The sequence below is a fragment of the Salvia hispanica genome, chromosome 6 (assembly GCF_029641045.1).
Source record: "Salvia hispanica isolate PSC_SH4W2 chromosome 6, Shi_PSC_v1, whole genome shotgun sequence".
Classification (NCBI taxonomy): domain Eukaryota; kingdom Viridiplantae; phylum Streptophyta; class Magnoliopsida; order Lamiales; family Lamiaceae; genus Salvia; species Salvia hispanica.
The window spans coordinates 18,849,021-18,919,981 of NC_142697.1; the positions used below are offsets into that span (position 1 = coordinate 18,849,021).

The 70,961-nt window shown below is 38.8% G+C and overlaps 8 protein-coding genes and 2 pseudogenes across 8 annotated transcripts; 3 read left to right on the plus strand and 7 right to left on the minus strand.

Annotated features, from left to right (window-relative positions):
- The first annotated feature begins 5,510 nt into the window (after nt 1–5,510).
- BZIP53 (basic region/leucine zipper motif 53) lies at nt 5,511–6,710 on the plus strand. The gene is made up of 2 exons (XM_048106474.2): nt 5,511–5,639; nt 5,816–6,710. Exon 2 carries the CDS (start codon nt 6,122–6,124, stop codon nt 6,536–6,538), a length of 417 nt encoding a protein of 138 aa, XP_047962431.1. The 5' UTR covers nt 5,511–5,639; nt 5,816–6,121; the 3' UTR covers nt 6,539–6,710.
- A 216-nt stretch (nt 6,711–6,926) lies between these two features.
- Nucleotides 6,927–7,618, minus strand: LOC125207228 (calvin cycle protein CP12-1, chloroplastic pseudogene; annotated as a pseudogene).
- A 1,573-nt stretch (nt 7,619–9,191) lies between these two features.
- On the minus strand, nt 9,192–11,031 carry LOC125204981 (DELLA protein RGL2-like). Its single transcript, XM_048103761.2, has one exon. It carries the CDS (start codon nt 10,820–10,822, stop codon nt 9,296–9,298), a length of 1,527 nt encoding a protein of 508 aa, XP_047959718.2. The 5' UTR covers nt 10,823–11,031; the 3' UTR covers nt 9,192–9,295.
- Nucleotides 11,032–12,219: 1,188 nt separating this feature from the next.
- Nucleotides 12,220–13,880, minus strand: LOC125206337 (uncharacterized). The gene has a single exon (XM_048105606.2). It carries the CDS (start codon nt 13,464–13,466, stop codon nt 12,585–12,587), a length of 882 nt encoding a protein of 293 aa, XP_047961563.2. The 5' UTR covers nt 13,467–13,880; the 3' UTR covers nt 12,220–12,584.
- A 211-nt stretch (nt 13,881–14,091) lies between these two features.
- LOC125207532 (ATP-dependent Clp protease proteolytic subunit 5, chloroplastic) lies at nt 14,092–17,382 on the minus strand. Its single transcript, XM_089061797.1, has 8 exons — nt 17,025–17,382; nt 16,686–16,803; nt 16,504–16,596; nt 16,135–16,180; nt 15,984–16,056; nt 15,495–15,529; nt 15,303–15,391; nt 14,092–14,489 (listed from the first exon to the last, which is right to left on the minus strand). The coding sequence occupies exons 1-8, from the start codon at nt 17,252–17,254 to the stop codon at nt 14,289–14,291; spliced, it is 885 nt and encodes a 294-aa protein (XP_088917923.1). The 5' UTR covers nt 17,255–17,382; the 3' UTR covers nt 14,092–14,288.
- A 246-nt stretch (nt 17,383–17,628) lies between these two features.
- LOC125206338 (protein ROOT PRIMORDIUM DEFECTIVE 1-like) lies at nt 17,629–20,401 on the minus strand (annotated as a pseudogene).
- A 650-nt stretch (nt 20,402–21,051) lies between these two features.
- LOC125207531 (receptor-like protein kinase ANXUR1) lies at nt 21,052–23,980 on the minus strand. The gene has a single exon (XM_048106914.2). It carries the CDS (start codon nt 23,950–23,952, stop codon nt 21,274–21,276), a length of 2,679 nt encoding a protein of 892 aa, XP_047962871.2. The 5' UTR covers nt 23,953–23,980; the 3' UTR covers nt 21,052–21,273.
- Nucleotides 23,981–32,378: 8,398 nt separating this feature from the next.
- On the plus strand, nt 32,379–45,173 carry LOC125205524 (Carbohydrate-binding-like fold). The gene is made up of 27 exons (XM_048104525.2): nt 32,379–32,588; nt 32,715–32,780; nt 32,881–32,967; nt 33,481–33,537; nt 33,630–33,694; nt 33,802–33,971; nt 34,467–34,528; nt 34,662–34,745; nt 35,046–35,205; nt 35,845–35,960; nt 37,304–37,432; nt 37,843–37,914; nt 38,013–38,108; nt 38,503–38,580; nt 38,760–38,888; nt 39,157–39,330; nt 39,787–39,990; nt 40,070–40,183; nt 40,364–40,596; nt 41,342–41,387; nt 41,478–41,726; nt 42,474–42,704; nt 43,072–43,163; nt 43,614–43,842; nt 44,183–44,533; nt 44,615–44,688; nt 44,774–45,173. Exons 1-27 carry the CDS (start codon nt 32,487–32,489, stop codon nt 44,865–44,867), a joined length of 3,564 nt encoding a protein of 1,187 aa, XP_047960482.1. The 5' UTR covers nt 32,379–32,486; the 3' UTR covers nt 44,868–45,173.
- A 397-nt stretch (nt 45,174–45,570) lies between these two features.
- On the plus strand, nt 45,571–46,173 carry LOC125206339 (3'-5' exonuclease-like). Its single transcript, XM_048105607.1, has one exon. It carries the CDS (start codon nt 45,571–45,573, stop codon nt 46,171–46,173), a length of 603 nt encoding a protein of 200 aa, XP_047961564.1.
- A 98-nt stretch (nt 46,174–46,271) lies between these two features.
- Nucleotides 46,272–48,867, minus strand: LOC125203831 (argininosuccinate synthase, chloroplastic). The gene is made up of 8 exons (XM_048102308.2): nt 48,722–48,867; nt 48,394–48,513; nt 48,258–48,306; nt 47,940–48,122; nt 47,659–47,733; nt 47,397–47,582; nt 47,059–47,147; nt 46,272–46,975 (listed from the first exon to the last, which is right to left on the minus strand). The coding sequence occupies exons 2-8, from the start codon at nt 48,498–48,500 to the stop codon at nt 46,423–46,425; spliced, it is 1,242 nt and encodes a 413-aa protein (XP_047958265.2). The 5' UTR covers nt 48,501–48,513; nt 48,722–48,867; the 3' UTR covers nt 46,272–46,422.
- Nucleotides 48,868–70,961: the final 22,094 nt, after the last annotated feature.

A 70,961-nucleotide genomic window follows, 5' to 3' on the forward strand; every position in this document is an offset into this window, starting at 1 on the left:
GTTAACCGTTTGATGAACTTTTGTCCTCCATCATCATCATCATCATCATCATCATCATCATTATCATTATCATATATTATATTTTATTATATTTTTATATTATTTATTATATATTAATATTTTTATCCCTCCTATTATAATTTTCTGGATTCGTCCTGAGTTTAACTATACTAAATTATCAAAAATTATTTGTTGCCATCACATTTAAATGTTATGCCATGTTAATGACAAAATAATATATAAAAATATAAAATGAGATATATACTATGGTCAAGGATGTTACAAGAATAAGAGTATTATCAGTCAAGGATGTTACATGAATAAAGTAAGAGTATTATCTATAATTAATGATGGATTCTGAATGTAAAGAATAAACTTTTTTCTATGAGAATGGGCCGATAAAATTAGACATCTAAACTGCATCTTTTAAATCCAGTAAAAGGCACAACTTTCATAACTTTTTCCGCTAAAAATGGTATTTGTGGTATTTCACCCAACTGCCACTTTATATCATTATTATTATTATTAAACTATATGTGATAATTTACATTGCGACTTATATTATAAAAAGTTATATAAACTTTATAAGTTAGGTTCAATTTTAAATATTTATAATTTAATCTAATTCTGGAATTTATTTTAATAAATTTAGTAGCATTATTTAATTAATTGGAGACTAATTGAAATATAGTATTAAATCAGAGACTAATAAAAATATATTAAAATTTTGACTAATAAAATATATTAAAATTTTAATTGAGTAAATAAAGGATAAAATTTGTAAAAATTACATCTCTTTGTGTTGTTGATTAGGTTGTGAGTTAATTCTGCTAAAAAGTATTACAATAAATGATTAAATTTCAATTTTAATCTAAATAGAAGGTAAACTAAATTCTCTAGCTCAATTACAATTTTAATCCAAATAAAAGGTTAATTAATATATAAATTTAATAGCTTAATTAAAAATAAGAATTTGAAAAATAAATATTGAATATTAAACATATTCATATTAAATATATGAATAATTTAAATCTTAAAAATTTAAAACTTCTCTGAGAAGTCAAGTCGGAAGTAAAAAATAGATAACTGAAAGAGCAAGAGAAAAAAGAAAGTGGCGTGTCATGTTATCAAAATTGAAGGAGACTAATTTTTCTGTGGATATGCCAAAACGAAAGAACATTAATAATTGTGGACGGATAAATTACTCCCTTAATTTCCCAAAAAAAGTTATTTTTGTCAATTTAGTTTAGTCAAACTTTTATTTTTTTTTTACTTTTTATTTATAATGACTCAAGTTTCGTTATCTGCTAATAATAATTTAATCACTGTTTCTTTTTGCCTATCTTATATTTTACCAACGTTGTGTTAAAATTTGCATTGTTTTCAATTTTTTTTTATTTTTATGAGACAAGTAGAGTATTAGTTTATGGATTGAGATGAAAATTACAGTACATTTTTATTTGTCATCACTGCTCATGTATTCTAATACTTGTTGCTACCTAAGAGCATGAATAACACATAGGGGCCGGGCCGCAACTCGCGAGTCCCGGCCCGTGTTCAGCGTTGGATGGTGTTGCGGCTCGGCCCGGGCCGGTCCCGAGGACGCAGTTGCGTCCCGGGGCCTCTCCCTCCGTCACGTCCCGGTCGGCGTTATCCATGCCCGGGCCGCATCGGTTGCGGCCCGTCGCGGCGTTAATTGTGTTCGGGCCGGGCTGCAAGTCCCCACCGAATTTCTTTTTTTTTTTTTTTTTTTGGTTTTCTATTTATACACTATATTTGCTCATTTTTTGTAACTCTTCCACACAAACTCTCACTTCTCTCTCAATCCTCTAGCATTTCAAGACTTCTTGAGTTCTATGGATTGGTTTAACAGCGACCAACGCCAAATGGACGATTTCGTGAACTCCCAGAACTGGCAAGTGCCGCCGACACCCGATCCAGATGCAACACCTAGTCCCGGACTGCCTACCAATGTAGACATGGAATCGCCGGTTAGCACTGATGAGTACGATATCAGCGATATGGAGCCAGCTCCACGGAGGGGCAAGGGCAAGGTTGCCGATGAGGATGGGCCGAAGAAGTACAGTCTGCAGGAGGCAATGTGGCTGGCCAAGAACTACGTCGACGTCTCCGAGGACGCTGCGTTCTGGCAGCGGATTGTGGATAAGTACAACGCTGGTCGACCCGAAGGCTCATTCGAGCGTACCTACGTGAAGCTACGCAAGCATTGGGGTCGGGTGCAGAAGGAGATTAACAAGTGGAATGGCAAGTGGACTAACGTAGTCCGGATGTGGCCGAGCGGGCACAGCGAGATGGACCTTGTGGACAAGGCCAAGGCAGATTTCTTCGCTGACGGGAAGAAGCACTTCAAGTACTTCGACGTTTGGAAGCTTGTCGAGAAGAGCCCGAAGTACACTGGTGGGGCTGAAGAAGCGGCGAAGAGAACCAAAGTCGCCGCCGGACACTACACTTCAAGCGAAGGAGGTCCGCCAATCGACCTCAACGTGACAGACGATGACTTCTTCCTCTCATCTCCTGGTACTGAAAGCCGTCCGATGGGCACAAAGGCGGCAAAGAGGAAAGCAAAGGGGAAGGCAACTGCGAGCTACTCCGCTATGCCGCCGCCGCCACCCAATCCTTCCTTGGACAAGATATCAGACTCTATGTCAGATATGAGTATTACGTTGCGGATGGGCCAGCTGACGGAGTTGACATCGAGGGATACCTCGAGAATGTCGGAGTACGAGCTCGAATTGCACCGTGAGATGATCGAATACCTCCGCGCACAAATGAAGAAAAAGTAGTTCTTTTTTCTAGGATTTGTAATTTTTTTGTTTCTAGGTTTGGTAATTTTCTTTCTCTAGGATTGGTAATTTTTTTTTCTAGGATTTGTAATTTTCTTTTCTTATTTTCCGACTGAACAATAAATTTTTCCGGTTTTAATTGTTCAACGTATTCTATTTTACGATTAAAATATGTTGTGAATAGTGCAGATGAATAGTTATGGCCTGAGTTGTGGCCCGAGTTGTGGGCTGCGGTGTTAATGGAGTTGTGGCCTGGAACCCCTAATTTGAGGGAATGATGACGTGGAGGGGACTTGCGGCCCAAATCCGGGCCAGGGCTATTCATGCTCTAATGCCCCTAACCCAAGCACCCTCTGTTATAACTAGATCACCATTGCAATAAACACTACTCAAACCATCAGGCCTCGCTACTCCAATTGATCCCGTCTGGTGTAATCCATCCACGCCCACCTTAGAGCATCCGCAATGGTCGGCTAGCGACCGGCTAGCCGAACCATTGCAATCGGCGAGGACGAAATCGGCGAGCGGATCGGCGTGGGCTGGCCGATCGCTCGTCGCTGGCCGATCGGCTAGCCGCCATTGTGGCGGCCCGATCGGCCAGCGATCGGGCAGCGCCGATTTTTGATTTTTGATTTTTTTTTAAATCATATATAAACGCGATTTTCGTTTCATTTTCATTTGCACCACTTGTTTTAACGAGTTTTCTCTCTCTCTAACTTTCTGTACAAGAGCATCATCGAGCGATGAGTAACGCGGATGGTAGCGGTAGTGGTAGTGGTGGGGATCCTGAGGAGTACGAACGGAGGATGAACGAGGCTATGGATGCCTACATGAACCGCGGGATGGAGCGGTACATGCGTATGGTGGAACAGCAGGCGATACCTCGCCCTCCACGAGTTGTCCACCACCGAGCAGTGATTGATCGGGATCACGTAGCTGCACATCAGCGGCTGTACGACGACTACTTTGCAGAGAACCCGCGGTTTTCCGCCAACATGTTCCGGCGGCGTTTTAGAATGCGCAGGGAGTTGTTTATGCGCATCGTTGGCGCATTAGAGCGTCGATATCTGTGTTTCCGCTTCAGGCACGATGCGGCTGGCAGACCCGGCCACACCCCTATTCAAAAGTGCACGGCGGCAATCAGGCAGTTGGCCTACGGAGGTGCGGCAGACATGTGGGATGAGTACCTCCACATCGGTGAGTCGTCAGCCCTGAAATGTCTGAAGGAGTTCTGTGGGGGCGTGATCAGCATTTACGGTGAGCAGTACCTTCGAAGCCCTACTCCCGAAGATTGTCAGAATTTGATGCAGATGCACGGGGAGAAGCATGGGTTCCCCGGGATGTTAGGCAGCATAGATTGTATGCATTGGGAGTGGAAGAACTGTCCGACTGCCTGGAAGGGGCCTACACGACCGGCTACAAGTCAAAGAACCCCACGATAATCCTCGAGGCCGTAGCTGATTACCGGCTGTGGATCTGGCATGCGTATTTTGGGGTAGCCGGGTCGAACAACGACCTCAACGTCCTGAACTCGTCTCCCCTCTTCAACGAGAAGTGCTAGGGCGTCGGTCCAGCCGTCTCTTTTGTGGCCAACGGCAACCGGCATGATATGGGCTACTACTTGGCGGATGGGATATACCCTCGGTGGCCGGTCTTTGTGAAGACGATCCGACAAACAAGTGATGAAAAGAAGGCCTATTTTGCGCAACGACAGGAGTCGGCGCGCAAAGACGTGGAGCGCGCATTTGGTGTGCTCCAGTCTCGATGGGCGGCAATTAAGGGTCCAACGCGTTTGTGGAATGTCGGATGCGTTTTCGAGATAATGTACGCCTGCATTATCCTGCACAACATGATCGTCGAAGACGAAGGCGTACAACTGACTAGTTGGGTCAGTGACGATGAAGCCGGTCCAAGCCACGGAACGGCCACCCCTAGTGTACGACAGGGGGTACCTCTCGATGAAGCCGGCCGCCTCAAGGAATTTGCCAACATGCGCCAAGTGGATGCTCATATTCAACTCCAAAAGGATATAATTGAAGAGTTGTGGGCACAGAGGATTGCACGGCGATAGTTTTTTTTCTTTATTATGCATGTAATTTTTTTTATCTATGTAACTTTTTTAAATGCAATTAATGAATTTTCCCGTATATGTGTCGTAAATTTAATTCCGTATTTTAATCGTAATTTTAATTCCTTAAATGTAGTATATTTTGAATTGTTTTTATTGCGGCTGGCCTAAATCTGATGTGGCAGGTGGTTTTTTTAGTGTTGCTGACGTGGCAGGGGAGAGAATGGTTGGCCTATGGTTGACCGGATGGTCTTAGATATGAAATCGTCAAAACTTTAATTCCATCTCATAGACTCCTAGTTAAATTTGAGAAACTAAAAAAATGTCTTATGTCCTAATCAAAATTTTCAATTACTCATCTTTGTTTAACGATTATTACTAAATATTTTTTTTTCATACTTTATTAAATATATATATTAAAATTTGAATTTTTAAAAAAGTTTTATTTTTAGAGTACGGACATAGAGGTGAATAGTGTGTGATACTGGTAAAAATGTGGTGTGAGAAATTGGCATATTTTAATTTTAGAGCGAAGATTCCGTCATTTATTAGCTGTCTGTTTCAGAGTACGTACGTACGACGCCACGCCCCACGCACACCGACGCCACTTTCTCCATCAAAAATAAATCCAAATTCAACTCTTCTAGATTTTCAATTTTTTAATTTAATTTTAAAAAACCCCAGAATCGGATCGCTTTACCTATAAATACCACCCTCCTCAACCAGGCCAAACTTCTTTCGCCAGCTTTTGCAACACTACCTGCAAGGTTAGTCTCATTTCCCCTTTCTTTTATTTCTCTCTTTTGTTTGTTTGTTTGTTTGTTTGTTTTAGTTTTTGAGTTTCTGGGCGTTTTATTTTTATTCATGTGCCTAATTGAATTATTGAAATCTGGTTTTGATTCTATGATCGGCGTGTAATTTTTGTTTCTCATTTCATCTGCAGATTGGTTTCTCATCGGAGCGTCTGATTTGTGATTTAGAGATTTTATAGACCTTTTTAACTGGGTTTCCGGAATTTGAGATCTTTCGATAAGGTTATGAGGGTTTTGATCTGACATTGGCCATGCTGATGCATAAGATTAGAATTCTTCACTCATTTTCGGTAGTTTTCCTCTATTGGTTCTATGAATTTGCACGCTAAGCCCTAATCACTTTCATTTCATTTTTTTATTGCTTTCTTCAATCATTCAATTGCTATAGGGGATTAGGGGTTAGTGAAAATTATTTGATTGTTTATAACATTTGAGGAATGGCTTCAAAAAAATTGCCAACGATCCCGGGTTCTGATTGTGATGAAAGAAAAAGGAAGCGCAAGCTGTCTAATCGCGAATCAGCACGTAGATCTCGGATGAAGAAGCAGCAACGCTTGGATGAGCTGATTGGAGAGGAGGGCCGTATAAAGGAGGAGAACAAGAAGCTGAGTGAGATGATTGATGCCACTGCTAATCTGTACTTAGATGTTGCGTCCAACAATAATGTGCTGAGGGCTCAGATTTCCGAACTCACTGACCGCCTCAGGTCGCTCAATTCTGTACTTCAGATTGCGTCTGAGGTGAGTGGCCTCGTGATTGATATTCCGGACATCCCGGATACATTGCTCGAGCCGTGGCAGCTGCCTTGCCCGATTCAGTCCGCCCCTGCTTCTGTTGATATGTTCCAGTGCTGAAATGGTTGTGGAGGAAGTTTCTAATGCTGAATGTTGATGTTGTACTTGCCCTCTTACTATTAGGCATAGTCTCATGTTTTGGTCCTACAATTGTTATCTCAACAAAGATTAGGTTGTGTTTGGATTTGATCATTTTCTTATGGAATCTATTGAATTAAGTTCCTCTTCTTTATGCTACTGATTGATTGATTCTTGTGAGGTTGAAAGATCCACAAGTAGTAGTATTTGGAAAAGCTGCAATTTTGTCGTATAGATGCACTTCCCTTTAGTGCTTTTGATGCTAGCAAGTAGCAATGTTGCTAACTAGCTAGAGACAGGTTTTGTTTGATATGTTTGTGCCTATGATGCTTGATTCTCTCTTTGTGAGAATGTAATATGAAAAAGGATATGTATAAAAGTTAAATCTCTTGTATTTGTGCTGCTAATAGAGTTTTGATGATAGCAATGCTATTGTCCAGATACAGCAGGTTGCTCAATTATGATCCATTGTTTCATGCAATAGTTGAAAGGCCTTAACTATAACCTTACAACATTGAAGCATAGGTTTAGAGATGAAGAAACACAGTATTAGTCATCATAAGTTCTGCACTCATCTGTTTCAGGATTATCCTTGCAGTAGTTCTCCAATGGATCGGCTTCCTTCTGCCTGTCCCTAGCATGACTGGCTGCCGCACTCAGCTCCTCCACCTCGTCCCATGCAGCCTTGCACTCTCCGCTGACAGGATCCTCCGAGCAAGCCTCCTGTGCATGCTTGATGCTCTCCTCGACCTTTCCTGACAGCTTGTCAGGGACGGCTGCTGCTGGCCGGATGTTTATTCGGCGGGCGGTGCACCTCTTCCATGGGGTGGTTGGTAATGAAAGGTTGATGAGGTGAGAGTCTGATGAATCTGTTGGTTTAGAGAAGTGTTTTGGGGTGGGTGTGATGCTCACTCTAGAGATTGGTGCTGCCATTGCAAGATTTGGTATGAATTGCTATTGTACAAAGGTAATGATCTTGAGGAAAAAGAAATATGGAGTATGATATTTAGGTAAGGATCATAAGATACATAAATGAGGCTTGGGGAGAATTGTGAACACTAATTTCTTATCATATCTGCGCCAATCATAGGCTTAGACGTATACTTTATTGGGTGATAATATTATATAAAAGTGTCGTTTTTAATAGTCAGTTTTCATAAACCTAACTTAGGCTATTCACGGATGGATTTTTCTAGTGGTGACAAATGGGTGATTTGAATTTTATAAATCACACCGTTTTCATTTTTGCTTTTAGATTAATAATTAAATCTATAGCATATCCGGTGAAATTATTGGTTTGAGCTTTGTAATATGAAAATATGCATTCCAAATGGCCACCGCAGCATGATGATCAAATTATGGAGTAATTTGAAATTGGTTTTGCAGTATACATCAAATGCAACAAATAACTTATTTTATTTTATCACTACCACTTAAACTGAAAATCGTTGCAAAATGGTGTAGAACGCGATTGCTTTACAACATAATTTTTAAAACAAGTATTGAAACGATGAACAATATCATTTTTATTTGATGGTCGTATTTTTCTATTCCAATTCGTTCAAGAATCATCATTAATACTCTTTCTTTTCTACTAATGGTTAAGTCATTTGCAAATTATCTGTAAAAATATTCCAACGTTTTTCTTGAATTATTTAGACCAAAATGAGGAACGTTACCAGGGCCACAAATAAGAAAAATTATTTACTCTAATCATTTAAAAGGAGGATCGTGAGTGAATAACAGAGGAGCATCATACTTTGCATCGCAAGACGTATGATTTGACTAAGTCAGTCCTCCAACGCAAGCTGAATACGATACTTAAACGAACTAGTGTGTAAAAGAAAACGTGGTCTACGTATATATATGTAGGGTGAGAGTGAATGACATTGCTGTATACTAAATTTACCTGAGCTAAAGCAAAAAACCTATTTCTATGTGATGATGTAGAATCTCGAATATTCCTTAAAAAACAGTACGTGTGATAGCGCTAGCCTCAGAATAAATTTAATTTCATCGATTTATATATTTAGGTCACAACATGATTAATGATACAGTGATAATTATCATAGTCCATGGGCTTATGGTTTGTTTTAATTTCATGTTTGGGCTTTCCTATCATAAGTTTGTTTCTCTTCATCATTCATTCTACTTTGCTTTTAGGAATCTAAGTGTTGAATTCACATACGAATATATAATCCTTTTGATTCATCTGCCCTTGTGTTATTGAGTATATTGTATCAAAATATGTAAAAATATGAAATGAGAAACATAGTACCGTACATTATTTTTGCATAGAAGTTCAAAAAACATTTTATTAATACACTAAACTGGGAGAAGGGTGCATATGTTAACCAATTATGCAAAAGTTTTGGAGGCAGAAACTTAATTAATTGATGCACGTACATGAGACGACTTTAGTATAGCGCATTAAAATTTACCAAAACCAATTGACAACATTAGAAATGAATATGTTTGACTCCTCTCTCTCTCTCTCTTTCTCACTCAAATACAATGAACAGCTAGCTTGTGACAAAAACAGCAGCAGCAACAACAACAAAAGGCAGATGTTTTTTCAGTTGAAAAAAATGGATTGAACCTCTATGATATTATTAATGAATCAAATACAGCCATAGATGTTTCAACCACTCTTTTCTTCATTAAAGATTCAGACAAACAACCTCAACAGCTACATGCCTACATCTACTCTTAATAAACACATTTCCATCACAATCCAATCTATGAAAACTTCCAAGCTGTAACAGACTGTATTGGTGTCCCTTTCCACCCCACAATCAACCCCTTCCCATCAAACTCAAGATCACAACACCTCCCTTTCCCAAACTGCTCCAGCACCAGACTTGCCTGATACTTTGACGAATCACTCAACGCGATCTCCACCATTCCAAACCGCGTTAAAAACTTCCTCCAAACACTCAGCTTCACATTCCTCGTCACCCTCTCCTCGTCATCAGCTCCCACTATGTTAATGATCCCTTCCCCGAAGAAACGCCCCTCAAGAATCGCCCTATACTCATTGCCCCTCTCCATGCATTCCTCCAAGCAGTCAAAATACGCGCTGTAGAACAGTAGGGCCTCCAAGAAACGGTCTATGAACAACGGGGAGTTGTGGTTGGCCTCGACCTCACTCACCACCATCACAGCTGGCCTAATTCTCGCCAACGCTTTCATCACAGTCTCTAACGACTTGGGCTTTGATATCATGGACCTCAGCATCAAGAAGGAGTAGACTGCAATGGTCTCATCAGGTTCGATGCTGAAGAGGTCCTCGCTGAATGCATCCATCTCTTGCAAGTAGACAACCTCAAACAAGAAGGGAAGGTTCATAGACTGAGCAAAGCTCTGTAGCCTGCTGCCGGTTTTCTCCATGTATGTTTGATCGGCTGTGCCTACTGCAGTTATTCTGAGACGTTGCACCTGCGAGTCTGACAGCCCTTGCATCACAGCCGTCCATTGGATCCCACTCCTGATCTGGAGATCAATCAGGTGGACCTTCCCACCACCTCTCACTTGCTCTATGATGGCCTGCATTCCGACAAACTGCATTACTTGGCCAAAGGGCAGCTGCTGGTACGAGGCCAAGAACGCGTTGTCTGTGCCTAATGCATGCCCTACATGATGACCACCACCATCTGTTTTCCCCGTGTTGATCACCATGCCACATTCTCTGCTGATCTTTTGCTCCAGGGCTGCAGAGAAGTAGCAGGCAAGGCGCTGCACGGGGGTGCCTGATTCAGACGCCATCATCTGACAACGAGCAAGCAGCCTAGCTGCTTCATCAAACTGCTTCATCCCCACATTATCTGCTGCAGAGAGAAGGCTGCGCATGATCTCCACATCTCTCTCATCATCGGAACAAAGGCCCGAGATTGAAGAGCCATAAGGGTGGAACAGCATAGACATGCCATCAATTCTGTTGGTGGAAAATTGGATGAATTTCTCCCCAGCAACCATCAAGATCTCCTCCATTGACAATCTCTGATCGAAGCTGTTTTTCATCTTTGAGTCTCCCTCTATAGGCTTCCTCAATCTCTGCTTTTCCTTCACATTTTTGTTGAATTCTGATCTTGGTGGCTCCAAACCAACCATGTTCATCTTCTGCACCACATCACAAGAAGCGCTCTCTTGTCCAAAAATGGAGGAAAACAAGTCCATGAACGCGCTCTCATCCATGTCTTGTTTGATCCTCCAAATTGCATCGTGATCATGATCGCTCTCGTTCAGTTGGGACACGGCGTTTGACATCAGCCCTTGAGGAAACAAATCAAGGAAATAACAAGATTTGATATTTTGTTGCAAAATTTATAAACAGAACAAAGAAATACAGAAACTAATTAGGCCAGCTTAGGATGATAAGCATATAATATAGTAGCACTGTTTAATTATTGGATCATATTCAAGAATTTGACACAGGAAAAGGACAATCAGAAGCTTACAAGGAAATGAAGCCAAGAATTAAGATATACTATATGCTATATAGGAAAATGACTTGTAGAATGTCTCTGGTTTTATATTTTGGCTAATATATTCTGCACTGTACACGATTGTGTCTATATCTGTAATGTCAACCAATATCGTAGTATGATATTGAATGCACGTAACGTGCAATCCATCCGTCTAGAGCCTGCAGATTTCTCTATGCTTGGTGTATAGTGATGGCTACATATATTTCACAATCAACCTCAAATTTAAAATTGCAGAATGGAAACACATATACCATGAAAAGACAAGGTTGTGTGATTGATAATAACGCTGAATGACAGTAGTAATGGAAATGATGATAAGGGACAGACAAAAGCACACTTCTTGAACTGTCCTCTTTGTACTCATTCACATACCAAGAATATACTAGTATGATATACTATGTATTAATAAAATGAAATATGTTACTCCATAGTTGAACTCAAAATTGGTATGTGATTTAAGTTGAACTCTCATCTTTGTACTTTTTGTATAACAATTTATTGATTTTTACTGCATATATTTACCAATGTGAGTCTTGTTGGCAGCGATCAAAATATATTGAAAAAGTGTATATAATGTACTACATGTATTATGAAATGAAATTTGTAAGTAACTTGAAGATGTTTGGACTTTAGTTTTTGTTTGCAAGTTTACAACTCTTTTGGGAGAATTTTAAGTATTACTAGTCATGCATATACATTGCATTACTTCAAGTCTTTTAAAGTGTCTTGCTTTTTCTTTATTAAGTTATCTTAGTTTTGGGAATGGTTGAAATTTTCGTGACGAAAATTATTGTAATTTTGGAAACATCAGGATTGTGAAAATTAATAAGATTGTGAAAAAAGTTGACTTAATTGTACATTGCCTTGAACATCAGGGATTCAGGATAAAGTAATCTCAAATATAGTATATAGTATATAGAATTTCTCACTCCCAAAATTCAACAAGACATTACAAAAGTAGTCATTTTATCATATGAATCGGTCAATTGTCAACAAAAGCTACTACAGAGCTGAAATTTAATCATGGTGACAAGCAAATATCAGTCCTCTAAAAAATAATCAACTTTTGAAATGTTCCACGCGTATTACTTGAGAAATACTAACATGTATGGTAATATTAAAAGAATATTAAATGCATTCTTTTCGAATTAAACTTGAACAAGAGATAACTCATACTTTATCCAAAAATCAATCATACTAAAGTAGTTCCAGAATTTTTTACTCGCCCCCAGTAACACGAGACAAAAAGAAAATGTCATCTTCAAAATATAAAATTTAAATAACAATTTCCTCACCATAAATAGAATGCATCATCAACCTCCGAAATTTCGCAGTTACTATCACATGAATTAATGTGATTATAATAAGACATGACAGCAGAAATTTTGTACAAGCAAATAAAAAAATGAAGCAATAATTGGAGGATGAAATATAATTTAATTGAGCCACTCTCCCGTGCACGGTGAGAGCAAGAAGGCAGGATGAGGAGACACTGTGCGCGCACCAAAGTTTTTGTCTAATTTAACGGAGGCCGGTCCAACTCAAACCTTCTCGTCATTAGGCCGGCTCTCTCGCCTACGTACCAAGATCGCAACCGTCGAAACCAAGGCTCTGAGCATCCTAACCATTCCGACCGTCACCGTCACGTAATACAACCAAAAGCCAAGGAAATCCACCACCCCAACCCCCATCATCATCTCCCTCTTCACCTCCGCCACCATCACCAGCGCCTCCACCTCCTCCCTCAGCCTCCACCACCACAGTCCTCCGTAGCTCAGCCCCACCACCGCCTTCTCCACCCGCCCCTCCGCCCTCCACCCCCCGAATATCGTGTCGTCCACCACCGGCTTCACCACTGTCCGCCACCAAAACAGCATTATTTCATGCAGCCCAAAAAAGAAGACCAGTCTGCATATAAAGCTGCCGTCCTGCCCGAAATTCGAGCCCTCGACGCTGGCGGCGATGCTGCCTTCGATCCCAACTCCCACGCAGAACTGCAGGACCACAAGAAATAGCCATGCAACGTACAGCCGGGCCGACGTCAGGGGCTCTGCCGGAGACCGGCTGAGGAAGGTGGTTTTTCCGGTGACTGCATTGGTGAGGGATGAGACGCTGATGATTGAAACTATTAAGTGGAGGATTGTGGGGTTCTTGGAGTATATGAAATATGAGGTGATGAAAGAAGCCGGGGGCGGCGGGGGGTAGTCCTCGGAGACGGATAGGAGGTAGTGGGCGGTGGCAAGGCGCGCGAGGAGGAGGAATGACAAGGGGAGGAGGAGGCTGAGGAGGGTGGTTGTCATTATCTGAAATGGATGTCTCAGGACAGCAACGGCGGCTGTGGCGGCACAACGGACTCTGGTGGTGGTGGTGGTGGTGGCGGCGGCAGGGTTTTCTTGAACATATTCCGATAGATTGAACTCCATTGGGTTTGGGTTTCTAATTGAATTTTAACAAGATAAAATTTGTGTTTTAGATATATGTAACAGAGATATGCATATTTATATATATATAAGTGGGATGGTGTGATAATAAAGTGGCGGGCACGACCTGGTTGACGAAGGATGTTAGGACAGGGTCGCATGTATTACTTTTTTATTTAACTAGACTTTTCTATACTTTTGGGAAAGGCATGGTACACCTAAATAATCATGGCGAAATCATGAAAATAATAGACAAGTTTAGTTTAGGTTAGTGGGTATGGAAATGGGAATCAATCTGAGTTTGAAGTATTCCTTCATGAATCATGATGATATTATATTATGAGACACAATTGACAGGTTATCAGCTGTTAGAGAAGAGAATTTTTATGTGTCATATGTTAGTAACATTATTGAAGACAAACAAGGTTCACCAATTACTCTATCTATCTCGGAATAAGTTTTTCCTACCATCAATAGTAGTATAGCATCGAAGACAGTAAAAGTTTGGCATCATTTTTTTATGTAATTTCAAACTATGACACTAATTAGGAGACATTTTTATTTCCAAATATGAAGAGAGTAGTACACAAGGACAAATGAACCCAACGTGCCACGTATCGACTGCTACTTAGGACAATGATAAGTTCATCAAATATAGCTAAATAATGATCGTACATGGATGCGTCCGGTTGGGAACAATACAAAGTATCTTGTTGGTTCTAAATATTCTAGCTGTATAGTTGAAATCAACAAAAACCCATGTTTTTGGTTATGAAATCAATCATCAACCAAAAAAGAGGTGGGAGCTTGAACTAAACCTTACAGTTATTCTGCTACAGCTGCAAGCGGCTGGAGGGCTTTGAGTGGGTTCAAGATAACACCATCTATGAGACCGTACTCTTTGGCTTCTTTAGCACTCATGAAGAAATCGCGATCTGTGTCTTGGTTGATCTTCTCTAGGCTTTGACCAGTGTGGTACGCCAAATATCCATTCAAATTTGCTTTGTGATGCAACATTTCATTTGCCTGCAACAAAGAACATTGAGGACTAAGGAGTGATTTTCATCTAAAAAAAGGATATCAAGAGGTGTTACTGAGTGACTGAATCTGCAATATAACAGATTTACAACATAATCAGGTTGGCCATGATATAACAGAATCTCTCAATCAAAATGTTAGACAACCATCAAAAAGCTACCCAATTAGAGTGTCTATCAGCGTAACTCATAGCTCTAATCATAAAGTCAGGGTTTCTGGTTTAGTGCTTCTTCACATATCGTAGAGCGATAAAGGATATCATGAAAAAGTAACAAACCAATAGTTATAAGCTAATGGGTTGAGTCTCTGGAATCTGGATGGACAGAATGCTAGAGATCAAACACAGATGTAAAGCTTGGGTAAAAATGAAACATAATTTCACAGTTTCACACCTTGCACATTTCAATCCTAACCTCCAAGCTTTAAACCAAGTTACAAAACAGATAGCAAACATCATCTAGCTGAGAGCCAGAATATTGTGATAAGAAACATTACTTTGTGATACCAACAAAAATTGGGTAAGAAACCAACAAAAACATTACTTTGTGATACCAACAACAATGCTGATAAAATAAAGCTTCATGCTTAAATTACTTCGGCATGATTTAAGTTGGGATATGATCACCCATTAAGAATTCAACCAAACATATAAATATTCACAATGATTGTAAATTTGTACAGAAACCAACAGAATTATATAACCTTAAAATAATTCACAAATACAAACTAACAGCGATAAAAGGCAATGTCCATCTCATTATAAGGTTATCATCCACCCAATACCAAAAAAGATGAAATCACCTGAATATCAATATCAGTCTGCCCACCCTGTGCTCCACCAAGGGGCTGATGGATCATTATCCTTGAGTTAGGAAGACTATATCTTTTTCCTTCAGTTATAATTACAAGATCAGAATATAAGACTCTCATCTAAGAACATGAGAAAAACTATTGTAGAATCCTTAAATAACCAAAAGAAATGAAATAAACTACCTTTAGTACCACCACTTAGTAGAAAAGCTCCCATACTGCACAAGAATAAGGACACGATATGACTTCATTAGAAAGACATATAGTGGCAATAAGAAAATGCACAAGTAAAGTACCCATAAGCAAGTGTTAAAAGTTTAGGGTATAAAAAGACATCTAGACCACATGATGACAGAGGTCAGATGGGTTTGAAATGATATCCTAACAGCTATTTCTAAATATTGAAGGTGCATGCAGAATGCAGAAGGCATAGCCTGCCCTCTCTTTAACTACTGCTAAAAACCCAAGGGTAAAAGGCATCATCGACATGTAATCTATGAATTCCTCTATCAAGTATCAATATAAACTAAAAATATCTAGGCACCAAGTAAAATGACTCTATGCTTGCTGAAGCTCATTCCTTTCATTGATTATTCTAGAAATGGATCATTAAATGTGAACATTAATTTTGAAGTCATTTCCCAAAAGCTATAGTAGGTGTGGTGGCCTCACCTAGCTGCAAGCCCAACGCATACGGTTGAAACATCAGGCCTTATGTGCCTCATGGTATCAAAGATAGCCATTCCTAGAAAGTTAAAAGGAAGCAGATAAGATATTTGTACACTCAGCTAACAGGTAATGGACATTTTAACAATATACATACCAGCTGTAACTGATCCACCTGGAGAGTTCACATACATGACTATATCCTGTTCAGTACAATATAAATTAAATACTTAGGTTGTCAAAAGTGAACATAACAGGAATATATTCATCACACTACAAAGAGGCCAGGAAAACCAGGCTACCAGAGATACCAATGGGACAACACATTGCTATGAAATACTTTTGAGTGAGTAAGCTGTAAGCAATCATTATCATAACCATTCCTTGTTCTAATTTCCAAATATAACACCCCAGGGAAACTACTAACGGAGCTAACACCGAACAGAACTTATCTGCTCATAGGTCGCGCAAGAAATACCACACTCTAAATAAAAAGACTAAATTATCAGATGAAAGTAAAACACACCTTAGTGGGATCAACAGCATCAAGATAAAGCAATTGAGCAACAATGATGTTTGCCATATCATCATCAACGGCTCCACCACATCGTATTATCCGCTGAAATATCAATAGGGAGTTACAACTATAGCAGAGTAACTAACAGTAAAATATATTCTGAATGAAAATTTCAGCAAAAGATGTCTCACGTATTGGAAAAGCTGGCTAATAACACTCATAAAACGCTCTTGGACCATGGGAGGCGGGCCCTGCCCCCCTTGCGCATAAGCTGGGAAGTATGGCGATGATGGGAGATGCAAATCATCCCTAAAACACAAGAGGAGCTCAGTTATCACCAACCAGTCAAATACTCGCTCCAACAATTAAATAGACTATATTATTCGTTGGTGCTAGCATAGATTTGCAATCAAATTGGTAGAGGAAACTATACCAGGGACCAAGGGAAAATCAGACAGTGCACAAACCCCATCGAAATATATAAAAATAATTATTATCCGATAAACATCAGTGGTGTGTAAAACCCTTACCTAATCGACCAAATACCATCGCGTGAGGTCCTTTCCGGGGCATAAAACTCCGGAGAGTACATAGCCTTCGCCGAAGAACTCCGGGGGTTAGAACTCTTCAGCTTCCTGGAACGGAGAGGTTGGAAGGGAAGAGATACGATTTTGGCGGAGGAAGAAAATGGGTTTGGTGAAGAGAGAGAAAGCGATGAGTTGAATCTGAGAGAAGAAGAAGATACGCATGAATGCGCCATTTCGTAGAGGATAGGTGGCAGAGGAGGAGGAGGAGAATCGGAGGCTTATCCGTTAAAACGGCGGCGACAGTGAGTCGAACAGAAGACTGTGGCGTGTTGAGAGATCTCTCTCCCTCTTTTCCCTTTATTTTTTATTTTCTTTTTTCTGGGAGAGGCCTTGGAATGAGAAAATTCGGAAAAAGGAATTAATTTCGCTGACCTTTCAAAATGAAGGATTAATTTCGCTGACCTTTCAAAATATAGGTCCGAGGCATGCGAATTTTTCGGAATAAGGGATTTTAGATATTTTATGCATTTTCTCTTCTTTTTAATGATTATTTGGTTCCTAACATTTATTAATTAACCAAATTACCCTCCATAAATTTTAACACAATTTATAAAAATTCGCACCCCCTCGTATAAGCCTCTCTCAAAAACAGAGTGCACCTTCCCCCCTTTGGTCGACAAATAGAACATCCCGGGATGATCAAGGAACAAATCCCTCACATTGAATTCAATCCCAAACCACTGGCTAAAGTGGCTTAGCTTCTCCACCTCCGCCATCTTCTCCACAGTCAAGCTCAAGAACTCGTGCACCACCCCAACTGCCCGCTATTCCATCTTCATCGCGCCATTCTTACTCCTATTCTCCTTGGCAGTCATCTCCTCATACGGACCAATGTAGGGAAACCTCTGCCATTCCTTAACTTTGGCCTTAAAATTCTTCCCTAGCCGCATTCCCGACAGAAACCCTTGCTTGAAACTATACTGTAGCTCAGTCCTATCCACGTTGCATTCCTCTCTACAACACTCCGTCATTCTCCAATTCTCCACCGCAGGAACTAAACAATCCCAAAATTCACCGCTGTCTTTCAAAACCAAATAATGGGTATTGATCTCATTGTCGTCTTCTAATGTGAAAACCTCGGGATTTCTTGAAATTATGGAGTCCTCGAAGTCATCGGGCAGCCCCAGTTCCTTCCGGACCTTGAAGATCGCCCGAAGAGGTAGTTTTTTTGTGAGGGACATGGACAAAATTTTGACTAATCGGGTAATGGCGAGCGGCAGGAATTTTTCGATGGCCTCCGATTCTTGGCGGACGATTTGGAGGGCGGCGGGAGTGAGGGAGCAGAAGGGTTGGAGCTTGTCGGGGATGTTGAAAATGTGGAAGATGTGGGGGTATCTGTGGAGGAAGTCCGCGGCGCCGCGGTTGAGGTGGATGCGCTGGGATAGGTGGCTGATGAAGTCGAGGGCTGGAGCTTGTCGGGGTCTGATGATTTTTTATAAATTGGGTTAAAATTTATGGAGGGTAATTTGGTTAATTAATAAAGGTTAGGAACCAAATAATCATTAAAAAGAAGAGAAAATGCATAAAATATCTAAAATCCCTTATTCCGAAAAATTCGCATGCCTCAGACCTATATTTTGAAAGGTCAGCGAAATTAATCCCTCATTTCGAAAGGTCAGCGAAATTAATCTTTTTTTCCGAATTTTCTCTTTTCTGAGTAGCTAATACAGTATGTGATAATTCTATATTTTATGTAGTACACATATTAGCTATTCCGAAAATTGTGTTTAAAAAGGATTGAAGTAAATATATTTTTTTAAATGAGTAGATGAAACAAAAAAATTACTCCTACTACTTACTATTACTACTATTATAATATAGGGAGTAGTAGTATTAGTATGGGTGAGAATACGGATATCGGGTATTGGGTTTATCTGTACCCGACCCGATATACGCCGGGAATTGGATACCCAATATCCAATTTTATGGGATTGGGTATGGGATTAAGTATTGAAATTTAAGATAAATCGGGTATTGGGTAACCTAAATGGGTATCGGATATTATCCGAATATCCAATTTATTATTTAAAGCAATTTTTGAATTAAGTTTAGCCATTTTGGACTTCAAGAGTTAGGCTAATTTATTTACTAATTTCAACTTACTAGGTTAACTTTCTCTAAACTTATATAAATAAGTCAATCTCTCTTACTCTCTAGGTCACAACATCTCCAAACTCCTAAGTTTTACGTATTGCATAACCAACTCATATGGTTTTTATATTTTAGTTAATTATTTTGGCTTTTAAATTATATTTTGGTTGCTTCTACTATTTAATTAAATGCGTAACTTTTATTATTTTACTTACATATTGAATAACCAATCCTAATAAATATAATCACATACTTTAAAATAAAATTGACCCATTTTTTTTATAGTTTTATACTACAAAATAAATGCAACATTAAAGATATTAATCAATTTAAATATTTCTATATTTATATCAGAGGATGTGATCAATTGCTAACTAATTATTAATCCAAAATTGAGACCAATTTTTAACTATTAAATTAGAAGATCTTGTGGTTGATATAATGCCAAGTGTAATATATTTTAAATTTAAATAATTATTAATTAAATTAAAAGGGTATTAATGTCAAATCTATATGTAGTAATTATAACTAACTACTTTCTCTCTCCTTAAAATCATCTCAAATCTTTAAATTTATGTAACTCTCTCAATTTAAATTAATTTTTCGCAAAAAATATATCAAATTAAAGATAATTTAATAAGGATTCCAACGAGATCTCAATTGCATATGTTCCGACGATGTTCAGGTGATGAAATTTAATAAATTATATTTCAATTTTCGTACATGTTGATAAACAGCTTTTATCAACAAATGCAACAAAAAATCTCAATATATTGTAGGCAAAATCTCAATATTATGCACGTCCAATCTCAATAAAAATGTGTTGATATTTTTTTGTCCTTGTGTTGATATTCTAATGTCATATTGTTGATATTTGTAATACACAATGTTGATATAAAAAAACACTCACGAAAATTATCATATGATAACATAATGACGATATTACTCTTTTGTTGATATTTTGTCTACTATTTATTGAGATTTGTGAGCTTTAATCTCATCCACTCATTTTAAAATCTAAGGGTGGAGATTTAGTCTTAATTTTGGATTAGGGTGCTATAAACATTAGAATAGGACCCTTTATATCAGTATATGAAATTATTTTTTTTTATTAGTTATTAACATATGTAAAGAGTCGGATATTTGGGTACCCGATACGTCGTGTATGGATACCCGGGGCGGGTATTGGAGTACCCGAAAATATATCGGGTCGGGTTTGGGATAGACATTTAGATGATTATCGGGTTTGGATACCGGTTTTTTCGGGTCGGGTATCCACGGATACCTGTATTCCCACCCCTAAGTATTAGACTATTAGAGTGTCCATAATAGTTGAATGCCACATATCAGTCAGCCACAGCCTCGGAGAGTGGATTTGAGAATTTTTTTGAAATTTGAGATTGGAATGAAATGAAAAAAATGAATTGAAAATGGGTATTTTATAGATGAAAATTAAAGAATTAAAAAAAAATAATTTTGACCGCCACGCGACCGCCGTCCTCCTACCCAGCAAAGCCGTGCCCTAGGCTGTTAAACAACCGTCGCGGCGCCGTTGCGGCTTGCAACAGACTGCCGCTGCGCAACACGGCGACTGCGGCGGCGGTCCTATTATGGACACTCTTACATTTAAGTAAAACAACTTTAGTTACAGTTTGTTAACAATTTCAATGATACTTTATTACTCAAAACAATATGAATAATTTTATTTGTTGCGGTTGTTTAGACTATATATGGTACCTAAATCCTGATATAAGATCCAAATATACTTGGAGAGTGGTATACTTTTTTTTCATACGATGGAGATCCCGATGACTAATGTGGAAATAAATTACTCATGAATATTGTTGTGTTAATTAATTATACCATAACATAAAAAAAATAGGAGTAATAAGAACTTATTAAATGCTTTAAAGAGGATGACCATCTGAACTCAATAAAAAATTGCAACAACAATCCACTCCATACAAATATCAACATATAAATAGTCCCAAAGTTAGGTCGATCAGAAGCTTACTGCTAATTAAACATATAATTACAAATTCACCGATAGCATACGGTGTTGTATATAGTGAAAGATGGGATGAATGTGAAACAAAGAATATTAACGACCAGTAGGGTTGACAATTTGCGAGAACATCTCATCGGGATTATCACTTCCGTTTTGTGGTTTCCTTGCTGCTTCTTCATCATCATCATCATCGTCCTCAATATTCAAAATGCTTCTGTGCATAGCCATGATGCTATTCTGATCGATCTGTCCTTCGAAGTCGACGCTCCCTGTCGTAGTGGAACCGCCCCTACTGTGATCGGGATTTTCATGTACCTGTAGAGCGAACTCCAAGTTCCACAACACATCGCCCATGGAGGGGCGTTCCGTGCCGTGATCGGCCAAGCATTTCTCTGCGGTTTCCATGAATTTTTTCAAACTCTCTTGGCCCACTTTCCCCTGTAGTTGTGGGTCGATGATGTCCTCGAGCGTGCCGTTCCTCGCACACCGCAGTGCCCAATCAGCCAGGCTCACTTGCTCCTTTGGCAAGCTAGGGTTCAACACTGGCCGAGCACATAAAACCTCAAATAAAACCACTCCGAATGAGTATACATCAGATTTTTCCGTTAGTTGCTGCCTTCGGAAATACTCTGGGTCTAAATATCCGAAGCTGCCTTTCACCACTGTGCTAACATGGCCTTTGTTCATGTCCGGGCCAGTCTTGGAGAGCCCAAAATCGGACATCTTGGCCACCCACTTGTCGTCGAGGAGAATGTTAGTGGTCTTGACGTCACGGTGGATGATGGTGTATCTAGCTCCAGTGTGGAGGTAATGTAGGCCTCTTGCTGCTCCGATGCATATCTCTAGTCGTTGTTTCCATGATAAAACTATTTTATTTCCCTTGTAGAGATGCTCCCTTAGTGTTCCTTGCCCCATGTAGTCATACACAAGAATCATCTCTCCGTTGTCCTCACAGAATCCGATCAAGGAGACTAGATGTCGGTGCCTCAGCCTCGACAACATCTCGATTTCTGTTTGAAACTCGTTTATGCCCTGGTCAGATGAGGGGTTGGATCGCTTGACAGCCACCATTGTGGAGCCGTCGACCACACCCTTGTACACTTTTCCGAAGCCTCCCACGCCTATCACGTTGGACTCGTCGAAGTTCTTGGTGGCACTCATGATCTCCGATAGGCTAAAGTAGCGGCAGTTGCACGCGGCGTCGGATGAGATGCCCGCGCCCCCGCCCTGGCTCCTGCCAGACACGGACGATTTCATTGTGGTGGAGCTCGAGTTCCAAGAAATAGGCAGCCACGTGGTGGAGCCATCTCCCTTAGGGTCTCTTTGTTTCCTCTGGTATACGAAGAGACACGCGACAAATGCGAGTCCCACTGCGCATGCCCCACCTGCCCCGGTGATGATCACTGTTGAGACTGCGGATTTCTCAGAGGCGAACGAGGCAGGACCATCCTGATACTTCCTCATCAAGTCAGAGATGGAAGGATTGGGGCCTGCCAAGTTTTTCTTCGCGACGTCGCTCAACTTGAAAATTTCTAGCCCGTTTAGCAAAACGTCCACAAACTGTGATTTCGTGGCGTCTGTAGGGCGCAATGACACCCAGAGCTCCGAGGTCGATTCAGCGACTCGAGCTACGTAGTCCTTCTTGATCGGGGTGGATGTTGCCATGGTCATAGCAAATACATCGACGTCGTATTCGGCACTTTTATTATTGATGAATACGTCGAAGACTCTTTGATTAGGCTTGGTCATCTCGGAATCGCACCAATGGAACCTCAACATGTACATGAAATTGGGATCAACTTGGAAGATCCATGTAAGATTTGAATTCTTGTTCACATCCTTGTATGCGCCCATTGATCTATAAGTGGAGTAGATATCGAGTGGGGCCATGTAAGAAGGCATGCTTTTATAAGCGATGCTTGTATTTGCCGCCACCGCAACTCCTATGCCCGCTCCATACAAGTAAACACTATCATCATACCAACTCCGCATTAGTCCGTTAGAATCATTCACAGGCGAAACATACTGCCCGCCTACATTCAATCTAAACATCGTCTCCATGCTGCTATCGCTGATCGGCACCGTCGTCGCCCCCGTCGCGTCCACACCCGCCCCCACGGTGCCGGCCAATGCAGGATCTGAATCGAAGATTGCAGGAATCGGCAAAACCTCAATCCCGTTCACAAATGCGAAAGCTTGCGGCTTATCGGCCGACGGCTTGAATGTGACATCGAGCGTCGGGGAATCCGACGGCGCGAGGAAAAATTCTTTGATGAAGTAAGCTTGAGAGAGCGCCTCCGCTGATATGGAGGCGCTGAAATTGCTCAGCAACGTGACGCCGCCGGCAACGACAGCAAAGTAGGATTTGGAGATGTCGAAATTAGGGTACGAGGAGGGGTAGAAATGGAGGCGGAGCATAGTCCGAGATGTTGAATCTTTGAGAGGGAATTGGTACTTGGCTTCGGATTGGAAGATCCGGGCTGTCATGTAAGGAACCTCCGATGGCAACGAAGGATCCTGAACGTCGGCTTTAGCGACAACGAATTTGGTACCGGCAGCGAGGAATTTGTCATCGGGATCCCAGGAGCGGCCGTCGGCATCTTTGGCAGGGTTTGTGGAGCCACAATTGAGAATAAGAGGTTTGGCTTGTGCATGGGTTGTGATAGAGAGAAGGGAAATGATTGCTAGAGAGAGAACAGCCTTCTTTATAATGGTGTGGTTGTAATGTTTAACCATGGCTGCGTCAATACATGAGCGAAAAACTTTTGGCATACAGGAGACAAAGGGTTTGAATTTCTGATTTTCCTGTATGCCTACTTTTTCTATTCCCTGTTTTGCTTTTTCTGAATTCTTTTTCTTGTTGAGATTTCACATTATTTTTTAAAATTTGCTGTTATGAATTTGAGGTCGACGTAGATTCATATGATTTTGGGTTTTGTTTATTAACTTCATTTTCAATTTTTCATTTTTGATGGTTTGCTTTTTCTTAGGAAAATTGTAGATGGGTGGAGTTGAGTGAATGTCTCAATGTGGACTATTTACACAAATAAAAAATTTAAAATTTATTTGTTTATTAATAATGAGTGAAACTCTAGGTAAGTATTTGGTAAGAAATATAGTTGCTCAAAATAACTTTTCTCCATTATTTCTATATCTAATAGAGACAGATATAAAGTGGCATGATAGTGAAAATTCGGAGATAGTACAAAGGATCTCAAACTGTAGTTGCAAATTTTCAATTAATCATCTACTTACCTATTTACTTTTAATTCAAATATTATTTAGGGTTAAGTTCTTTTTATTTTTGAAACTGCTACATAGTAGTACTCCATTCGTCCCTAAAAAATAGATAATATATGTATAATGCACAATTGGTAAAGTAAATTAGAGATAGAAAGAAAAAGTGATTGTAGTATCATTAGTGGAGAACGAGACTACCTCATTATAAATAAAAAAGGTTTTATTAAATAAAACTGGTCTAGTTTTAAGGGACATCCTAAAATTATAAATGTGGTCTATTTTTAAGGGACAAAAGAAGTATATCTTTGTGTTCAAAATATGTGACTGCACATGTTATTGCAAAATATCCATATGGAGTTGCTTAATTGGAAGTAACTTTAATAAATTGATCTTCCAAACCAAACTACTGTTGTTTTTGTAATAAGTCTGGTCTCATTATGAATTTGTTAATCTTATTTATTTGTGTGTTTTTTTTCCAAATAATTACTTGCAAGTTATATAAATAACTAATCTTACTATCTTTTGTCTCAATTTTTTCATTGCACTTTATTTGTAGGTTTTCTTCTCCTTTTATTACTTGCCAATTTTCTCAACTAATATTTTTCTATAATGCGTGGAATTGTGCATATTTTACTGCACATTGAAAGGGTGTTGTATTCCAAATCATTCCAAATAGCAGCAATTTTGAGTAGATAAGTTGTTCCAACAATTTTATCCTCAATCTCTTTGGGAATGATATTTTCCTTTCAAACATATAAACAACAGTTAAATTCATCTAAAACTATATACAAATAACATATTAAGCAAATAAATTATTTTAACATATATAGCCTTCTCAGCTAGAACAATATGATCAACCTTCTTTCTCGAGATTTGGCAACTGACTCTGTTTCAGACCAATAATGATGCGTTGTCTATGATCCACAACTTGTAGAATAATAGTACCTAAAAAATCTAATAATAAAATTGTACGGAGTAGTAATTTTTTATACCATTTAATAGCAATGCCATGTTTCTTTTCGCATCTGCTGCATTCATATTTACATCTGCCTTTCTCAACTTTCTCAAGAATAATAAAACCATTCACCAAAATGAGGGTGAATTAAATGTATTTTTGCACATAGCCATTATTGTCTGTGCTGTTGAATACAAGCACCAACAAACTTTGTTTCAATTTTTATTCATTGCCCACATATATTTTTATATTATTTTACTTATAATGATGCAGTAAATATATATTATATTTTTAATACTATAATAAAATCTTTAGGCAAAATGTATCCTCCAACATAGTGATATTCATATCGTCAAATTTATTATGAACCTCTTGATGATGCTTCCAACTTTGTATATAGAACAATCAAGCATATATTGGAATCATGGATTAAATGTGCCCGGTCAATGGACTTTGACCGAATAATAAATGCGATGAGACATTTAATTTTTCAAAATTAAATGCTACAGCATCGGTATATGTTCCACGTAGATGATCGTAGTTATTCACTTTCTCAAATCCGATTCCCGGTGAATGAGAAATAGTGGATTAAAGTTGGGCACGATTGAGCTTTATGTAAGCTTGAAGTCTTGAATGTAGGGAGCAATCAACCAGTGTTAGTTGTCCCACATTGGAAGTGAGAGTCTCTGTTTGAGGTGTATAAATTAAGTGTTTTACTACACTTAATAAATTCTAGTGGATCAAGTTGGGTCGAAGAGCCACACGCGCGCGTTGCCGCCGCCCACCCGCCGTGCCGCGTCGCCTCCTCGTCCTCGACTCGGCTATTTCCTCACTTTCACGGTCTATAGTTTCGAATTCCTACATTTTAATTTAGTTTCAGTTTTCTACATCCTGTATTCCTTCTTTTGAGTTGTATTACGCTCGGCAAGTTTTTATCTCTTGTAACTCCGGAACTCCCAAACAACATAAAAATCAATTGAAAATATTTAATGAAAAATATGAAAAAAAATCTAAGCATGTCATGTATCAATATTTAAATTATGCAAAATACAAATATAGTTACTTATTGTTCAAATTATGCACCTCATGAAGTACCAAGTCATAGTACAGCAGAACTTTGGAAACAACATGCTATTCCTACAACTAACCTCACCTTTATATACATAAAAGAGAGAATATGAATGATATAAGAGCACTCCCAATGGAGTTCCCTTATTTCTCCCTTATTTCTCCCTAACTCCTGCCACATCAGCGCCACATCAGCATCACATTTTATCCCCAGTTTTTAGCCAACCCCTACAATGGTTTCTCCCTTATTTCTCCCTTATTTCTCCCTAACTCAACATTTCATTTTTACATCATCACTAATTTAATTGTTTTATTTTTATATATAATAAAGCTAGCTTATTTAATTTATAAAGATAAATCAAATAAATAGTAATAAAGTTCGTTGTATTAAACACGGGTACACATTACAACGAAGAAAATTAAAAAAAAAAAAAGTACACGAATGGAAATAAAAAATCAAAAAAAAAATTCAAAGAAAAAAAAATTCAAGGGCGGTGGGCGCGGTTTCTATTTGCCCACAATTCTTCGATGATATCGTGTTGTAGTGCTTGATGGGCCTCCTTCTGGTGTATGTCCATGAACGCCTGGAACCGTTCATGTTCGTTGTGCGGTACACCCTGGCGGGCGGACTCGGTTGAGACACCGTGACTCGATGATGCAACACTTGGGTCGTTGGTGACGTCGAGGACGCCTTCGTGTTCATCTTCGATGATCATGTTATGCATGATGATGCACGCATACATGATATCGGCAATATCCCCCTGGTAGAAAAAGCGCGTCGGACCCTTTACCAGTGCAAATCGCGATTGGAGCACCCCAAATGCCCTCTCCACATCCTTGCGCGCAGACTCTTGCGCTCGGGCAAAATACCTTCTTCTATCTCCGAGTGGGCATCTGATCGTCTTCAGAAACACGGGCCATTGCGGATAGATGCCGTCAGCCAGGTAGTACCCCATGTTATGCACATTGCCATTGGCCGTGAATTCGATGGAGGGGCCTAATCCGTTGATCCGCTCGTTGAAAAGGGGCGAGGAATTGAGAACATTTAGGTCGTTGTTCGACCCGGCTATACCAAAATAAGCATGCCAAATCCAAAGCCGTTGGTCGGCAACGGCTTCAAGAATGATGGTGGGATGCGTACCTTTGTAGCCGGTAGTAAACTGGCCTCGCCACGCGGTTGGGCAGTTCTTCCACTGCCAGTGCATACAGTCGATGCTGCCGAGCATCCCCGGAAAGCCGTGGGTCCTCCAGTGCCAATCCAGTAGGAACTGGCAGTCAGCTGCGTCCGGCGAGCGAAGGTAGTGCTCCCCAAATATCTCTCGCACGCCCTGACAGAAATTCTTCAGGCACTCGTTGCCAGTCGTCTCGCCGCATTGCAGATACTCATCGAACATGTCGGCGGACCCTCCATATGCCAACTGCCGGATGGCAACAGTGCATTTCTGTAGGGGCGATAGTCCGGGCTTCCCTGCTGCGTCTCGCTGGAGCCGGAACTCGGGGTAACGCGCGGACAACGCATTAACAATGCGCAGGAAGAGGGAGCGGCGCATTCTGAACCGGCGACGAAATACATCTGCCGGATAACGTGGTTCCTCCGCGAAATAATCGGCGAACAGCCGATCGTGCGCACCAGTGTGGTTGCGAGGGATGTATCGGCGCCGCCGGCGGATTGGCCGTTGGGGGGGTGGCTGCTGCATTCGAGCGATCTCGCTTTGTATGCAGCGGGAGATATAGTTGTTGATTGGGTTGTTGGCGAAACCCGCTACATCCCATCCGGTGGGAGCGGGAGGTACCTCTTCTTCGGAAGAAGAATGTGATATTTCCTCGTCGGACTGAGCACGAGACGATGAATCAGAACTCATTTAATAAAGATGGAGAGAAAAAAGATTGAAAATTTGTGTGAATGAAGTTTGTGGGTGATGAATGGAGGAAGAGGATGAAATATTTATAGGGGTGGGATAAAATAGCCGTTCGGCCAAAAAAAAAAAAAAAAATTTTAAAAATCGCCGATTATCGCCGAGCGTCGCCCACAGTGGCCGGCGATCGCTCGGCGATAATCCGGCGATAAATCGCCACTCGGCGAAGCAACGGTAACATTATCGCCGAATTATCGCCGACTTCGCCACAATGGCCGGCGATAATTCGGCGATAATCGGCGATTTATCGCCGAGAATTCGCCACCTCCATTGGGAGTGCTCTAAGCAAAACTAATTCTTAAATAACATAAAGTTTATTTTAAGATTATTTTAGTTCAATCTTTCTACAATGAAATAAAATAATCAAATAATAAAATTCGTATAAAATGAAGTACAATGATCTAAAAATGAAGTACAATGATCTAAAAATGAAGTATCCACTAGATTAGAAACATGGATGACTGAGATTTAATTTCTAGTTCGGTCTTAATTATAAGGGTAAATAGTCATTTAAATCATCAAGTTTGGTCAAAATCTGTCCATCCTACGAAGATTAAAATCTGTTAATTAAATCACGAGGTTTCATTTTTTCTAGTTTATCACATAGGTCGAATTTTAGGTGAAATCTTTGCATCTCTACATTGAAATCAATCTTGAAATCTCAATCCAACTATAAGATTAAGCTCATTGTGATTGCACTTTGGATTATACGCGCATCTTTTTCATGATTTAAATCTCAATCCATCTTGAGATCTTAATCCACGTCAACAAAGATTCCGCCTAAAATTCAACTAACTGGATAAACTAGAAAAATTGAAACATCGTAATTTAGTTAACGTATTTCAAACTTCGTAGGAAAGAGCAAATTTTGACCAAATTTAGTAATTTAAATGACTATTTACCTTAATTATAATAATATATTAATGTTTGTTGTAGAGAAAACCGAATCTTCACTTTGCGTGAATATAACGTGAAATCTTATGTGGCACTATATGAGAGTTCAAAAGTTAAAATAGTTCTAAGGTCAACCCTTTCATAGGTTGTAGTATAAATTTGTTTTTGATTATAATAATTCTTTTTAAGCCCATATATATCGATATAGATAACCATATAGATAGATAGGGGGTGATCAATTGCTAATTAATTAGCCATTCCAAATTAAGACTAAATTTTAGCCATTAGATTAGAAGATTTAGTAGTTGAAATAATGCCACGTGAATTATATTTTTAATTAAGAAAATTAATAAATAAAATTAGAGGGTATTAATGTCGATTCTCTCTCATTAAAATCATCTTAAAACTTTAAATTTACGTAACTCTCTCGATTTAAATTATTTTTTCGCAAAAAATATATCAAATTAAAGATAACTTTATAAGGATTCCAATGAGATCTCAATTGCATATATTCCGACGACGTTCGGATGATGAAATTTGAGATTTTTTATTTTAGTTTTCGTAAATGTTGATAACCAGATTTTTATCAACAAATACTTCAAAAAATCTCAATAAAACCATGTAAAAATCTCAATAAATATGTGTTGATATTTTATTGTACTAGTGTTGATGTTCTTATGTCATATTGTTGATATTTGTAATACACTATGTTGATATAGAAAAACATTCACGAAAAATATCATATGATTACATAATGACGATATTACCATTTTGTTATATTTTGTCTACTATTTATTGAGATTCGTAAGATTTAATCTCATTCACTCATTTTAAAATTTAAAAATGGAGATTTGGTCTTGATTTTAGATTAGGGTGCTATAAGCATTAGAATATGACCCTAGATAGATACAGATAGTTTTGGTCCGTGACATTTTTAAGGTCCGCCTTACTTTTTGTGTTTTGATATTTTAAATGAACCCACCAACTGAATAAATTAATTAATCTACATTTATAATCCAATCATGATGGCAGAGCATCTCTAACCATTTCATTAAACTCAAATTCATTTTAATGTAAACGTCACACTAAATATTGATTTTACTCTAACCATTTATACTAAATTCAAACTTAAAAAAATATTCTCTAAATTATGCTTTTTTTACTCACAAAATTTGAAAAATTTTTAGGTTTTGGTTTAGTGTAAACCTAAAGATAGATATTTTTTTCTCAAAAACCAAAAATGAGATTGGTTTTTGAGTACTATTGGAACTAAATACCTATCCTATTTTAGGTTTTAAAGTACCATTGGAGATGGTCTAACTCAAATTACCTGATAGATCTCAAACTTTTCAGTTTTCACTTATCCTAGTTTCGTTGAAATTTACGGGAGATATTTTTGTAAATTACTGTACAAACTAAACAAGCTACAAACTAACATAGTTAATCTAATCAACTATCAAACGAGGATTATACTAATAATCATTTTGATACTTGATACGCTTGAATTTTGCACTGTTTTAAGGCCATTAGTTGGTCTGTTTTTAATGTCAAAGTCACTCTACACGTCCATTATTTGCATATTTTGTCTATTTTGGTATTTTGATGTGTTTTGTGAGAAATGTGCATAATTGAGCCGAAAAAGGGAGCCAAAACGCCAAGTTTGGAAATCTGGAGTCAGACGGCGACCGCCGACCGCCGCGGATGCGTGCGGCGACCGCCGGCGCCCGGCGGGCAGATCAATGCAGCGGTCCGCCTCGGAAAAATGTGCTTGGAAGAGAATTCTCTTCCGGCGACCGCCGGAAGACGTGCGGCGGTCCGCCGTCGAGGGAACAGACTCTCTGGACTCCAACGCGGCGACCGCCGGCCAAGGTGCGGCGGTCCGCCGGAGAAAGGCGGCGAATTCGAGAAGCCCTAGATTTGCGCCCAGATTTACCATATTTTGGAGATCTTTTCCTTCTACAACAAGGAATGACTTTCCCCTATAAATAAGACCTCAAGCTTCATCAAAAAGAGATAACTTCTACTTGCAAAATACTTCATAGAGATCAAGGCCTAGAGTACTTCATTGGTGCAAGGAGTTGGAGAAGGATTTCAAGAACATCAAGAACGACAAGGATTCAACATACGGGTTTTATTTGCTTTAGTTTTATGTTCAAATTGTCTTCCCTTCAATCTATGTTTTTAGCTTATTCATTTATGTGTAACTAAACTCATAGGATTCCAGGGATGTGTTAGTAACGACTTTGGTTATACAAATTCCTTTTTCTATTTAGTATCCGTTTTGTTTTTACTTTGTTTCTTCCCTAAGTAATTTTGATGCTGCATGATTGAGTGACACAATTGTGTATGATTTAATATAACTTGCTTCATAACTGTGACAGAGTTCTAGCGAGTTAGATCCACTTAGTAGACGCTACAGTTAGCTTCCCTTAAAACGGCACTGTTAATTGAGAGTGATGACTTTTCAAGGGTCTTAGGAGCTTTTTGGAGTTACGTGTTAGGATTGACCACCCTAATCTTGTAATCAACGTTTGTATCGCATGAGCATAAGCTAGATGACTCGTTCTATAAAAGTAATAACTGTGCTAGGGTATTGTAGTTGAAATTGTGTATAACCATAACTGTGAACACACATCCATGAGATTCCCTTATCTCTATCGTCTTTCTTCATGTTTTATTCGCTTTTAGTTGGTCTATGCTTTCTATTGTTTTTAGTTTTCCAAAAGGTTTTCAAAATCCACTTGTTTTTCCAGATAGTATTTGAGTCTTAGTAGAGGATATACACTTTGTGTTCGTCTTCCCCGTATTCAATATCCGAAACTAACCTTTAGCTATACTATATATACTCTGCATACTTGCAAGTTTATTTAGTGCTAATAAAAAGTGCATCAATAAATTGATAATCATCTTTATCAATGAATTAATAATGAGGCATCGTATCGTATCATATACTAGCATCACACATATCATAGATAAAAATACACTCCCTACTTAGAAATGAAGCATCAGATTAGAGTGGATGCTAAATTTTGACGTTGGCTAATCTTGCAAAATACAGCTATATTTTCTTTAGTGCGACCTAATTTATTAAAACCATAATATTAGAAAAACCATAAACCCTCAACATATATAGTAGAGCCGAGAACCAGTCGATATTTTACCAAAATCCAAAATCATGCGCCATTGAGATCTGAGAGTCTCTGATTCTAGATCTCTCCGATCAAAATTTCGAGATGCCTTCCGCCATTTACTTTCTGCTCTTCGCAACTGCAATCCTTCACTGCTATAGATTCAGCGTAGCTGATTCTATCCAAGGATGTGGCGGATTCGTTGAGGTTTTTGATCGAGGATCTTTTGCCTTTTTTTTCCTGCTGACTTTCGTCTTTATTCATTGAGAGTGTGGCTGTTTCTAGTTTAACTAGTGAAAGATAGTAATTTGGAAGTGGAATTTTCACCTGCAGGCAAGTTCGGAGTTGATAAAGTCGAGGAAGCCTACTGATGGCAAATTGGATTATTCTCATGTTACGGTAGGAGAGCATTGTTGGTTATGATGCATTCCGGATTTGCACCTGCAGCTTTTCTAAATATAGCTACACAATTTGACATAGGATCTTGGTTAAAATGCAGGTTGAGCTACGGACAATGGATGGCTTAGTTAAGGACCGGACACAGTGTGCTCCCAACGGCTACTACTTTATTCCTGTTTATGATAAGGTTGCATAATAGATTGCTCTCTTCTCCTTTCACCTCATTGATTCCTTGGTATAATGCGAACTGGTGTCGTTGCTTTGGATTTCTCAATTATACTGTCCGCACAATCACTGGTTACAGACGGTACTTCATGATAGTTTAAATGCTTATTCGGAGGATGAATACCTCGTTGTTTTTGTTCTATCAATAAACTTATAGATAAGAGTGTCTTTTTTTATTTATTTCATTTTTCTATATTTATAGTTCAACTCCTTCACTTGCAATCTCAAAACCTACAAAATAGAAGAAATTTGTCCATGATATTGGCTTAGAGATTTGCAAGCCATATCATATCAAAGTATAAGAAAGGTTTCTATTTTAAGCAGTTGTTTTTTATATATTGAGATGCACTCGGGTCCTTTCTGTTCATTTTCAACGGCTGATTTTGTTGTGATTGTACATATTCTTGTCATCTTGTGTTATCTCTCCTAATTGTTATGTCATAACATTTTGTAACTTGGTATTATCTGGTTTTAGGGCTCTTATGTGATCAAAATCAAGGGCCCTGAGGGATGGACGTATGCCCCGGAACAAGTTGAGTTTCTTGGTTACTCTAATAATGTCAACTTCTAAGTTAAGATATCAGACATTTGTTTTCACATGCTAACTGCAACTTGCTTTTATAGGTTCCTGTCGTTGTTGATCACACTGGTTGTAATGCCAATGAAGATATTAATTTTCGATTTACCGGGTATGTAATCTGATTAGAATATTATTTGGACAACACAAAACTTTTCTGTGAACCATATCCTTTGCTCAACACCTCAACCTCTGTTTTACTATCTACTGCTACTGCAGCTTCACCTTATCTGGAAGAATTGCGGGAGCAGTTTCAGGCGATAGTTGTTCAGATAAAGACGGTGGTCCATCAAATGTGAAAGTTGAGCTCATATCTCAAAGTGGAGATGTTGTCTCTTCAGTTACAACAACGTCAACCGGAAGCTACTCATTCAATAATATTATTCCAGGTCTAATCACTATTTGTATTGTTTTACAGTGCACTTAGCATTTCCTCCCAAATGCCCTGCATACTTCTCTGGTCAGCTGAATCCCTTCCAGAAGTTGCAATATATTTAACGCTTCCCCTTTCTGGCTCGCTTTTCGTAACATTCATTATTGTTTACTACGCAATGGAGTTTTCCTTTTTATTTTCTATTAACATTTGAATTTTTAAATGCTATACAAATAAGGATAGAAGTAGAAATGATGCCAAATCTACTAGTCTAATCTACTTTAAGAAAAATATGCTTATTATATATGCGTGCAGAATCTATGGTGTAAAAATTTTCATTTTTGTGATGTGAATGTGGTAACAGATGATTACGTTTTGGCTCTGTGATGGGGGAAAATGACCTTGGTTTCAATTATGTCAGTTGAATCATTTTTATGTTTCATTCAGCATGATTCTTCACCAGTAATGTCACCTTTGCTGATTTACTAACAGTGTCTGTACTTGAATGCAGGAAAGTATAAAATTGTTGCTTCACGCCATGATTTAAGTATTGAGATCAAGGGTTCTCAAGAGGTTGTTGATTAATATCTTTATATGTTCCCCCCTTTTCAATTTATATGGTCGGTCAATTGTTTCTTTTTCGTAGTGCTTCTGATTCACTTACGATGAATTGATTCGAGTTTACATATGATTATTGATTATGCAGGTTGAATTAGGGTTTCATAATGGTGTGCTCGATGATATTTTCTATGCATCTGGCTATGATATTCGTGGATATGTAGTTGCACAGGTAATATTTGGCAACATCTCAAATTCCCGATTCAATTCTTAAACAAACATCAATTTTGCTTCTTAAGAGTTTAAACCCCCAGTTACTGCAAAGAGTTTGTACTACAATCTTTTTCATGATTCCATTAGGTTAATTGCCTCTTGAGGCAAATTTTTTTGCTTATCTAACTTGGACTATATTCTTTTGAATTTCTGCTTGCTTTATCCAGTTACAAGGTCTGAGATTCTAGAATAAATTGTTTTTGACACTATGCAATAAAAACCAATATTATGACAATTTTAATGCTCTCTGATGCAACAGGGAAATCCCATATTGGGAGTTCACTTTTATCTGTATTCGGATGATGTATTGGAGGTGAATTGCCCAGTTGACTCTGGCAACGCTCCTGGGCTGGGTAAAGCTCTGTGTCATGCTGTATCTGATGCTGACGGGATGTTCAGATTCACATCAATTCCATGTGGTACATTATCTATTGCTTGCTTTGTACGCCCCCTTTTGATTATTTGAAGTTTGATATTAAACCCCTGTATTCTCCGTGAGAAAGGCCACTGTAAAATTTTACCATGAGTTTTTCCATAAAACCATACCTTTGTTTGTTTATAATTGTGTATACTATGGGCAAACTGTCTTTTTGGGTCTCCTTCCACCTATTCTACGTAATTGCTGATGTTACGAAGAGGTTTTATTTTTCATTTCTCAGCAGCATTCCTTATTCTATAAGAGTTCTGGACGTTCAGTTTTGGTACTGGTCAGGAATCCTCTAGGCCTCATACACTGGAATTGCTAAGATGGGTCTCATATTTTTAAATCAAAATCAATATCTTCGTATCAGGGGAGTAAACTAAAGATGATCTATTTAAATCCTCAGTCTTTGTCTGTTGTTCAGACCTTCTACTTAGTATCAAATGAATACTACAAGAAATTAGCACACCTTTCTTATAATTCCTAATACATTTGTTTCTACATGTAACAATTGGAGACTTGTTTGCTTGTACCTATGTGTGGTTTAAGTCCTCTCACATTCTCTTAACTATGCACAGTTATTGCTTGAAGAAGAATTTTCATGGTACTTGGCCAATTTTGTGGTGAAATGTTTCAGGAACCTACAAGCTCATACCTTTTTACAAGGGTGAGAATACTGTATTTGATGTATCACCTCCTTCACTGGTGGTGTCTGTCCAGCATGATCATGCGATAGTTCCTCAAAGGTTTCAGGTAGGATATTTGGTGCTTTGTTACTTGGCATGTTTGGTTCCAGCTAAGAATGCTGATTAAGGCATGCTTCTATTTGTGGATTCTTCAAATTTTTTTCATCAGTGTATGTGATTTTATGTTTTTGATATATCTTCTAGGTATCACACCTAAAGCCTAAAGGCTAAAGCCTTTTGTGGTATCTCATTTTTGAACAAGATATTTAACTGGAAGCAGTGTCTAGCTAACTTCTATTAGGGTTGGTTATAGTTTATGGCTTGACCTTTGGGCCGAATTGTAGAAATGGCCACTTTTGAATGATTGCAAAAATAGCATGAACTTTTTTGGATGAAAGTCGGATGTGAAAGGCTTGAAATCAATGAGGATATTCTAATTTATTTTATTATATTTCATGGAAAATATCTTTTCACTTGAGCATCAAAATAATGTTGTTTTGATGCCCGGATTGTCCGCTTGAGCATCAAAATGGCGTATTTTCAGGCATCAAGTTGAAAATATATTTTCATGTAAATTAGTAGTATAAAATAAATTAGAATATCCATATTGGAATTAAGCTTTCCATGTCAGAATCTATGTTTTGAAAACATAGACCTGGGCCATATTCGGAACTTCCACCCAAAGCTCAGACTATTTTTGCAATATTTCAAAAGTCGGACCAATTTTGCAACTCAAACCAAAGGCCATGTCATAAATTATAATTAACCCATTCTATTATTTGATTATAATTCTTCTATTTGCTGCTTGAATAAAAAGTTGTGTTATAGAAAGTTGTTTTTGTCTTGAAAGGGATTCTTTATATATGATATTACTATATCAACTGACAGATTGTTGTCATTTGGTGCTGTTAGTTTTCCTCCTCTTTTTCTTTGGTTCATGGGAACCGCAACCACTAGCTTCGGTGCGAACTGGGTAAACCCATGTTCCTGTGTACTAGTGTACCAACCACACAGGACTGGTAAAGCACCCTGTGTGACAGGCCCAGACCTTTAGAGGCATTAGTAGGATCCGAACCTTTGGCCTCAAGAATATGCACTTTACCAATAAATCGGCCTAAGGGGCATTTATATCTTTCTTGTCCGTAACCCTGGTCTTTGCTGAACATATCTGCTGCTTAATATAGTCACTGGGAATATCATATATCTGGTTAAGTTTCCATCTGCTTGTCATGAGCACTCTGTACCATATGCTAATGCAATTGTATTGCTGAGGATGACTAGAGTACTTTAAAGTATTTTCTTGAGTCAAATAATTTGTTTTTCTTGTAAGAGTACTTTGAATTGTATCTTTATTTTTTGGTAACTAAGATTTAAAATGGAACCACAATTTGTCATCTTCATGTGACTTAGGTTACTGGTTTTTCTGTTGGGGGTCGTGTTGTCGATGGTAATGGTGTTGGAGTGGATCATGCAAAAATTATAGTTGATGGCCATGAAAGATCAAAAACTGATAGAGAGGGCCATTACAAGCTTGATCAGGTAAAAATGATGTTATTCTTTATAGTAGTAGCAATTTTCATGTTAAGTTCCTATCATAGCATATTATACTTTATGTATTATGAGCTAATCATTGATAAAGATGTCAATTATGAGCATTCAATTCAAAGGTGCCACAATCCTTGCATAGGACTTGTGGTAATTGGCATCATGACTTGAGACAATATTCATGTGGATCAGTGGATGGAAGAATGAACTCTGTTACTTGAAGATATTATTCTCTATGATTAATATATTAAATTAATCTCAATATCTCATACAATTTCACTGTTTCTACTGTGTCATCACATTCTGAAGTTTTGCATCAACCTTCTCTTGAAACTTAGAAGAGGAAGTTGGTTCGTCCATTGCCTTATTGTGAGTTCTGATTTATGAATGCTCGATCTTCTTAGGTAACATCAAAAAGATACAGCATTGAAGCTAAGAAGGAACACTACAAGTTTGAAAAGCTGAGTAATTTTTTGGTGAGTCAAACTTTAAGTGCTTTTTTGCTTTTAAGATCCTTGTAAATTAAAAAAAACATCCACCTATATCTTTCTTGTGCTGATCCTTTTCCTTGTAGGTCTTACCAAACATGGCTTCAATTGCTGATATCAAAGCAGTTGCATACGATATATGTGGCATGGCTCTGACAGTTGATTCTGCTTACAAAGCTAAGGTAATTGTCTGTCACCTCATTTAATTTCTCAGCAGCCCTGGGAAGCCTAGGAAGAAAAAACTTGCTATGTAGCAATCTGGCTGTATCTGAGAGTTGTGATCGTGGCCCAATAAATATATTATCTTTCTGAATATAAATGGATTTTTGATGGTTTATGTGTCTTTTAATAATAACAATAATAATAATGTGGAGGAGAATCTTTTAATGAAGACCTTACAAATTCAATTGCCTTGGATCGGTAGTAATGCTGAGGGTATTAGCCTCAAATAATTAATGTTTGGTGGTAGATTCTAGACATATATAATCCAAATCTTATTTGAACTGCTTCATGAGTACCTTTAAGTGGTTTTTAAGATGTTAATGCCCGTTATAATTGTTCTTTTGTGTCTTCCAGGTTGCTTTGACCCATGGGCCAGAGAATGTCAAACCCCAACTGAAACTAACTGATGAAGGTGGCAGGTTTTGCTTTCAGGTAAGATCTCAAATGATGGGTTTTTCCCTGTTGATGAGATTTATTTTAAGTTAACTGTCCTCTATTCGGCTGTTTTATTTCAAATATGATATAGAGCCAATGTATAAATAAAGCCATGGCGTGGTACAAAGTGCAGATTTCATGTATGAATTATAATTTGGTTCTTAAATGTTCTTCAGGTTCCACCTGGTGGTTACCGCTTATCTGCTATTGCAGCAGCACCTGAGAGTGCCCCAGAACTGCAGTTTTCTCCTCATCATATTGATGTCGTTATTGACAAACCATTGCTAGATGTTAAGTTTTATCAGGTATGAGATCACTTGAATAAGATGATTGGGAAGACTGTTCATTTTTCTCTTCTGTATATTAAAACTTTGTAAATAAGTAATCGTATTTGATTTCTGGCGGTTGACAATTGCCCCATTGGCCTGTCCATTCATCTGGGGGGTGTTTTAATTTTATTTGATTCCGAGGACTGCCTACCAAGTAGTTGTTCAATTTCACCTTGGATGCTAGCTGCAGTATGTAAGATTTTCTGAAATCATCTTTGTAATTATGCCCTTTTTAAAAACTCAGGCACAAGTCAATATCCGTGGATCTGTGGTATGCAAGGATATATGTGGGCCTTCTGTTTCTGTTAAGCTCGTGAGACTGGATGGTAAAAGCAAAGAAGAGAGGACAGTTAATCTAACTGATCAGAGTAGTGATTTTTCATTTTCCAGTGTACTCCCTGGTAAATATAGAGTTGAGGTAATGCATTGAGGCTTATATTCATTTTCCCTTTTATATTAGAAGCATGCTCTTGGTTCTCTGTTTCTGTTGCCCTATCTTGTTTCTTCCATCATTATGTTGCTTAATTCTGTGGATTTCTCATGATTTTCAACTGCTGGTATTGGTTGATCTGATCATGGATGTGGAAGTTTGGTATGCTGGGTTTTTTTGTCCTTGCCATATCTTGTCGTGTCTTTTACTAATTGTTAATCTTGTAACCACTACTTAGATGTGTGAGCCTTTTACGGTTTTACCTGTGGTTACCTGGAAAACTAGCGATATACCATCTAAAGCAGTCATTACTAACAGCAATAGAGATTAGAGACTGAATATATCCTATGGGCCATTATTCATTCTTGATGTTTCTGCAGAATATAGGGGGTCCTTTTCTTCTTTGGAAGTCATGTTTGTGATAATTATTTTGTTCCATACCAGGTCAATAACTATTCCCCTGGAACCACAGCGGGAGAAGATATATGGTGCTGGGAACAGAACTTTATAAATGTAAATGTTGGTGTGGAGGACGTTGAAGGGATTACTTTCATTCAAAAAGGTTATTGGGTCAGGATAATCTCCACCCATGATGCGGATGCTTACTTGGTACAAGTTGACAGTTCTCGGGTGAACTTGAAAATTAAGGTCATATCATCATCTGATTGTTGAAATTTCACATATCATTTTTCGTGAAACCATCGTTATAATTGCTTTCAACTTGCAGAGAGGTTCCCAAAAGATTTGTGTAACATCTCCTGGTGTCCATGAACTCCATTTTGTCGACTCATGTATCTCTTTTGGGAGCTCCAGTGTAGGAGTTGATACGTCAAACCTATCAGTATGATACTTAACAAGGCTACCCGCCTCCCTTTGTATTTCCTTATCTGATTTCATCTTCATTTTCTTTCTTTTCTTTATGCCGTTGGTGGTTAGAGTGAGTGGGAAGAGATGCTGGGAGGGCTACTTGATTCTCTGTTTTTCTTTCCTTAGGATTAATATTATTTTCTTGTTTGTGCAGCCTATTAATCTAAAGGGTGAAAAATACCTGCTTAAAGGACATGTTCATGTTTTGGATAAGAACTTGCCTGATGACATACTTGTTGATATATTTGACAATCAAGAAACATCGGTCGGTAGTACTCCTGCCAGACTTGTCTCCTCTGAAGTTGATCCATCAAGAGCTGCCGTCTATGAGTTTTCTGTTTGGTCTAAGTTTGGAGAAAAACTCATTTTTGTTCCTCGGGATTCACGGTAGGTTTGTTTTGATTTTAGTGCTTATAGCTCATCTTGTTTCGGCCTGCTTTTGTTATGTTGAAAGTTCTCCTATGTGGAAGAGTATGTCTTGCCTTTTTATTGTAGCACATTTTTTTATGAGATTTGATCAATTTGACATCTTATCTTTTAATTAGGTCTATGTATTATCTTGTTCTATAGATATTTTTTCGAATTGCTTATCTGGAAGGGTAGGATTAATTTTATTTTTCATTTTCTGTGTCGATTGCATTGAAAAGGTATACTATTTTCTCTTTCCTAGTTTTTTGCATGAATAAGAAGCTATTTTACCACAATCATTACAACATATAGAAAGATGTTTTCTACACTTGAGAGTTTTTAGACTGGTGATGTTTCTGCAATTGATATTTACATGAACTTGTAACAAATTGATTCAGTTCCTTATAACTTATTCAGTTAAGAGTCTTAAGACATGTCATCACTGCTGCTGAAATGAAGGTTAATCGGGATATAGTTCAATTTTTCTACACATTAAGAAAACAACTTGCTTTATTTTTTAACGTGTCATCATTCTTGCAGTGATGCGGAAAATGCAATATTGATGTTTACTTATTTAGATATTAAGCAGACTATCTTTAGGATGCTAAATTTTTATGTTACATCTCTTTCAGAAGTATAGATATAAGCCTATATTGTGAGGTTTTATTCAATTGCTGTTATGGATTTTGTGCGCTCAGTTTTTGTCATGTCTGCTCTGCTGCAGGACTGGTATCCAAAAGAAGTTATTATTTTACCCAAGAAAACAGCATGTAAGAGCTTAAGCAGTTCTTCCAACTAAGATCTTGTCAGCAAAAATTTAAAATATCAGTATGTTTAAGGCTTCCATTATATTTGTTTAGGTCTCAGTAAAACAAGATGGCTGCCAAGCTCCAATTGCTCCGTTTTCTGGTCGCTTGGGACTATATATTGAAGGATCAGTTTCGCCCCCTCTTTCAGATGTTAACATACGAGTTGTTGCTGAGGATGACAGCCATGTTTCTCATCTCAAGCGAGGGGCCGTAGCACTTAAAACCACCACAGGAACCGATGGTTTATTTGTCGCAGGACCTCTCTATGATGATATAAGTTACAGTGTGGATGCATCAAAGGTTTGAACTTTTTGTAGATTTAGTTCAGGAATTTCTACTGCTCATATTCAGCACCTTCCTTCGATAAAATATGCAGTCTGTTTGTTGAATAATATTGATCTTGAATGTTCAAGTGTGATCAGTTTTTTGACTTAATCTAGAAAAAATTAGCATGTGGAGCGTATAAAAGTTAGCATTTGTTAGATAGTCTATGTTTCTTGAGTTTTCTTCTGGGCATACTGAAGTTAGCATTTGTTGGATTTTGGATACTAGAACGTGCATTTTTTCCTGACCTTCACTTTCTTTTGAAAGAAAAGGAGACTTCTTGGTAGATCCCTACATTTTTATTTGCCTTTGCCTGGAGGAGATTCTCAAAATAATCAGTTCCTCTTTATGTCTGCATTCCGAGAATAAGATTTAATAAGTGACCTACCTACAATTTTTCCTTTACGGATGCGACAGATGTGTTTTTCAACTGTGTAGAGATGGAAGCAATAATCATCTTTAGATTAAAAGTCAGCTGAATAATGAATGTAAAGTTGCTAAGTTTGCTTCTAGGTTCCATTTTGTGTAATCATGTTTGCTCATCAAAGATATAAACAGAAGAAATCCATCTCTCTATTAGTTTTAGCCAATTAGATTTGTGCAAAAATAATATTTTGAAAATTATTTTTTCAAATGCGTAGGGGAAGCATGTTTAGAGGATTCCAGTGTAGGGTTCTCTCTTGCAACCAACATTCTTGATCACTGATTTTCTCTTCCTTGCAGCGCGGCTATCATGTGAAACGAGTCGGACAGTATTCCTTTTCATGCCAGAAACTGGGTCAAATTTCTGTACGCTTATATTCTAGAGAAGACAGCAATGAGCCTTTTCCATCCGTTCTCTTGTCATTAAGTGGTGAAGATGGGTATAGGAATAATTCTGTTTCTGGAGTTGGTGGAGCTTTCATTTTTGATAGCTTATTTCCTGGAAGTTTCTACCTCCGACCTTTATTGAAGGTACCTGACCTTGATGCTATTTGTTACGTGAAATCAGTGATTCCTTAAAAATTTATTTTTTGTTGTCCACATTGTTACTGATTTTATATTCTAAGTCAGTTACGGTTCCAATTATTTTTTGTATTCCAGTTTTACACATCAATCAGAAGAAAAAATATTTTGAAATATTCAAATTATCGGGATAATCTATTTCTATTTCTTGTTGCTTAAAGACTTACTTGAACTCATTCTTTTGCCCTAATTAACACGCTTCGTTATTTGTGCATCAACATATGTTAGAACTTCTGACTACTTTACCATCATATCCATTTATGGAGCTTTCACATTCCTTGGATATACTGACTTAATACTTTTTTTGTATTTCCAGGAGTATGCTTTCTCCCCTGCTGCGCAGGCAATTGACCTTGGATCTGGGGAATCTAAGGAAGTTGTCTTTCATGCTACTCGTGTTGCTTTTAGGTACCATTTCCCAGAAATCTTCGTATATGTTTCTGCTAGTTGCATTTCAATTTCTCCAGCTATATTCTCCATAGCCTTTTGTTCATATCTTTTGAAGATTTTCAGCTGTATCGTCTAAGGTTAAATATATTTTAGTTGAATATTTAGTCTTTTCCTATGTGGTACGCATGCCAATATTTTTCTGTTGTTGTATTGGATTCTGACACTAACTCATTTATTCGCCTTGTTACTCTTATACAACTTACAAGTGACCTACAAAATCTCTGAAAACTTCATGTCATGTTAAGAAAAAAATGTGCAATTCAGTGGTATATCTGGGTAAAAATCGCAGCATTTCTCTGATTTATTTATTTGTTTTAAAACCCGACTTTCAACGTATCCCTGTTTATGAGGTTTCTAAACCACCTATTAGCTTTAAGAGGGCCATGGAACTCATTACTCTCTCTGCAGTGCATTAGGCAAGGTAACTCTGTTGTCGGGTCAACCAAAGGAAGGTGTCTCCATTGAAGCAAGGGCTGAGTCAAAAGGATTTTATGAAGAAACAGTAACTGATTCATCAGGAAGTTACCGGCTGAGGGGACTCCAGCCTGACACTACGTATGTAATAAAAATAGCAAGGAAGAGTGAGCTTGATGGTGCTCTTATAGAGCGTGCATCTCCCATGTCCTTGACTGTTAAGGTTAGTTTCACTTGTGATGGAAACTTCAAAATTGCATAATTTCTTCATATTAAATGTTACCTGCAGATGGATACTTCATGGTATCCCAAGCATGGTTTAAGATTGTATGTCTGCTTTTAACATTGTTGTTGGTCCTAAGACGCTACATTTTTCTCTTGCATATGCATTCTGACTCAAACAGAATAAACCATAGAGTTACAAGAGACTCAATGATAATAATAATAATAGTAATAATAATATCAACATTCCTCCTTAAAAATATGACCAGTGTTGCTGTTTATTATCTTTTTATTCTTTCTTGTCTCCAATCTGAATATTTTCCTGATATATGTCGTGCTAGGTTGGCAATGAAGACATCAAGGATCAAGATTTTGTGGTCTTTGAACAGCCAGATATAACTGTTTTAAGTGGTCATGTTGAAGGCAAGGATATCAAGGAACTCCGTTCTCATATCAGGGTGGAAATTATATCACTACCATCGAAGGTTGAGACTGTATTTCCCTTGCCAATTTCAAACTATTTCCAGGTGAAGGACTTACCCAAGGGTAAGCACCTCGTCCAGCTTCGATCCACCGTGCCATCCAGTACATATAAATTTGAATCCGAGGTTGTTGAGGTCGACTTAGAGAGCCAACCACGGATCCATGTTGGTCCACTAAGCTATAGGATTGTAGAGGACATCTACAAGCAGGTAACTTCACCTTGTTTTTGCAGTTGTAATGCTACTATACTGTAACTCCATTATGGCAATGCTGATGTTATTGCCCTTCAGGAACTGACTACTGCACCATTGTATCCTCTGGTTGTCGGGGTTTCTGCCGTTGCTCTGTTCATAACCATGCCAAGGTAGCTGACACACACCTGACACTTTCTGGCTAGTTTTACTTGTTGAGCATCTAATATGTTGATGATGAATTTTGTTGGCTTGTAGATGGAAAGATCTATATCAAGCCATGGCTGGGATGTCCACTGGGACTGCAAAGAAAGATGTGAAGAAGCAGCCTCTCAGAAAAAAGACCTATTGAAGATATTGCGCATAACTTATTAATCACTAAACTCTTGTTTATTTGGCCATTTGGCCTTGCAATGCCATGTAGTCTTCATAGTCTGAAATAGTTGGAATAGTTTTTGACTTATAATTCTTGACACAAGTTTTGTAGAGATTCTTTCCAAGTGAGAAATCAAATAGATAAGCTCAAACACACAGAATGATCATCATGAGAGGTTTGATGCTTAGTCATAGAATATAAACCTAGTGAAATCTTGATAGCATTGGAAAGTCGATTGACAAGCTCAGTTATATATATCCCTCACTTCATTTTATCTTATTATATACTTATTGCACCGCCATTTATTTGTTATAATTTCATTTTCAGTCAGTCTCTATAAGATTTTTCATGCCCATTTCATAATTGTAGACACTTGAACCTATTTTTCTCGTTATTTGAGTATGCGATACACTTATTTGGATATGAAGAGATTACAAAATAACAAAATGTTTGAGGTGCAACTGACATAAATGACAACTGAAAACCCAATTAATTAGGCTTCAGTTTCATTTTGTGACTGTAAATTCGAACAGCCTCTACACATCCCAAAAGCCTAGATACAGCTTATATAGAGAACTCAACAGTCGGAAATGAATAATAAAATGAGGCCTTCAGAATCATTGCATCTATTCGCAAGAAATTCATTCAAATCCAAAATAAAAGAAGAAAAAGCAAGAGCATGATGATTACTCACTTGGTCAAATTCGAGGGTAAAATCATCGAAACTACTGTGACAAATAAGGCTAATGTGGCTGATGATTGGATACAGAGTATCAAAAGGTTGTTGAAGCAACATCAAGGTCTTAAAATCATTGGAATGGGCTGCAAATTCATCCATCATCCAATTCTGTCTATGAGCAATAAAACCGCACTCTTGCAGCTATGCTTCCAAACAAAAGCCCTCATTCTTCAACTCCTACACATTGATTCCATTCCTCAATCTATGATGGATTTCCTCAGCGACTCTAACACTACGTTTGTTGGCATTGACATTCGGAACAACTCAAGAAAACTTCTAGAAGAGCATGCAGTCCACGTGAGCCGTATGGTGGACATTCATTTTCTGGCTGAGAAATGGTTTCCTGTGAGCTATAGAGGTAAGCCTAGCATGAGGGCTCTAGCTTATTGCATTGTTGGATTCTCAGTGAGGAAATGCAGAAGCAATGCTAACATCAAAGGAGACTGGGAATCGAGAATTCTTGATACAGAGCTGGTCGAGCAAGCATGTGTCGATGCCTACACGTCTTACATCATTGCTCACAAATTGCTTAAACATGGCTAGCTATAGGCTATAGCATCATCAATGTGTAGTACTCATTTTCCTTTTACGTATTATTTAAAAATATGCAGTTTTAGTTTTGGTTGATTCATGACTAGAAATGTTGCAAACACATAATTAACACTAAAAAACAACCTGAAATGTAAATCCCACAGTTGTGTTTAAAAAGCTTACTGTTAATAGGAAACTAGGGGAAATAAGTTAAAACAGAGAGAGATGTGTATATATAGGTAGGTACCTACTGCCTACATCTCAGAGACCTTTCTCGAGCATAGCACGGACACGCATAGGCAATCCGTAGAGGCGGATAAAACCAGCGGCATCTGCTTGATTGTAGATGCTCCCGCTCTCGAATGAGGAGATGTCTTGCCTGTATAGACTGTTGGGACTTTCTCTGCCTGTCACTGTAACAGATCCTTTGTAGAGTTTGAGAGTCACGGATCCAGTAGTTGTCTTCGTGACTTCCTTCATGAATGCATCTATTGAGTCGCGGAGCGGATCAAACCACCGGCCAGCATATACTAACTCAGCATACTTCAATGCGAGGAAGTCCTTGGTTTGGATGGTCTCACGGTCAAGTGTTAGAGACTCGAGTTCCTGTGCTGCAGTGAAGAGGATAGTCCCGCCTGGAGTTTCATACACACCACGGCTCTTCATCCCAACGAGGCGATTCTCTACCATATCCACACGGCCAATCCCATGCTTCCCACCAATCTCATTCAGCAATGTGAGTAGAGAAGCAGGAGAGAGCTCCTTTCCATTTACAGAGACTGGGAGACCCTCAACTATACCGATCTTCACATATCTGTATGGAAACTAGAAGGATAAGCATATCTCTGAAACAAAATAATTTGCAATTGCAAACAGGAGTTAGTCACAGCAGTTTACTCTGGTTCGTTGGGTGCCTCTTTCGGGTCAACAGACATCATGTACATGTCCTCCTTTGGCTCATTTGCTGGGTCCTCCAAAATGTCTCCCTTTAAGTTTAGATATTACAAGCTTGTTAACATTTGGTAGCCGGAGAAAACGTTCACACTTCAAACCACAATGCGCTCACACAGATGTAATCATGTAGTAATAAGCAGACTTTAGGGAAATGTCCCTTTGGTCCATATATTCATAGCTCATCATTCAATCAAGTCCATATTTATGACATGTTATATAAGTCTGATAACCATAAAAACACTATTTAGAGCATTGAAACAAGAAAATTTGTAGAAAATTACCTCATGACTGAGATGCCACAGATTCCTATCTCTGCTGTAGATTGATTTCTTAGTGACAGGAACAGGCACATTATGCTTTGTAGCATATTCAATTGCATCTTCTCTTCCAGTAATTTCCCATTCCCTCCAAGGAACAACGACAGTGAGCTCAGGATTCAGAGCAAAGAAAGTGAGCTCAAAGCGAACCTGCAACCGGTGAAGGTTAAACGGAAAGTGCACAAATGAATTAGTAATCAACTATCACGAAAAATTCCAAGCATACCTGATCATTTCCTTTCCCTGTACATCCATGAGCAACAGCATCAGCTCCTACCGCTTTGGCAACATCAACCATTGCCTGCATTGTTTCCAAACACACTTCACTGCCTAAAACAATTGCCTAAATTTGAAGCTAAAATCTTCGAAGAAATGCTGAAGGAATAGACCACGTCTCATGAAAGATAAGCTAACAATGAGGAACCACAAACATTTTGAAATTTAATGACTAAACTTCATCTGACATGAAATTAATACTAAGACTGAATATCCATCATTATACTACACCTTAGCAATAACTGGACGAGCCATTGAAGTCCCAAGCAAGTACTTCCTCTCATAGATGGCACCAGCCCGCAAGCATGGAAAGATAAAATCTTTGACGAATTCTTCCTGGAGATCCTTCACCACTAGTTGACACGCACCGCTAGCCTTGGCCTTCTGTTCCAAACCTTCCAATTCTTGCACTCCCTACAGAATATCATATCCAAAGGCAGAAAGGACCACAACAAACTACTAGTTAATACAATAGTATCAAACAAATTATTTCACAATTGAATAGGGTACTCAGTTTTGTATGAAGGGGTGCAATTTGTTTAAACTTACTTGGCCAACATCTGCAGTGAAGCAAACAACCTCACAGCCATAGTTCTCCCTGCAATGGACACAACAAAAATCAAGAAATAACACTACGAAAAAAATTAATGAAATGCATTGGAGAGATAGAGAGAGAGTAAGACACCTAAGCCAAGGAACAATCACAGAGGTATCCAAGCCTCCACTGTAGGCCAGCACAACCTTGTTCAGTTTCTTTCTCTGCACATTTCCACCCACACTAATGGAAGCCATTGATCTTTAATTACTGCATTCAATCATATTAGATGACATAAATGTGATGTGCAATTTGTTTCTATGTACCTATTCAATTAATCACAAATGAATAAAAGTTTGCAACTTTTTTACATAACACATACAACAAAGTTCAGAAAAAAAAGTTATGGCATGGGCAGCAGAGAATTACATTCAAACAAGAATAACAGGAATGCGCGAGAGAGTGGGCGATTGATTACCGGTGAAGATGACGGCGGAGAGTGAGAGAAGCAATCCACACTAGGTGACGATTTGCACAAATGAAAATAATCGAATCTCAGTAAATATGAATAAATTTATTTGTGGAATGGAATCATATGCACGACAAGTGGAATCTATTTAATTTTCTTTTATTAAATGTGATATTTCAAATCCTTCTTGATAGTATAGTGATGCTTCCTTTTTTAGGCGATACGTTTTTGAAGATAAATTATTTAATTAATATTACTATATTCTACCAAATTTGAAACTTATTCTTTTTTTGGCCAAACAAGTTTGAAAAGTAAAATTTACTTATAACAACGTAGGTTGTTAATTTTCAAGATGATAAATTGGATATTTACAAATTACTAAAGTGCTGTCAAAGAAAAAAATTAATATTAATGCATTTTATCTATACGAAACGAATTTTAAAGTAATAAGAAGGAGTATAATAATATTGCTATGAATTGGGATACTTTAAAATATATAAATTGAATTATGGACCAAAATTTGAGACGGGACTATATATTTAGCTTTTTTTTCACTTGAACATTTTCACACGACTTATTTACGCATTTAGTCATGCTTTACCACAAAAATATACTACTCCTCCAAAGTACTAGCTATTAAAACAATCGCCTCATTAAATAATTACTCCTACTACGGAGTACTACTATATAGTACTTATTTTCCCCACTCCGCACATACACACCATAAGCACACATGCATTTCGTAGAGTTGAGAAATTTTTTAGTGAATTAATTAAGGTAACTCTTGTTTGAATTTGAAATTGCCAACTTTGATTAGTGTTGTGTTTCATTTAGGTTAACCAAGTTAGGGTTACTTTTCAAATTAGATTTTGATAAAATTACTCCAAATTTATATTTTATTTGTTATAAGAATTATATCTGTGTGTGTAAACTTGTACGTATTGTGTATGATCCACCTTACAAAATACTATTAATGGTGCAAAGGGAAAAGGTGAAATGGAAAAAAGAAGAGAAAATGATGCTGGGTTTGTAATTGTACTAATTAATGGGAAAGGATGAATAGTCCATCAAAGAGCAGCAGAGGCCATGAAGATTCCCAAAACCAGCCTTCTCCTTCTCCTTCATTAATCTTCACACTAAGGCAGCTACTATCACACTCTACTCCACCGATGCTGGCGCCGCCGTCCTCTAATAACTCCGCCTCCCTTGAAACAGCTCCCACCACCAATAATATCAATGATGCCATTTTGTTGATGCATGTGTTTGTTTGTTTGTGTTTATATAGCTCAGCTCATCAATTGCTTGTGATTTTTGTATCATGACTCATGCATTCATTTGTATTTCTAATTTGTTCATGCCAACCTTCACCATCCTTTTCTTTTCTTTTGCATTTCCTTGTCTTGTTCAATTTTCATGAGTTGGCCAACGCCTTAAAGACTACTACCTACCTAAAATCTAAATTGGAATTATTACCAGGGTAAATAGCCATTTAAATCACTAAGTTCGATCAAAATCTGGTCTATCACATAAACATTAAAAACAGAATGTTAAATCACCAAGTTTCAATTTTTCTAGATTGTCAAACGAAAACTTACGGCGCTGTTCATACTCCCAAACACTCTTACCCTTCAATTTTTGAAACCTCAATTCTCCAACACTATTAACATGTTGAAATGGATAGGAGCTGGATCAAAACTCTTGTTCATCGACCCACTTCCACAACCCTATATATGTTTAATACATCCTTTATTTTGTGCTATTTTATTTTTATGCATCTGTGTTTTCATAATTCTTTAAATTCATATATATTTAATACTCTTTTATATTTTTTGTTCTAAAATATTAGAATTCTTGGCTCAATTCAATATAACATGCAACACATTTATATTTGATATATGATACTATATATTAATTCTAAATGAATTTATAGTTTTGATTTTTATTATTTAATTTACAAAATTTTAATTTGTATAAATCTCTAATTTTTTGGAACATAGCTATTGGACCTCAAATTAAAAAAAATTGATCTTAACTCGTCTATTTAGTATCTTTTTTGCACCCTAAGTGTCCTATTTCCTTCTTAATCTCAGCCCTTGGATCCTTGAATTGGATGGTTGTGATCAATGCATTATTAGTCTATAATGTTGCATTATTAGCCGTTGTGCATTATTAGAATGAAAATGTGCATTATTAAATGACACGTGACATTAATCTTACCGTCAGATGACAAAATCGTGGGGCTAGGATTAAGAAGGAAAAAGGACAAAAGATATGAAAAGGATTTGAATACATCCCTATATATATATATATATATATACGTATATATAGTCTCATTATCCACAAATCCACTCTTAAAGACTGAAGCTACTTGGGATGTGACAGTACAAGTGTAGTGTGTGTGCAGTGTTGCGATATTCAAATAAGGCAGGTTCCCCAGATCCAGCAAGTCCACTAGATCACTTGGTCTAGGAACTCGTAGGTTGTGCGGAATCCCGGTCGTCGGACACACAAGTACTTCCCCGCTTCAAAAACCCTCAACCACTTTACTAAACCTAGTATAGGGAAGTAGGGATCGATCCCACAGAGAAGGATGCGTAAGACTCGTAATCAAGGATTTGGGAGTATTTTTGGTGTTGGCTGCTGCCACGCATTTTCTTGGGTTGAGGAAAATTAAAATTAACTTGACTTGGGAATATTAGAAAGAAACTTAACCTAACAGCTAGACCTAGGAGATAATTCTACGGTGGGACCACATCTAAGAAAAAGCAGAGTACGACTGGAAAGTGGCAGAATAACTAACTCTCGTACTAACTGACAGTGACATCGTCTTCTACAACCAAATTCGCATAAAACTTCTTGAGAAAACACATAAGCAAATCAAAAACAGGGCTACTAACTTGAAATCAAATCTATGCATAAATAACGAAGAACTTAACAGATCTGCATACCTAGACGAAGTGAAATAGAAAACAAAGGAAATAAAACAAGTCTATCAACTACTGTTTCTTTCACACGCCAAAACCAACTTCAGACGCTAAATCCACTCCGGATCCAAGCGTCCGACACGGACGCCAAATAGAAGAAATTCTCCATCACGTCAGATTTACAAATTTAAGCTCCGAACACTCAATCAACCACAGATCTGTCACCAAATTCCACATCAAACACCTCAATAACGAAATAAGCAGAGATCGACATAGCAATTTAAGAATTACGCTAACAGCAGAGAGATCTAAGCAAAATAACTTGAAATTAAACAGCTAAACTCAGATCCATGAGCGATAAGCAGTTAAACACCATCAACATCAAAGTCGACTCCCAAAAGTGAAGTTCGACGGTGGAAACTAGCAAAAACAGCTGAAATTAAAACAATTGTATCTTCGCCCTCACTAGGACGGTGTTACCAAACTCGAGATCTTTAGAAAGTACCCCACCTATCACGATTATCCCCAGAATTTTTCCCAAGTGTGTGTGTAAATGTATGAGCTAAGAAGAGTAAAAACTGTCTCTTGCGCTGCATGCTCCTCTCTATTTATAGGCGTTTTAGTGGGTCCAGCGAGGAATTGATAATGACTTTGTTGCCCTCAGCTGTAGACTCCCTTTATCACGCCAATTTCCTCGTAATTCCTGCTCATTTCGTTCTATTCTCCTGCTAGACCATCTCCTCCATAACTTCCTCGATCTAGCCATTTTCTTCACACACCTGGCTTAGTAAACGTGTTAGACCCAGCAAATTATAACATTACTTTGCACATACCGATGCATGAAATTAGCCTTATCAAACTGCTCACACTTAAACCATACTTGTCCTCAAGTATAAAGACAAGAAAAGAAAAAGAATAAGGCAAATTTCAAGCGAGGTTATCTCTTGACCGACTCCTAGACCTAGACTCAAGAAAAACTAAGAAATATAAGAAAATCACACAAACACGCAAAACACATATATACATGAGCTAGTTTCAATTTTAGGCATCTGTCCCCACAAGATTAAGGTCATTCCAATAGTTTGCACTCCTCCAAATAGGCCCTTTCCCTTCCTTTACCTAGCCAATCTGTCAGCTTGTCATGATAGCTCTCTACTTACCCAATTGTTAGGTTCACTCGATCACTCATTCCTCACCAGGGATGTTAGGATCGATTCTCTCTTAAGTTAATGCTACACCACTGAAGCGTTGGGTTATGAGAGTTTTCTCCTTCCTGGGTCAGGCTATCATTATTCCTGTTTTAGACCATTCCCCCCTCTGGACTTCGTCCAGCTTATTCCTCCTCTTTTTTTTTCTTTTCTTCTCTCTCTCTCTCTTTTTTTTTTTTTTTTATCTGGACTTTGTCCAGCTTGTTCCTCCATTTTTTTCTCCTGGACTTCGTCCAGCTTATGCCTTCATAACCCAATTCCCCATTTTTTTCTTTCTCCTTCATAGCTCTTCTTCCCTAAGCATTCAGTGGTGGCCCTTAAACATTTGTTAGCTCAAAGTTATCTGAGGTTTATAACTCACTATATAGTAGGGCTTCACAACTAAGTAAGTAGAGGCATTCTCCGTCATTCTCGCTTCATTCAAATTAACTAGGCTCATTTAAGGAAAAAGCTTTTAAGTTGAAATGCCTCCTATCTTCAATTACTTTCACTAAGGGAATCATGCCATATTAAATCCACTGGCTCATGTGACAATACTTAAAACTAACAGACTCTTAACATGTAATACGGGTAATGCATTGACTCCTCTCCCCCTCCCACTTCACTCAAGCTTATCCCTAAGCCATCGTCGTGAAGGGGGGAACAGAGAGATCAATGCAAAACTAAAATCATAAAACTTCTCACACTTAGACCAAGCAATGAGCTAAGTGGGAGAAAGACACAGAAAAACATAAAAAAAACAAATAAAACAACAGAAAACACGAACTTCTCACACTTAGACCACGCAGTGGGCTAAGTGGGAGAAGATATAACAAGTGATAAACACATATATAACAGGTAGACAATAAAAAAAAAGAAAAGAACGAAAAATAAAAGTTACTTGGTCAAGAGATGTTTGATCATTTCTGGGGCTGGCTCCCTCGGGAGCCAGACTGGGGTGGGACTCCGGGGCGGGTCACTTTCACCTTCTTCCTAGCTGGCTGCTCCAGCTCTTCTTCCTTCTGCTCTGGGATTTCCGGTACTGACTTTCTCACGATCAATTTTGATTTTGGTGGGGCTGGAACTTGCACGGGAATGGTCGGGGAGATCATCTGAAGCGACTGCCGTGGTCGCTTGACGGAGGGACTGCTATGGGTGGGCTGCCTGACTTCACTGCTGGACCCAGGAGTTGTCCTCAACTGGGTCAAGGGGAGCGTCTGCTGCATCCACTTCAACATTTTCATTGAAAGCTCCACCGCTTCCGTCATCCTATCATTCTGTTTTGCACATTTCACTGCCAAATCAGCAATATTTCCCCTCAGGGTCTGCACTGCCTCCCGATTTCCCATCAATTCGTTCCTTATCCCACCGAGTTCCTTCATCATATCCTTCCGCATTATCTGCATCTCCTTTTTCATGTCCTGGACTTCCTTCCGCAGCTCCTCGATCTCTTCACTTGGCATAGCCTCTTCTGCTTCCTCCGGCTCCGCCTTCACCTTGTCTCCTAAAGAATAAAAGAGAGTTTTGGTGCCTTGAGTCTGCAGCAACCCCTTGTTGAAGAAATAATCAACACTGAACACCTCTGGGGGGTCGCACATGACTACAAGTGGAGCAGCCTTGGCAATTCTCATTTCTATATTCCTCTGGAGGTAAGCGCCGATGAGGTGGCAGGTGTACATATGACGTCCTGGGTTGCTCGTCATCTGGTGGCACGCCTGCGCCATCCAATATCCGAGGTGCACCTTAACACCCTCTGCCATGCACCAAGTGAAGTAGAGATCGGTAGTAGTGAGGGCTGAATTCGCACTGCCCATCAAATTGTAACTGATAAATGTTTGAGCAAAACGGAGGATCCGATCTTCGATGTGGGAGGCCTTGGAGTAGCTGGATTTAAAAGCCCCTGATTTAGAGTGCGTGACCAGTTCCCATGCTGTCTGGACTTTGAACCCAGGTGTGTTCTTTGGCATCCCCACCATCCTGTCGTTCCAAGCCCCCTCTTCATCTTCTTCCTTAGTGAACAACCCCATCCGTAGGGACCACTCCCTAATGCTCAACTCGTGTTCCTGATTGAAGAGTCTGAATGTGATGGAATCCGCGTCCAGGTCTGAGGTATTCTTCAAACGAAAAGTGGAGAAAAACTCCCTTGCCAGATCCACTGGTACCCTCTCTTGGCTGTGCTGCAACAGCCACTCAAACCCTATTGCCTGGATATAGGCGCGGAATTCTTTGTCACATGCAATCATCTTGAGCTCCCTCTTGCTATACTGTTTTCCCGACTTGGCCATCTTTCCTGCGCTGCATCGTTCCTTGTACACCGCGATTCTTTTCTGGTCGTCAAACTGTCTCATCTCCTCCAGCAAGCTCTTAGTCAGCCAAATCACGGGGCGTCCGGGAATTGGCTCTTCCCCAACCTCCTCAGAGTTATAGCTTGGCTCAGGGATAGGCTCCTCGTGCTCGTCGACAAGGGTTTCCTCGGTCTCAGGGGAAAGGGTCTCCTCGACCTCCTGGACGGAGGGAGCTTTCCTTGACCGGGTAGATGCAGTCGCCGGCGCCTTTCCTTTTCTTGCTTTCTCCTTGGCCAAGCGCGCCTCTGTCTCTGTCGCTTCAGGTATGAAGTCATCAACTTCGTCAAGGAGGCTTCTCCTGGTGCGCCTCCTTTCGGCCCTTTCATCAATCTTGGGCTCACTTGTTTCCTGGTCATCAACCAGGTCCACGATCAATTTTAGCCCTTCCTCGGGCTCCGGTTCCGCTGTCGAATGTAGATCTGACTCCGCCAACAGCTTTTCTGGGGTTATCCCCTCTTCAACCACCATCGGGGTTGCCCCCTCGATATAGATGGGGTTCTCCCCCCTGACATCTCCTGGAATAGGGGTTTCTCCCTCAGTAGTTGTTGCAAACATAGGGGTTTCCCCCTCAACAGCCTTCTCAAACACAGGGGTCTCCCCCTCAGCAATTTCAACAGAAACTGGGGTTTCCCCCTCACGAACTTCAAACACAACAGGGGTTTCCCCCTCACATATCTCAACAGCAATAGGGGTTTCCCCCTCAAGAATTTCATCAGCAGTAGGGGTTTCCCCCTCATACATTTCCCTACCCTCAAGATTAGGGTTCTCCGGTACATTACCTTCTGTCTCCTTCAAGGTCTCGTCATGCGTCTGTTCACCGTCCTCAGATTGCCTGTGTAAAGCCTCCTCTGTCTCCGCTACTTGCGAAACGCCCCTTGCATGAGGTAGTTCCGCGACTTGCGATCTTGTTTCAGAGAGATTTGCCGGTGTTGCGGCCGAATCCGCCGTAATTGGCAGTGATGGTACAGTCGGCGCAGACGGCATCAGACTGGCGGTGAATAGGGCGTACACCTCCTTCGCTTTCTCTATTCTTCCCACCTTCTGTGTTAATTCGGCCAACAAAGTGGGGTCATACTCAGTTCCCTTGGTCGAATCCATCGGTATAGATCTGAAAGAAAACGAAAAGAACTGGGCGATTTTGTTGTTAGGGTTTCGTCTGTCTTTTAGAGAGAGAGTGAATAAAGAGAGAAGGAAGAGCAAACACAATTTTTTTTTTTTGTCTAATGAGGAATGATGGAGAGAGAAGTACGACGGTTGCCTTTTCTGGTGAAAAGATGGTGCGGTTGCAGGCGTGATGTAAGCAACCATACGTCTCCCATAATTATCGGCCAGAATTTGAAATTCAAAATATCCTTCCCCTCCTTGACTCCTTCCTTCAGGCTCTCTCCTGGCGAATCCCCTCGACCATGCCCTACAAAATAAAATTTGAAGATTCCAGACCCCTGGGTCGAGGTTAGGGCATAAAATACGGGTTCCCCTAGGAGTCTGGTGCTTCGAAATTATATACACATAAGTACATTTTTTTTTATCATCGTTTTTTTTTCTTTATTTATTTATTTTTTAGAGAAAAATTAAACTATTTACATGTTGTATTTCCGAGATTCCCTGGTTTAGTTGTGAATTTTCAAAATTATCAGCTTACCCCTTGACCCAGGAATTCATCGGAAATTACCCTCGTCCTTTTAGGCAATAATAGGGAGTGTGTGTAGTGGAATCTCGTCCACAACACACAACTCAGAATTATCCCTATAGACTTTCACTCTATGACCGTTTACAAGGAAAGGAACAGAGTTTGGAGCACTTCCCTGGATCTCTACTGCTCCATTTGCTCGGATGCCAACGGTGGTGTATGGGCCAATCCATTTAGACTTCAGTTTCCCTGGCATGAGCTTAAGCCGAGACTGAAAAAGGAGCACTTTCTGTCCCACATGAAGTTCCTTGACCCGGAGGTTTTTATCGTGCCATAACTTCGTTCTTTCTTTGTACCACATGGCAGATTCAAACGACTCCAGCCGAAGTTCCTCCAACTCTTGCAATTGCAACTTCCTCTCTTCTTCGCATGCTATCGGCTTCATGTTCATTTCCTTCACTGCCCAGTATGCCTTGTGTTCAATTCCTACAGGCAAGTGACACATCTTACCAAACACAAGTCTGTAGGGTGACATTCCAATAGGTGTTTTAAAAGCAGTTCTGTAGGCCCACAATGCGTCCCCGAGTCTTTTGCTCCAGTCTTTCCTTGACGGATTAACTGTTTTCTCCAATATCGCCTTGATCTCGCGATTAGAAATCTCTGCCTGGCCATTAGACTGAGGATGGTAAGGAGTTGACACTCGATGGTGTACATCATATTTCTTCATCAAAGCCTCGATGGTGCGATTACAGAAATGTGTTCCTTGGTCTGAGATGATGGCTCTAGGAACTCCGTATCTGTTGAAAATGTTATCCTTGAGAAATTTCGCCACCTCCTTTGATTCGCAAGTTGTAGTGGCCTTGGCTTCTATCCACTTAGATACATAATCCACTGCAACCAATATGTAGGTATTCCCACAGGATGACGGAAACGGTCCCATAAAGTCCATTCCCCACACATCAAAAATTTCGCACACGATCACTGGGATCAGAGGCATCTCATCTCTCCTTGAAATTCCCCCTGTCTGTTGGCATCTCTCACAACACTGGCAGAATTCGAAAGCATCCTTATTCAATGTTGGCCAATAAAATCCGCTGTCTAGAACCTTCCTCACTGTTTTCCTTGGCCCAAAGTGGCCTCCACATGCTAACGCGTGGCAATGATTTAACACATCTCTTTGTTCCCATTCGGGAATGCAACGCCTAATCACTTGATCTAAGCACATTTTCTACAGGTAAGGATCATCCCAAAAATAAAATTTGGATTCGCTTCTAATCTTCATCCTCTGGGCCCGGGAAACTTCTTCTGAAACGGGCATCTCTCCTGTGACCAAGTAGTTGGCTAGATCAGCAAACCATGGTTCTGCATTCAGCGTGCGCTTCCCTTTATCTGATTCCCCTAGATCGGTCAGAGCCAAAACTGCTTCCCAGTTAGGTGGTCTAGGAAATTTCTCCAAAAGGTACAAATGTTCCTCGGGAAAGGCATCGAGTATAGCCTCTTCTGTTTCTCCTTGGAAGATTCTGCTCAAATGATCTGCTACCCTATTCTCCGTTCCTCTTTTATCTCGTACTTCCCAATCAAATTCTTGTAAAAGTAACACCCAACGGATTAACCTTGGCTTCGACTCCTTCTTAGCCAGTAAGTACTTTATTGCTGCGTGATCCGTGAAGACTATAACCCTTGACCCAAGAAGGTAGGGTCGGAATTTTTCAAAGGCATACACGATGGCTAACATTTCCTTCTCCGTGGTGTCATAATTCTTCTGAGCTTGATTTAGTGTTTTGGAAGCATAGAAGATCACATAGCTTTTTCCATCAATTTTTTGTCCTAAGACTGCTCCCACAGCGAAATCGCTCGCGTCACACATTATCTCGAAAGGATGGTTCCAGTCTGGTGCCCTGATTATTGGTGCTGATACTAACCTGTCCTTAAGCAGCTGGAACGCCCTCTCACATCCTTCGTCAAAGACGAATTCAACATCATTTTGTAACAACCGAGTGAGTGGTTGCGCGATTTTTGCAAAATCCCTTATGAACCTCCTATAGAACCCTGCATGGCCTAGGAAACCTCTCACCTCTTTTTGATTCGTAGGGTATGGTAATTTTGATATCACATCCACCTTTGCCTTGTCTACCTGGATACCCCTCTCAGAAACCACGTGACCTAGGACAATGCCTTCAGTCACCATGAAGTGGCACTTCTCGAAGTTCAACACTAAATGCTTTTCCTGACGTCTCTGCAACACTAGATCCAGGCTGGCTAAACAAGCATCAAATGAGTTCCCATAGACGGTGAAATCGTCCATGAATATCTCAATGCATACTTCCAACAGATCCGAAAAAATGCTCATCATACATCGTTGAAAAGTCCCCGGTGCATTACACAATCCAAACGGCATTCTTCGGTATGCATATGTACCAAAAGGGCACGTGAAAGTGGTCTTCTCTTGATCCTCCGGATTAACGTAGATTTGGAAATATCCGCTGTATCCGTCAAGGAAACAAAAATACTGTTTGCCTGCCAATCTTTCCAGCATCTGATCAATGAAAGGCAAAGGAAAATGATCCTTCTTTGTGGCTTCATTCAACTTCCTGTAGTCGATGCACATCCTCCACCCTGTCACTAATCTGGTGGGTACCAATTCATTCTTCTCATTTTTGATGACTTATATCCCAGACTTCTTTGGCACCATATGGACATGACTGACCCACTCACTGTCAGGAATGGAGTAAATGATTCCTAGAGCAAGCAACTTCAATACCTCCTTCAAGACTTCCTCTCGCATGTTTGGGTTCAGCTTCCGTTGTGCATCTCGATGAGCCTTTGCACTTTCTTCCAGACGGATGTGGTGCATGCAAAGATCTGGACTTATTCCCACCAAATCTGAGAGAGTCCATCCTATTGCCTTCTTGTTCCTTTTGATGACCTCTAACAACTCCTTCTCATGTTCCTTGGTCAAGTTGCTGTTGACTATTACTGGAAATGTCTCGTCCTTCTCCAAGTAAGCGTACTTAAGGCCTGGTGGGAGTGTTTTCAGCTCTTTTTTCGTTCCATTCGTCTCCTGGGGCAAGGGATTTTTTTCTGAATTTTCTGGTGAAGTCTCTTTCCCTAACCCAGGAGATTTTTCCAAACTGGCCACATAAGCCGATCCCTTGGACCTAGCTGATTCTGGGTTCCTGCAGAATTCCATAATGGCCTCTATGAGCTCTTCATCTGTCAATTCCTCTGTGTTCACTGCTGCACACCATCCCACAACTTCTTTGTCAACCGAATGGCTCAACTCCGAGTTATCAATCTGTTCCTGTATCAATTCTGTCTCAAGATATTCTTGGACTAAAGGGTTAATAACATCAATAGCATAGAGATTCTCAACATCTAAAGGTCTTTTCATCCCCTCATCTATGCTAAAGGTATATTTTTCCCCATTATAGTCCAAGCAAATTGTTCCATCAAACACATCGATAATGGTCTTAGCCGTACGCAAAAATGGCCTCCCCAAAAGTACCCCACTGGACTCAGCAGACTCATTATCATTCATCTTGATCACGTAAAAATCAGCAGGATATAGAAACTCATGCACCTTGACTATAATATTTTCCAACACTCCTTCAGGGCAAATGCAAGTTCTATCTGCTAGCTGGATTACTACTTTGGTATCAACCATTCTTACCTCAGTTAACCTTTTATAGATTGAAGGAGGCAAAACATTTATTGACGCCCCTAGATCACACATGGCATGCTCAACCTTGATATCCCATAAAGAAATGGGTAATGTAAACATACCTGGATCCGTGCATTTTGAGGGCATCCTTCTTTTTTGTATCACAGCAGACACAGTTTCTCCAATCACAATCTTCCCATCTAGTTTGGTTTTCCCTGCAATAAACTCCTTGATGAACTTAGTGAAGGTGGGCATTTTCAAGGCTTGCAAGAATGGCAAGTTGATTTCCAACTTGCTGAAAATCTCCATGAGATCCTCTGTGTCATCCTTTATCTTCTTCGCCTCCCCTCGATATGGAAATGGTTTTGCTCGCTTTACTGCATTTGTGGAAGTACCAGCCTGGGTTTCATCAACTGCTTTGTTTCCTTCCCTGCTTACTTCCTCAGGTTCGGGGTCTAGGAAGAACGGGTCCCTTGGTCGAGGTAGAGATCCCCCTAAATCTTCCTTCTGGGGGTCTCTCTGAACAATGATCTCCCTTGGTTCAGCGCCTCCTTCTTGCTGTTTCTGACTCTGTTTCCCTTCTTTGGCTTGCATAGGCGCTTCCTCATCAGCTCCCAACGTTGGCCCTTCGTAACCCCGCCCAGATCTCAAAGTGATTTGACTAATATTTGCCCGGTCTGGCGGTTTGACGGTAGCAGGAAGTTTACCTTCATTCCCTCGCATCTCGTTCAAAGATACTGCGATCTGGGAAAGTTGTTTTGCCATCATGTCCATGGCGGCTTTTTGCTCTGACTGAGCATCTTGTAACTTGTGCACCATGTCATTGTTGGAATGTAGGTTACCTTGCATGAACTGCTGTGAATTTACCAAATCATGGACCATGTCATCCAAACTCCGTTGTGGTCTGAAGTTGAATTGACCAAAATTTTGTCCTTGAGCTTGGTTCTGTCGAAAATTTCCTTGATGATTGTTGTATTGGTTACTCGACCCTTGATTGTTGTACTGGCCACCAGACCCTTGATTCCCTTGATGGTTCTGTTGGGAATTCTGAAAATTGCCTTGGTTATTCCTTTGGTGAGGTGGCACATAGGAGTTTCCTGGGTTGTTTTGATTTTTGTTTCCCCAATTAGCTTGATCCTGATTCATGTATCCCAGCTGCAATTGTCCTTCTTGTCCCTTCCCTGGCCAATTGGGCTGCCTCTCCGGAGGGTGTGCAAAATTCGTGAGCTGCAAGGGAGGTGGCTGGCTTTGATCATGGTCAGTCCATCTGAAGTTTGGGTGAGTCCTCCATGGAGCGTCCCTCTGTCTCCCTTTATTCCAACTTCCATCGGGATTCCAACTTCCCATCGAACTTGCTTGAGCGTGGCACTCTCCTTCGTAGGGTTGACTGTAGTATGGTTGCAGTTGCCTTTCCTCTTGACCAAGGGATTTCTCATTTTCCACTGGAGCATGCGGATTGCATTTCTCGATCGCACTTAGCAAGGCCTTTTCCAGTTTATCGATCCTATCTTCCACCTTCTTGTCTTCTTGATCCATCACTGCATTAGCTGATCCTCTCCTCAATATGCTTCGCGGGTTATTATAGGCCTTCTTTGCCTCAATCAATCTCCCCAGCGTTTCCCTGGCTTCACTTGCTTTGTTCTTAGTAAAATTTCCCCCGCTCGAGGAGTTCATCAAGTCCTTTGATTCAGGGTTTGCACCTTCATAGAACAAATAGTAAGTCTCCGTTTCTATCATCCTGTGGTTTGGACAAGCATCCAGCAGCCCCTTGAAGTGGGACCAATAAGAACTTAGGGACTCATCGTATTCTTGTTTGCACTCCTGAATCTCCTTCTTCAAGGCATTCGTCTTATTAGATGGAAAAAAGTAATCCAAAAATTCCAGTTTAAAATCCTTCCACGTGTTGATCGAGTCCGGTGGAAGCCTCAGCAGCCAAGTGTTCGCCTCCCCTTTGAGAGCAAACGGAATTGCTCGAAGACGGTAGTCCTCTTCTGTTGCCTCGTTGGGTCGCTTCTGAATGCTGCATAGTTTACTGAACTCGTTCAGAAATTCATAAGGGCATTCATTCCTACGCCCAGAGAAAGTAGGTAGAACTCCAAGCACATTTGTCTTGATGTCGATCGACCTCCGTCGTGGATTCGAGACTATAGCATGAGCGGGTTCATCGTCAAGATGTGCGGTGAGCGACCCTATTTCCGGATCGGGGTCTAGTAGATGAGCCATATCTGGGTCCTTCTCCTCCTCGGTCTCGGAATGCTCTGGTTCGGTTGATGTCCCTGGATTCTCCTCTGTCGATGAATTCCACTCCTTTTCACTTTCTGACTCGAACGGGAATGGATCTTCCGTTCTCAATCCTGATCTAGTAGTGATGGTAGATGTAGATTGCTTGATTCGCCACTCGTACTGGCCACTCCCTGATCCAGATGAACTTGCCCAACTTCCAGATTGGAAGCCCGCTTTCATAAACTGTCAGGGAGAAAGAAAATAACAAAAATTAGAATATTTACACCAAATCCTTAATAACAGCAAACGCCATCCTTCCCCGGCAACGGCGCCACTTGAAGCTACTTGGGATGTGACAGTACAAGTGTAGTGTGTGTGCAGTGTTGCGATATTCAAATAAGGCAGGTTCCCCAGATCCAGCAAGTCCACTAGATCACTTGGTCTAGGAACTCGTAGGTTGTGCGGAATCCCGGTCGTCGGACACACAAGTACTTCCCCGCTTCAAAAACCCTCAACCACTTTACTAAACCTAGTATAGGGAAGTAGGGATCGATCCCACAGAGAAGGATGCGTAAGACTCGTAATCAAGGATTTGGGAGTATTTTTGGTGTTGGCTGCTGCCACGCATTTTCTTGGGTTGAAGAAAATTAAAATTAACTTGACTTGGGAATATTAGAAAGAAACTTAACCTAACAGCCAGACCTAGGAGATAATTCTACGGTGGGACCACATCTAAGAAAAAGCAAAGTACGACTGGAAAGTGGCAGAATAACTAACTCTCGTACTAACTGACAGTGACATCGTCTTCTACAACCAAATTCGCATAAAACTTCTTGAGAAAACACATAAGCAAATCAAAAACAGGGCTACTAACTTGAAATCAAATCTATGCATAAATAACGAAGAACTTAACAGATCTGCATACCTAGACGAAGTGAAATAGAAAACAAAGGAAATAAAACAAGTCTATCAACTACTGTTTCTTTCACACGCCAAAACCAACTTCAGACGCTAAATCCACTCCGGATCCAAGCGTCCGACACGGACTCCAAATAGAAGAAATTCTCCATCACGTCAGATTTACAAATTTAAGCTCCGAACACTCAATCAACCACAGATCTGTCACCAAATTCCACATCAAACACCTCAATAACGAAATAAGCAGAGATCGACATAGCAATTTAAGAATTACGCTAACAGCAGAGAGATCTAAGCAAAATAACTTGAAATTAAACAGCTAAACTCAGATCCATGAGCGATAAGCAGTTAAACACCATCAACATCAAAGTCGACTCCCAAAAGTGAAGTTCGACGGTGGAAACTAGCAAAAACAGCTGAAATTAAAACAATTGTATCTTCGCCCTCACTAGGACGGTGTTACCAAACTCGAGATCTTTAGAAAGTACCCCACCTATCACGATTATCCCCAGAATTTTTCCCAAGTGTGTGTGTAAATGTATGAGCTAAGAAGAGTAAAAACTGTCTCTTGCGCTGCATGCTCCTCTCTATTTATAGGCGTTTTAGTGGGTCCAGCGAGGAATTGATAATGACTTTGTTGCCCTCAGCTTTAGACTCCCTTTATCACGCCAATTTCCTCGTAATTCCTGCTCATTTCGTTCCATTCTCCTGCTAGACCATCTCCTCCATAACTTCCTCGATCTAGCCATTTTCTTCACACACCTGGCTTAGTAAACGTGTTAGACCCAGCAAATTATAACATTACTTTGCACATACCGATGCATGAAATTAGCCTTATCAAAGATCGAACCACCGAACCCTACCAAATTAGGGCTTTTAGATCTAGTTTTTTATGGATAAGATACAGAAATTTATAAATTATTTTCGCCTTGATCACGAGCCTATTTTAATTCATCTGAAGGTAAATAAGTCATACTAACATGTTACGAAGATTTAACTTCGTTCCAGAATATATTACTTCATTCTAGTAGGTTTTTACTTCATTCTAGTAGGTTTTTACTTCATTCCAGCAGGTTTTTACTTCATTCCAGTACGTAAATGTGGTTTCGCCGTCGCGTGCCGTTCTTTCTCTCTACAATATCTATCACCAACGCCATGACGCTAATATGGTTTAATAAACACATGGAATAATGTAATAAATTATTGGAATGAAGTATGTGCAGAAGCATTTGAAGTACAGAATGAAGTAATAAACCTATATAATGAAGTAAAATGGGCTTGTAATGAAGCCGAAAAAATTTCCACAGCAGCTCATCTCATCAAAAAAACTAGATCTAATGGCCCAGATTTGGTCTCTAGTTTGGTCTTTAAAATTGGTTCGACATTGATCACAACTCTCTCTCTCTCTCTCTCTCTATATATATATATATATATAGAGTAGTGATATAGGGCAAGTGCCTATTAAAGGCATAACTAGAGAATAAATATCAGCCACAAGATCAAGAAATCAAGGGCTGATATAAACCTATGTGATTTTTGAAAATGGAGGAGAAATCAGTTCACTATATTAAACATTTACTTCACTATAAGAAGGCGGGGGTATAATGGACATTTCACAAATGAAATTAGGTTAATCTCTCATTTACGTAATTCATCTCCCCGCCATCACTCCTCTTCCCAGCTTCTCGAAGTACCCAATTCAATCGAATTCGAGATCGAATCACCATCCCCGTGAATCGCACAATCGATTCCTTTTTCCGCATTTGCTTTGCTTCTCAACTCACTTCCAATCCAATCCAATTACTAAGTCTAATTCAGCCGATCTGAATGTTTACAATCGAAATGAAAATTAGTAATCAGCAATAACACTCCTTTGAATCGGTGTTCCGATTCGGTAGAAGTAAAATATTTTGAAATTGAAGTGTAGAGAGAGAACGCGATAGATTAGGACAATCTGTAGTGTGGATTTCAGTGCTAACAATAAAGAAGATCAAATTTATTTTTCTGGTACTTCCTTTGGAATAGATTACTATTTGTAAGATTTTTTACTAGATTTAGAAAAGCTTACCGCAATATTAAAGAGAGAAAATGTGCTTAGAGTGAAGTATTCCATGGTTAGAATGAAGTGTTTGTGATGCATGCTTAGAGTGATCTATTTTTTCATCTCAGTGAAGTAAAACGTGCTTACAGTGAAGTGTTTGTGATCCATGCTATTAGTGACCATTTTTTTCATTTCAGTGAAGTAAAACATGCTTAGAGTGAAGTATTCCATGGTTAGAGTGAAGTGTTTGTGATGCATGTTATTAGTGATCAGTTTTTTTCATTTCAATGAAGTAAAATCTGCTTAGAGTAAAGTATTCCATGCTTAGAGCTAAGTGTTGGTGATCTATGCTTATAGTGCACTATTTTTTCATTTCAGTGAAGTAAAATGTGCTTAAAGTGAAGTATTCCATGCTTAGAGTGAAGTGTTTGTGATCCATGCTTATAGTGCACTGTTTTTTCATCTCAGTGAAGTAAAAACGTTCTTAGAGTGAAGTATTATGATGCATGATGGTGCCTTTATTATGCTTATAGTGAAGTATATTGTGTTTATAGTGAAGTATAATATCCTTATAGTGAAGTATATACAGTGAATTGTTTTTGACTATATATTTAATTTCATATTAATCCTTTTTAGTTTCTATAAATAATAGGAAAACATGTTAATTTTTTGAAAGCTGTTGACATACTTAAAGAAAGACGAAGAGAAAGATCCAGTGCAGTGAAAGCAGAGGCTAAGATGATGATTGGAAGCTTGGCATTAATGAAGGCGAATATCATACCAATTTGATATTTTTAGCATGTTTCGTTTATTTCACTGTAAACCCTATTCGGTTCATTTAAATTCAATAGTATGTTTGTAACTAACATGTATTTTTATATAAAATTTTTAACTATTTAGTTCATAGCTATTTTTTCACAAATGAAATACTTATGCTTCTAAACAATATACTGTTCACAAATGAGCTACAACGAAATAAGTATGCTGAACAAAAAAAAAAAGTTTTCAACGAAACATAACTCATTAACAGTGAACTAAAACCATTAGAAAGTGAACTAGATACATGTAAGAAGTGAACTAAATATATGTAAGAAATTAGGAACGAATTCAAACTTGAGCTGAGCAAAAAAAAAAAATCTGCTACAAAACGAACCCCTTATAGTAAACTAAAAACAAGTAAAAAGTGAACTAAACATTATTTACAATGTGCTACATACACAACCAGTGGACATATTGTCAAGGACCTTCTTAATAACAACTTTGATTCCCAAATCTTGGCCTGTTACAATCAATTTGGGAGCCGCACCCATATATTTCACAAATTGGTTCAATAACCATGAAAAGAAGTCAGTATTTTCCTTGGGCAGAAGTCCAACAGCAAATGTCACGGGAAAACCGTGATTATTCTTGCCCATAAACGGAGCAAACATCATTCAAAACCTACATATTAAAATCATCATATAAGTACACTATAAAGAAACTTTAATTCACTGTAAGTGATATAAACTTCACTATAAGGCAGGTCACCACTATAAAGTGTATGCTCATTTTTACTTCACTATATGTTATATAAACTTCACTATTTTACATGTTTACTTCACTATATGGTATACTTCACAATATGATTCACTATAAGCATTGTATGCATCACTATAAGCATAATATAATTCACTATAAAGATAATATATTTCATTGTAAGCATATATCATAGTTCACTATATGCACAATATACATCACAATGTTCTCAATATACTTCACTGATTCACTATAATATCTGTCACTGTAAGCATATATCCTAGTTCACTATATGCACTACAAGGCATGCAGAATATACTTTAGTGTAAGCATATACTAGTTCACTATATGCTCAACATACATCACTATATGTTCAATACTTCACTATATGAAATATTCACATCACTGTAAGCGATAAATCAATGTTGTATAAAAAAGTCATGTTATACTTCACTGTTCGTTGCATATACTTCACTATATGAAATATTCACATTACTGTAAGCGATAAATCAATGTTGCATAAAAAGGTCATGTTATACTTCACTGTTCGTTACGTATACTTCACTATATGAAATATTTACTTCACTATGAGCAATAAATACACCACTCCAACATAATATGAGTAATATTAGAACTAATCATGTTGAGCAATTCACAAAACACGTACACTTTAATTTAAAGCATATATACATCACGTTAACCACTAAATACCTCACTCTAATGTCTTTTCACATCACACTCTCTAATATGTTGAGAACAAACACAGAGACTTCAGCTTCGTCAATTTAACTTATAATAATTGATAATTACCTCTAGATCAGTTTCTCCATGCTCTTCCGACAAATAGTAATCATAATCGAAATAATTCTCCAATGATCGTATCAGAATTGAATCCATATGATTAGGAATTCGGATGTTGCTGATCAATCACGCTGGAGGAATGAATCGTGATTAATGAATCAGAAAATATCGTGCTGGGGGAACAAATCGTCGATGATCAGTTGCGTTGGACGATTCACGATGAAGACGATCGGAAATCTGAAATAAAACAAGATGAATAATTTAGGAATCACACAATTAACGATGAAGAACAAATCAAGACGATTCACGATGAAGAACAAATTTTGAATTTGGAAGAAATCGGCGCTAGAATTTTGGAAGAAATCGCGCTTTGAATTTGGGAGAAATCACGTTGAGTTTGAGATATTGAATTCACGTTGATATATTGAATTCCGAAAATACCCTTGGGCTATTATTTTTAACAAAAAACCTGAAAATTTGTTTAACCTATAAGATTAAATTGGAGTAACAAGATGTGTGGCTGAGATTTATTCTCTAGTTATATACTTAAAATTAGTTAGACCTATATATAGGGGTGCACTAGGGTGCCACCATAGATAGGATAACACCATACCACCAATATAGTCCGTTAGATCTCGTTTATGGACGCCTAGGATTAAGTTTCGTGAAAAAATACGGGTTTGCGGTCTACTGTATTAGATATTGCAGTCTACTGTATTAAATATTGCAGTCGTGGTAAACTGCAATATTGTTGTGGTAAGACTGCAATATTCAATGAATAGCACTGCAATTTGGTAACATAAAATTAAAAATTTCCTATTTTACCCCTCCGTGTTTTTACACGTGGCAGCATGACAAGCACACGATTTTCAGATCCAATGGCCTAGAATGGTGGTATGATGTTACAATAAAGATGGTTGTCATCTTAACACATCCCTATATATATATATCTAGGGATGTATTCATATCCTTCTTTGGTTTAATGTTCTATTCTCCTTTCTAATCTTGGCCATTCATTTCCTAGATCTAATGGCCGAAAATTGGGCCTGATTTATATTTGTTTATTAAATAAAAAAACTGAAATGGGCTTATGTGGTAATCACATTGGAGACGGTTATGGTAAGTGCATGATTATCTCAATTCAAAGATTGCAGCGGTTTATTCTCTGATTCTAGAAAATATTTCTTCTCTTTAACCTCTATTCTTCCATCATTCTCGATTTTTTCTCTGATTCACATATCGATTCATCATTCTAGAAAGATTGCACGGTTTATTCTTTGATTCACATATCGATTTTTTCTTTTTTTTTTTATACTTCTCGTCGTCGCCATATTGGAGCAGCCCCGTATCGTGCCATATTATCGTTTTCGTGTTCTTCAACAATGGAAGAAGGTATGTTGTTATTAATTTGATTATGTAACTTGAAACCATCCAGTAGGCTTTACCGGTAATTGGTGGATGTGGTTTAGGGTTTAGTGTTTATTTTATTTTCTCGGCTGCTGTGTTATGATGTACGAATAGTAGTCTTTTATGTATTGGAGCAACCCCGTATCGTGCCATATTATCGAATTCGTGTTGTTCAACAATGGAAGAAGTTAGTCCAGTAGGATTTAGTAGTAATTGGTGGATGTGGTTTAGTATTTTGCTTAGGTGACAAGTCTCATGTATTAGGGTTTAGTGTTTATTTTTGTTTTCTCGCCTCTGCTGTGTTGCAATTCTGGATTTATATAATGTACGAATAGCAGTGTATAATGCATTTTTTTCTTATATGTAATGTATGGTTGATATCATATAATGAAAATAAATTCTGATATGTTTTTTTTTTTTGGTTTTATGTATAGTGTTCGTTATACCTGAATGTTCTCCACAATTGAAGCCTGTGGTTGGTCAGAAGTTCCAATCCCTAGATTTTGCTTTTGCGTTTTACGATGTGTATGCCCGCACTGTTGGTTTTGATACGCGCAAACAAGGAATGAGGAAGGCGGACGGTGTTACTACTTGGTATTCTGTCGTATGCAATAGGTAGGGCAGCAAGAGGTCGAACAAGGAAGACGAAGTCAATGCACGATCTGGTTTCACTCTTAAACGCAGGTGGCTGTCCAATGCTTAAAGAGATGGCGAAGGAGAAAGATCTTAGTAAAGGCAAGAGGAAAGTTTGATGTGTTTTGTACCTAAAAAATTAGTTTTCGTCTTGTATTCAGTTTTATTATTTGTTTCGTTGTCTTAGTTTTATAATTTCTAGCGCTGTGAACATTTTATGCATAATAAATTTGGATTTTTCGGGAGTTAATGTGCATTATCGAATAATAGCCTTGCATTAATAATGATTTTCTATGCATTACTCCCTTTTTTAATACCATTATTCCACTACTTTGTTAACTTGCTAATCGAATAATAGCCTTGCATTAATAATGAATTTCTGTGCATTACTCCCTTTTTTTATACCATTATTCCACTACTTATGTTTACGTGCATTATCGAATAATACCTTTGCATTAATAATGATTTTCTGTGCATTACTCCCTTTATTTATACCATTATTCCATTAATTTGTTAACGTGCATTATCGAATAATAGCATTGCATTAATAATGATATTCTGTGCATTACTCCCTTTATTTATACCATTATTCCATTAATTTGTTAATGTGCATTATCTAATAATAGCCTTGCATTAATAATGATATTCTGTGCATTACTCACTTTATTTATTCCATGGCGGGCCAAACAGAAGTTCCTCAAAATCCAGTGAATAATTTATCCATTATCACTTTACTACATCACACACTAGTAGCGAAATATGCTTTAGTTATCAGGTGATATCTACGGTTCAAAACAAGTCGTCCTTTGACCAAATCAAAATAAGTTATCCAAAAACAACAGTCTTAAAGTTAACGTCAATAGCGTTTCTAATGATTACTTTTGCAATCAATCCAGCCCGCTCTTGAGCAAACTCAACCCGACGCTGCTTAGATGCTGTCCAGAATATGAAAAAGATATGTATT

Bases quoted from the DNA above. Each gene is read 5' to 3' on its own strand.
- BZIP53 (XM_048106474.2), top strand. From the start codon at position 6,122: ATGGCTTCAAAAAAATTGCCAACGATCCCGGGTTCTGATTGTGATGAA.
- LOC125204981 (XM_048103761.2), bottom strand. From the start codon at position 10,822: ATGTCAAACGCCGTGTCCCAACTGAACGAGAGCGATCATGATCACGAT.
- LOC125206337 (XM_048105606.2), bottom strand. From the start codon at position 13,466: ATGGAGTTCAATCTATCGGAATATGTTCAAGAAAACCCTGCCGCCGCC.
- LOC125207532 (XM_089061797.1), bottom strand. From the start codon at position 17,254: ATGGCGCATTCATGCGTATCTTCTTCTTCTCTCAGATTCAACTCATCG. The intron at 16,597-16,685 runs GTGAGACATCTT...TTGATATTTCAG, and splicing joins TTAGCCAGCTTTTCCAATAC to CGGATAATACGATGTGGTGG. The intron at 14,490-15,302 runs GTGATTTCATCT...TCTTTGTTGCAG, and splicing joins AGACTGATATTGATATTCAG to GCAAATGAAATGTTGCATCA.
- LOC125207531 (XM_048106914.2), bottom strand. From the start codon at position 23,952: ATGCCAAAAGTTTTTCGCTCATGTATTGACGCAGCCATGGTTAAACAT.
- LOC125205524 (XM_048104525.2), top strand. From the start codon at position 32,487: ATGCCTTCCGCCATTTACTTTCTGCTCTTCGCAACTGCAATCCTTCAC. The intron at 34,746-35,045 runs GTAATATTTGGC...CTGATGCAACAG, and splicing joins GTGGATATGTAGTTGCACAG to GGAAATCCCATATTGGGAGT. The intron at 42,705-43,071 runs GTACCTGACCTT...TTGTATTTCCAG, and splicing joins ACCTCCGACCTTTATTGAAG to GAGTATGCTTTCTCCCCTGC.
- LOC125206339 (XM_048105607.1), top strand. From the start codon at position 45,571: ATGATGATTACTCACTTGGTCAAATTCGAGGGTAAAATCATCGAAACT.
- LOC125203831 (XM_048102308.2), bottom strand. From the start codon at position 48,500: ATGGCTTCCATTAGTGTGGGTGGAAATGTGCAGAGAAAGAAACTGAAC. The intron at 48,307-48,393 runs GTGTCTTACTCT...TGTCCATTGCAG, and splicing joins GTGATTGTTCCTTGGCTTAG to GGAGAACTATGGCTGTGAGG. The intron at 47,583-47,658 runs GTATGCTTGGAA...CACCGGTTGCAG, and splicing joins CAGGGAAAGGAAATGATCAG to GTTCGCTTTGAGCTCACTTT.